General features: G+C 42.5%; 1 protein-coding gene across 1 annotated transcript; it reads left to right on the forward strand.

Moving 5' to 3' along the window:
• Nucleotides 1-21,746: 21,746 nt before the first annotated feature.
• On the forward strand, nucleotides 21,747-51,674 carry LBH (LBH regulator of WNT signaling pathway). Its single transcript, XM_036751903.1, has 3 exons — nucleotides 21,747-22,032; nucleotides 25,779-25,881; nucleotides 48,664-51,674. Exons 1-3 carry the CDS (start codon nucleotides 22,007-22,009, stop codon nucleotides 48,850-48,852), a joined length of 318 nt encoding a protein of 105 aa, XP_036607798.1. The 5' UTR covers nucleotides 21,747-22,006; the 3' UTR covers nucleotides 48,853-51,674.
• The last annotated feature ends 20,415 nt before the right edge of the window (nucleotides 51,675-72,089 follow it).

Below are 72,089 nucleotides of genomic sequence, written 5' to 3' on the forward strand. Positions count from 1 at the left end.
GTCTTAAAACCATTATGAAGATCAAATATTGTGACATAGGTAGTAACAAAAACTGACATTTATATATCATTTTAGCTCTATAAATATTGCCTCATTTGAACCTCCCAACAGCCCTACGAGCTAGGCACTACAGATGCTATCTCCTTTTTGTAGATGAGGAAATGGCTTTTGAGACATTAAGTGACTTTAGCATCTTTCCAAAACCCCCTCCATTTTTATGTATTTATTTTACTTATACATTCATGTTGTCTTTCTCCAAAAAAGGAAAAAAGTGAGCTCCTTGAGGACAGGGACTGTTTCAGTCTTGTCTGTCTCACCAGCACCTAGCACAACACCTAGCACATTGTAGGTGCTTCATCAGTGCTTCTGTATCAACTGCCTTTCTCATAGATAACAAATAAGTGTCTCAGACAGGATTTGAACCCATTTTCCTGCCTCTAAGTTTAGAGCTCTATCCCTATACCATTTTCCTTCTCATAAAGTATAAAGCATTGTATAGATGTGACTTCTCCCTTTCATCTGGCTTTAACATTCTATTTATTACCCTGTGTTTTCCTTGATGAGACCTTGGTGCTCCTCTCGGTTCCACCTCTTCTGATCAGAACTCCCAGGTCCAAAATCCTCTTCCCTCAAAGCGGGCCCTTTGCTAGGGGGCTGAAACTAATCTGATAAAAGGAATTAATCTGTAGACACTGAAAGCTGATAATGACTTCCTAAGTGACTCAGTCCCAGATAACACATTTGCATTTTAATAGGGGTCCTTAATGCCTGGCCGCAGAGACTAATTGTGGGCTTGAAATCTTGGAAAGACAAATGAAAACTGGCAGTGGTGAGCACTCCATCAATGATTAGCCCTTTGAGTATATGTGTCGCAGTGTCGTACCCCTAAGGAGACAAGGGAATAAGGAGTTAACTGGGAGAGCAAGACACTGTTGACGGGTAAAGCAGCCTGACAAAAGGTTAGTTTTTTTCCTTCAAGAAGATGGTCTGTTTCACCTACATTGTGTTCTGCAGGGCAACTGGTTAATTACTAGACACCTGCTCAGGACGGAGAATTACTTGAGTTGGAGAGTTGAATTATTCTTCGAAACTGGGTTGGGGAACTTTATAAGGGTTAGGGAATGGGGGTGGAGGTGGGGCTGTGTGGATTGGTAACCAATAGACGAGAAGGTCTCAGCAGGTCAGAGGTAAGTAAGCACGGAGCAAGCCAGAACAAAGGCTGTAAGATGTGGCACCAATAAGGAGCAATTAAGGCTAACTCTTCGTTGGCTGCCACAAGCTGAATCACAGCTCTTCTGGTCCTGCCCCTTCACGTAACTAAAGAGGTCATCCCAACAAGTCCTGACACTTGGCTGGACTCTGACTGACAGCTTCTCCCAACCTAGTTTAATAAGCAAGACTTTTATTTGTTCCTTGAGAGATTTAACAAGATTATCCAGCTATTATAGCCTTTAACCAGAGAGTTTGCAAAAACAAACATCACTATGTTTTCAGGATGTCCTTAGCTCCTAGAATCTCCCAGAATCACTGTTTCAGAACTACCTCTCCCCAATTCACTACCCTCTTATTCTTTACGCCTGGGGTGAATCTCTTCAAGCATTGGAGGTAAGGGGTAGAATCCAGCAGAATATTCTAAGAATGATGGCAGGAAATTTGGAATGATGGAAGAAGGCACTAAGATAAGAGGGAGAAATAGGAAATGAATGGGAGCCAAAGTAATCCCCCTCCCTGCCATCACTGGCCTTTTGTAGAGCCTTGGTTAAGTCAACCCCTCCTTTGTTCTCTACGTGGGGACGGGGCCTCTAAAAACCCCAGGCAGTTTTGCTAGGCTATGGGAGCCCGAACTCCGTGGTAAAGAACTCTCCAATACTTGAGACAAATTTGTAGATAAACCTAGCACCTGCCAGCCATTCCCATCAATAAACTCCTGTTTTCCCAGCTGTAGTCTGCATCCCTTGGGCATGAAAAGAAGCCTTTTCCGCACTTCTTGGTTTCCAGGGTCTTCCCAAGGGCAGCCTGCAACGATCTCAGTATGTCAGAACCTAAGAAGGAGCTATAGTTACTAAGGAAGGGAGGAGGGACCGAGTTCAGGGAGTGGAGGAATGGAGGTGATGGAAGAAGGAAGAGAAGCCGCCTCCTTCCCATTCTAGCCAAGGACTTGTTCTTTTCCGGGTACAGCTGTGTAACCCAAGCAGGGCCTGGAAGTCACTGTGAAATGCAACACGTTCTAAGAAATTCCGTGGAAAGAATGACATCATGGCCAGCCCCTCCAGTGCCCCCCTCCTCTTTTTTTTTCCAGTGGGAGTGAGAAATAAATAGACTGACACATTTTCCAGTCAGGGAGTGATTCTAGGGAGAAAGTTTACCTTGGCACAGGCCTCCAGGTGGAGTGATGAGAAACCTTATCTGCCCTGGCTGAGTAAACAAGAAGCATTCATTCTTCTAGTTGTCTCAGTCACTGAACAGGTTAACACTAGGAGGGCAGCTGATAATAGTGGGCTGTGCATTGGCAGAAGGCAAAATAAATCTGGGTTGGTCTCCACTGGGGGATGAATGCATGTCACCTGTATGTGACTGACTGGCTGACTAAGATTGTGGCTGGCAAAGCTTTTAACAGGTCAAAGGTTAAAAAAACCCAACAAAAACTTAGAGCCTAGAATGGGAGGACAATGGATATTTCAATGCTTGGTGAGAACTGTGTTCTAACTGATGCAGATATTCCCTCTAAGCCAGGGGTCCTTAAACTTTCTTGTGTCCTAGAGGCCCTTCTTGGTCTGCTGAAACCTAGGTTTCCTTTTCAGAATCATGTTTTTAAAGCAAAAAAAACAAAATACATAGGATTACAAAGGAAATCAATTATACTGAAATAGTCTCTCTAAGTTGTCTATCAGGTCTATCTCTCTGTCATCTCTATCCAACTATTTGTCCGTCTATCATTTACCCATCCATCTATCTATCACTATCATCTCTATCCAACTATTTGTCCATTATCCATCTATCTATCTCTTACACATCTCTATAATCTCTAATCAACTATTTGTCTATCTTCCATCTATCTATCTATCTATCTATCTATCTATCTATCTATCTGTCTGTCTATCTATCCCTCTATCTATCTAGTTCATGAAGCCCAAGTTAAGAAGGCTTGCTCTATCCTTATCCCTTTCTCAAAGCCCTCCAAACAAGATCCACTGATTTGTTTTGGGCACCTTTCTCTGGATCTTTTCATATGGAGAGCAAGCTTTTCTGAGGCTATTTTGTTTCTGTACCTGAGGAGGCAGCATTCAGGGAGAGCCAGTGTAGGAGTCAGGAACACTTGGGTTCAAGCCCTGTATCTGACATAGTGTACCCTGGCTCTGGGTCTGTGGGCACATCATCTAGTTTCCGAGCGCTTCATGCGACCTAAGACTATACATATGATGAAGAGTAGTAGAAAGAGTAGTAGATTTAGAGTCAGAAGAACTGGGTTGGAAATCTGGGTCTGCTACTTAACACTCATGTGATGTTGGATGAATCTTATTTACCCTCTTTCAGCCTCACTTTCCTTTATAAAAATGGGAATTAGAACAGATTACTTTTAAGATTTCTCCAATTCTGTATCTATGATTCTAAGGTAATTAGATCTATAGACAGAAGGGCTCTTAGAGGGCATCAAATCCAATCCTCTCATTTTTACAGATGAGGAAACTGAGACCCAGGGAGTTTACATGACTTGTCCAAGGTTATATAGGGAGTAAATATTTGGGGAGGGATTTGAACTCAGGTCATCTGACTTTAGAAATAATGCTTTTCTCACTGTACCACACTGATGAGTTGATAAACTGCACTGTCAGCAGTTTTTAACACTGGGAGTTCCCCACACCAGTGAAATCTCAAGTTCAGACAGAGGGGGAAAATAATCCTTGCTTTAGCATAATGCCCAGTGCCTTGAACAAAGTAAGTGTCTAATCATGCTTACTGGATTGAAATGAATTTCGTACACTTCTTGGTTCCTCCCTGACTTCCAAGAGTATTCTGGAAATACCTCCAAGTATCATACCTAAAGAGGAGAGAGAGCTAGGTGGAGTATCAAAGTAGGGAAGAAAGAAGACAGATTTATTTTGGACATTATTTGGGTGCTAATACAAGTTATTTATGTTAACTATCTTCATTACCACTCGTTCCAAAAATTTGGATTGATTTGAGACCACAAATGAAAAGGAAAAGTATAGATAGGCCAAGAGTCTTTGACCTTTTCTATGTCATGAACTCTTTTAGCAGTCTGGTGACACCTTCTCAAAATAATGTTTTGAGTAATTGAAGAAAAGGCTAAATTATAGTTAGAGGTAATTGAAAATAAAGATGTCATTTTTTTCCCATCTAAGTTCATGGATGTCCCTGAAATCTATCCATGGACTCCTTGGTGGAGGGTGTTCATAAATCCCAGGTTGAGAACCCTTGGTATAAACCAAGGCAGTTTTTGTTACAATTGCCACTTGTGAAAAAAACAAGTCTCTCTGGATAAATAGTAGTGCCAAATAAGGGACTTTGGATATCTTAAATTTTTGGTCTACTAGAGATGGTTACAGAAATAAAAAATAGGACAAGCTTGCTTTTGAGATCCACTGCAAAGACCCCCTTTAATGTAGCAGGTTAGAATAAATATCTCTGGAGTACTTCTCAGGACTTCAGGGGAAAGACAGCTTAGTCTAGGAGGCAGGGTCAGTTTGGAGTTGCCTAGGGTCACCTAGAACCAGACTGAGCCAGGCATGTTATATGGCTGTTGGCATCATGGGCAAAGGAGTTACCCATCTGGCATTATGTTGAGGCTGATCTTGGCTATGAAGGAAACAGTGAAAAATTCACGGAACAGTGGGACCTCTACTGCCATTAACTCACCTTTTTTGAGCTTTGGACGTCATTGGCAGACATGGGCCAACTTGGATATGCCACACAATAATAACGGCTGACATTTACATAACATTGTAGAGAGAAAAAGTGCTATGACTATCTTGTCTTATTGAAGTCTCATGATAACCTTTTGAGGCAGGTACAACAGGTATTATCATTTCTGTTTTACAGATTAGGAATCTAAAGCTCAGAGAAGGTTAAAAGGCTTGCCTATGGTCACACAGCTAGTAGGTTGTTACAGTTGGTAGCTGAACCCAAACATCTTCCTGATTCTGCACCTAGTCCTGTATACTTTCTGCTAGGCTACCTCTCTAAGAATCCAAGCATCTTAGAGTTGGAAGACATCTCAGAGTTGATCTAGTCCAAATTGTAAAGGAATAAAAATCAGGAGTTGGGGGGCAGGGGAAAGCTAAGATGGCAGAGTAAAAGCAAGGACTTGCTTGAGCTCTCCCCCAAACCCATCAAAATACCTGTAAAAATGACACTAAACAAATTCTAGAGCAGCATAACCCACAAAATGATAGACTGAAACAAATTTCCAGCCCAAGACAACCTGGAAGGTTGACAGGAAAGGTCTGTTGCACCAGGCTGGGAGAGGAGCCGGGCCCTCAGCAAATCAGGATCAGGGCTCAGGGCACTGAATCATTAGCAGCTGTGACAGTTTCCAGACTTCTTAACCCACAAACACCAAAGACAACTTAAAAGATTAGTATGAAAGGTCTGTTAGATCTGGGTGAGAGAGGAATGCAGTCCAGCCCTAGCCCTGGGGCAGCAGATAGCAGCAGCAGCAGAGGCTGCTTGCTTCCAGAGCACTTGACCCACAGACAGTGGGGGATTGAGCGACTGATCAGAGGGTGATTGCAGAGATCTTTTTGGTGGCTCTGAGACAGAATTTTCTTGCTTTGCCTGTGTTTAGATCGGAGTCACAATCCCAGGTGGCAGTCCTGGGGCGAGGAGGAGCACTGGCATGGTGGAGCTTGTGGTCATGGTGGAGAAGGAATCATCTTCACAGTCCCAAGGCAGAAAAGAGTGCTTGTGGTCACTCACAGACCAGAGTACAGGCCAGGAAAAAAGTAAACCCCTCTCCTTTGATCATACCACCTCGGGAAAAACTGAAAATTTATAGGTCCCTAGAAATATCTCTGTAAACAGCTGCACAAACCCCCTGAAGCTTGGGATAGTACACCCTCCACACTAGAAGTAGAGTCCTACTTTAACAAAGAGCTTGAAAGTCAAGCAGTTGGCTGAGAAAATGAGCAAATAGTTGTAGAAGCAAGCAAAGTGGGGCATTTTGATGTGTTTTTTTTGGCATTCTAGTTCTCACCACTAAGGCAATCAAGTGCCTTTGATTAGGTCTTGCCTTTGATTGAATCAAGAGTCTTTGATGATCTGCTTATGTCACAAGAAAGCCTAAGTCACATGAATTTGAGTCATATGATCCTGGGTCACCAGGGTTTTGCTGCTCTCTGACCCTGAAGAAGTGTATATATACTCTGAGGTCAGCATTTTGCTTTAGGGGCTTGCTCATGGGAAGAATGTTTGTGTGATATAGCCAGGTGAGACTCTGGGTAGCCATTAAGGAGCACCCTGGCTTTGAAAACCCAGATGTTGGTGTTTCTCTCTTTGGTAACTACGTAATGGTCAGACAGCTAGAAGCCCTGTCTGTTGATTTGTGTTGTTTTCTCTGCTTGTAATTTCTGTTTGCATTTTCTCTAAAGTTCAAGGTGCTGACTTTTTCCCCTGAACTAAGTAAATGAGGTATATGTTTAATTAAAGTAAGATTGTTAAACCCTTTAAAGTTGCTTTCCTTTAGTAAAGCAGATCAAAGAATCTGTGCCAGTGCCAGCAGCCCTCCTGTATGCTGGTGTTATTGGTCTTATACCCCCACAGCAGCTGTTAGTAACATTGTTGTTACGGAAGTGGAAAAAAAATCAGACTATAGACTCTTGTTTTGGTGACAAGGAAGACCAAAACATACAACCAGAAGAAGACAACAAAGTCAAAGCTCCAACCCAAAGCCTCCAAGAAAAATATGAATTGGTCACAGGCCATAGAAGAGCTCAAAAAGGATTTTGAAAATCATTTAAGAGAAGTAGAGGAAAAATTGGGAAGAGAAATTAGAGTGATGCAAAAACAATCATGAAAAATGAGTCAATAACTTGCTAAAGGAGACCCCAAAAATGCTGAAGAAAATAACACTTTAAAAAATAGACTAACCCAAATGGCAAAAGAGATCCAAAAAGCCAATGAGGAGAAGAATGCCTTAAAAAGCAGAATTTGCTAAATGGAAAAGGAGATCCAAAAGCTCACTGAAGAAAATAATTCCTTAAAAATTAGAATGGAGCAAATGGAAGCTAATGACTTTATGAGAAATTAAGAAATTATAAAACAAAACCAAGAGAATGAAAAAAATAGAAGACAATGTGAAATATGGCATTGGAAAAACAACTGACCTGGAAAATAGACCCAGGAGATATAATTAAAAAATTTTTGGACTACCTGAAAGCCGTGATCAAAGAAAGAGCCTGGACATCATCTTTCAAGAAACTGTCAAGGAAAATTGCCCTGATATTCTAGAACCAGAGTGTTAAATAGAAATGGAAAGAATCCACCCATCACCTCCTGAAAGTGATCCCAAAAGGAAAATTCCTAGCAATATTGTAGCCAAATTCCAGAGTTCCTAGGTCAAGGAGAAAATATTATGGCAGTCAGAAAGAAACAATTCAAGTATTGTGGAAACACAATCAGGATAACACAATATTTAGCAGTTTCTACATTAAGGGATCAAAGGGCCTGGAATATGATATTCCAGAGGTCAAAGGAGCTAGGATTAAAACCAAGAATTACCAACTCAGCAAAACTGAGTATAATCCTTCAGGGGAAAAAATGGATATTCAATGAAATAGAGGACTTCCAAGCATTCTTGATGAAAAGACCAGAGCTGAATAGAAAATTTGACTTTCAAATACAACAATCAAGAGAAGCATGAAAAGGTAAACAGGAAAGAGAAATCATAAGGGATTTATTAAAGCTGCACTGTTTACATTTCTACATGGAAAGATGATTTTTGTAACTCATGAGACCTTTCTCAGTATTAGGCTAGTTTGAGGGAATGTGTATATATATATATATATATACACACACACACACACATGCATGCATGTATGTATGTGTGCATATATATGTATGTATTATGTGTGTATGAATATATATATAGACAGAGGGTATAGGGTGAGTTCAATATGAAGGGATGATATCTAAAAAATAAAATTAAAGGGTGAGAGAGGAATGTACTGGGAGAAGGAGAAAGGGAGAGGTAGAATGTAGTAAATTCTCTCACATAAAAGGAGCAAGAAAGAAATTTTACAATGGAGGGGAAGAAAGGAGAGGTGAGAGGGAATGAGTGAACTTTACTCTCATTGGATTTGGCTTAAGGAGGGAATAACATACCTACTCAAGTGGGCATGTAAATCTATCTTACCCTACAGGAAAGTAGGGGGGAAGGGTATAAAAGAGGGAGGAATGATAGAAGGGAGGAAAGATTGGGAGAGGGGGTAATCAGAAGCAAACACTTTTGAGGAGGGACAGGTCAAAGGAGAGAATAGAATAAATGGAGGGAGGGACAGGATGGAAGGAAATATAGTTAGTCTTTCACAACATGACTGTTATGGAAGTGTTTTGCATGACTAGACATGTATAACCTATATAGAATTGCTTGCCTTCTCAATGAGGGCGGGTGGGGAGGGAGGAAGGAAGGGAGAGAATGTGGAACTCAAAGTTTTAAAAACAAATGTTAAAAATTGTTTTTACATGCAAATGGGAAATAAGATATGCAGGCAATGGGATATAGAGATCTGTCTCACCCTACAGGAAAATAGAAGGAAAGGGGATAAGAGCAGGGGAGGTGATAGAAGGGAGGGCAGACTAAGGGAAGAGGTAATCAGAATGCATGCCATCTTGGGGTGGGGAGAGGAGAGAGATGGGGAGAAAATTTGGAACTCAAAATCTCATGAAAGTGAATGTTGAAAACTAAAAAATTAATTAATTAATAAAAAGAAAAAAAAAAGAATCTTCTCAACAGCATAAAACAGTAAGGTGGTAAAGTGGTTACAGTTTTGGTCCTGGAGTTAGGAGAACCTTCATTCAAATCTGGCTTCAGAAACTAGCTGTGTGACCTTGGGCAAGTCACCTAACCCCTGTCTGCTTCAGTTCCCTCCTCTGTAAAATGGGGATAATAAGAGCACCTACTTCTCAGGATAGTTGTGAGGATCAAATGAAATAATGTTTGTAGAGTACTATTATTGTTATTATCATACCCAATAAGTGAATGTGTTAATAAACATTCCCATCTAGCTTCTGCCAGAATATACCTAGCAATAGAGAACCCACCAGTAACTCAAGGTAGCCCATCTTATTTTTAGAGAGTGCTAATTGTTAGAAAGCTTCCCCTGCCACCATCCCCTTACTTCAAGCTGAAATGTGCCTTTCTTCAACTTATCTATACCTTTGGAGAGGATGAGGAAACAGGGCTATGGAGAATGGGACCTTGATGCCCCTAGCTGGGACATAGTGGCAGAGACCATGTCTGCTGCCATGGTGTGTCAAAATGAAAAGTTTTGGGCTACCTTAAGCCCAAGAGGTCCAAGTCAGGAGTGACCACAGACTCCGAAAGCTGATGGATAGTCTTAACCTGTGCATGGCATGATAAGGATTCTTGGCTGAATGGTGGATTTTCCATCACACGCCCCAGCTCGGGAACACCTACAGATATACAAGACTGTCACTGTCAGTGGCAGGAGAAGCAATATACAGTTCACCAGGGCAACCATTCACACCTGTTCCCCTGAAGTCAAAAGGAGTTGGCAAATGTGAGAAACACACAAATAACACCAACTATGGGTGCTAAAAACAAAACAAAACAATGAGAATTGTGAGGGGAAGGAGCCACTTCAACTTCTTGGATTAAGGCCAGTGTTATTTCCCTAGACCTGACCCAGACCAGACAAATTATTGGGAGCAGGAGGTGCTGGGGGGTGGAGCGGGGCGGGGGGCGTGGAGTTCTCAACTTGGCCCTCCCTGTGAGATTCTACTGGTGTGTAAAAATATGTGCCTGTTGAACATGTGGTGTCTAAAGGGCAATCAATGAGTCTTGTGACTTGCAAGCACTTGAAAGAAATCTTTCTCAATGTAATTGCTGAAGCAACGACTTGAATGTGCTGAAGAAAATGACTATGGCCCTAGTAGGTAAGAGGATGGAACAAGAAGGTGCTACCACCCCAATACCTGTCTACACTGTCCAATTACTCATTCCTAATCAGGGCTACATAACCCTACTACATTGCCAGTGTTGCCAAGGGTAAAAGAGGTTCAGATAACAATCCTAAAGAATGTTGAACCAGTCTGGATTATTGGAAGTAGAAGCTAACTTATTTTAGCCATACTTGTTCCTTTCTCATAGATAGCCTTGACTTGATTTTCTCTGGACCAAGAAAGGATCATTTCCTCTACTATGTTTTTCTACTAACAAGGAACAGAAGTGGTTTCATCATGTGAGTTTCACTTTCTTTTCTTCTCCCAGTTCATCCACAATGCTGGCCCTAATGATGTCACCATTTACCATAACACCCCATCCATCACTGGATTTAAGTTTGGAAAGGAGTTTAGAAATCATCCAGCACAACTCCCTCACTTTATAGGTGAGGCAAGTGGGGCCCAAAGACATCAGACAACGAACCCAAGGCCACCTGGTTAATAAGAAGCTCAGCTGGGATTCCAGCCCACGTTTTCGGATTCTAGCCCCAGTGCGCTCCCCCAGTTCTAGCCTGCTGCCTTTTCAGAAAGCGAGTCACACCCACATTTCACAGGTGAATTAGCTCAGACACCAAGGAGGGAGGTGTTTGCTATTTTAAGTGGTGACTAAGAGGCAAAATGTGGGAATTTCCTATTTGACTCCACTGTCTCTGTCTTTTCTTAAGGAAAAAAGAAAAAAAAAAACAGCTAGGGGCTTTTGGCCCCAGAGAGAAAGGAAATAAAATATTCAGGGAGGTTCATGTTTGTGATTTAAAAAAGAATACAGAATAAATTCTCTAATAATAGTTACTATTTATATAGTGCTTTAAAGTGTGCAGCTATTATCTCTTTCTATGGTCACAATAGCCCTGGGAGATAGGTGCTATTATTATCCCCATAGATGAGGAGATTGAGACAGTCAGAGGTTAAGTGACTTGCCCAGGGTCACCTAACTCATAAGTATCCAAGACCAGATTGGAATACAGGTCTTCCTGATTCCAGGTCCAGCACTTTCTCCCTGTCAGGGAATCAGCAGAGCAGGGTTCTCTAAGCAGATTCTATCACTAGCTGGCTATGGGACCCTTGGCCCATCATTCCTCTACTCTGAGCATCGTTCGTCTCCCTCGTAAAGTGAAAAGTTTGGGGCTTGATGAACTTCTAGCCCTAAAGTCATACAATCATAGATTTCAAGCTAGGAAACCCAAGCCCCTCATTTTACGGACAAAGAATCAGAAGCTCAGATGTGTTCTTTAGGCAGAATTTGAGCCCAGATCTTCCCAGCTTTAAGTCCAGTTCACTGTTCAATACATTATACTTCCTCTTCATGACTCTATGAGAAACAAGTGAACCAGGGTCTAACTGGTGGGGTTCCTTAGCAAACCCTTCATCTTACCAACCAACAGGCAAGCAGGTGATGGGACATCCCTCCCATAGAAAGACCATATTTTTTACTTTTTTTTGAGGGATACCTAACAATTCAATTCATATTGAATTGAAATAAGCATATACTAAGTGCCTCCTTTGTGCCACACATCGGGGATATGAAGACAAAAGCACACAATCCACACCTTCAAAGACTTTCTATTGTACCTGTAACCTCATCGACAAAATTCGGGGCTTGACTAAAGGAAATGCGGCCCGTAGTTGTTATTTTTGCCTTTGAATTTTTCAGAAACGATATACTGTGGACCTGAGCAGAGGTGTTGGGAAGGAAGAATAAGAAAATCAGAACACAAACACATCAAGACAGAGGGAATGTCTAGCATAGGTCCAAGGCTCAGTTTTCAGCGACAACGCCCTCCCCCTCCTGACCCCTGACCCCCAGCACTCCTAAAATGAGGGTAGGGCTTAGAAAGAGGGGCTTGGCAAAGTGGGCCCACTTCATCCCCATTTCCCTGGCATCAGGCAGCAAGACTTCAGAAGGCTCTGTGCCCTCTCCAGAATTAGGCAGAGCTCTATTCATTACGTTTTTTAAATCCGTGCATGATCCTGTCTGTTCTCTGTAGGGTTAGCTTCACTGAGAATCGTAAATGACACTTGACCTTTTTCCCTTTTATAACTTTTCACCAGTTTTCATCCAGTCTCTCAAATGACGTCTGGGGTTTCATAGCTCTCCTTTCTCAATTGATGTCAACACTTTCTTTGTATAGGTTGCTGATGCTCACCTGAGCTGCTTTGCACCAGACCTTGAGCTGGGGCCAGCTGCAGAGATGGGGCATAGAAACCAGCTCTAGGACTTACATCACTGTTCCTTCCAGATGAGGAATAATGGGTGCAAATGCCCATCTATTCTCACCTTTCCTTCCTTCCACCACCATTCAGTGTGACGGGTTCCCTAAAACTCTGTTAGTAAGTCCTATCTAGGATACAAGACTCCAATCAGATACTGCCTCTGAAAGGATCATGAAGGAGAGGAGTGGGCAGATGAAGAAAAGCACTTTGCTTGGAAAACTTAGAATCAGGGAATCTTCAGAGGCCTCAAAAGACAAACTTACCCCAAGAAAAGTGACTATAGTGACTTTGAAAATCAGTCATTTAAACCTCTCCGGGCCACAACGTTCTCATTTTTAAGGTTTCTTCCAGTTCTAAATCTTAGGATTTTATGAACACATCTTCTTTAAAATGTACCTTTGTTTTCTGTGACCTTGGTCAAGTCGGTTAACTTCCTTAGGGGTCAGTTTCTTCATGTGGAAAAGGTGTGGGTCACTTCTGAGGTTCCTTCGAAATCTAAGTCAATGATTCTATGTCTACTCTGCATTATTTTCATTTGTGTCTTATAGGATATATATACCGTAGCCTCCTGGACATTCATCTATGTGGTATGATTTGACGGTCCCTTTTCCCCCCAGAGTCACCCCTACCAACCTGCAGGTTGGGGGAATTCCATCATTCCTAATGGATTCCTTTGGTTTTCAGAACCTCCAACATCTACCTTGGAAATGCAAATGGGCGTATTAAATAAATGAGCTATTCATCCCTAAGTTTGAATTCGTTTAGCAGATTGCTATTCTTTCTACAGGGTGTTCCTACAGTCTGGACACAGGCAAAAATGCATATTTTCAAGAAATGAAATGAAATTTCCAACAACATTTTCTTTAATTGGAATATTAACAGATAACATCTTCAACATGATTTCCATTATTTGTGATGCAAAGGTTGATGCGCTTTGCAAGATTCACATGAACTCGATGCAATAACTCCACATTGCCATCAATTTTCCTATGTGTCCAGATTTAGGGACACTCTGTAGATAGTCTCTCAACAAGCATTAATTAAATGCCTACTATGTGCCAGACACTGTAATACTTATTGAGGATACTAGGAAAGGCAAAAAATATGGTCCCTGCCCTCAGGAAGCTTCCATCCTCATGGGAAGGGAGCAGGGAGACAACATTCAAACAACTGTGTACCTGAAAAATACATATGCTATAAATGAGAGACACCAGCAGTAGAGGGGAGTAAAGAAGGGGGATGGGAACCAGAAAGGCCTTTCGTAGAATAAGGTTAGATCTGAGTCTTAAAAGAAGCCAGGAGGTTGGAATGAAGGGATAACACATACCCAGCATTTATCTAGAGCCCCGATCCAAAGGATTTTGTTGCAGAAAATGGAGGAGTAATTCAGGGCCATGGAAAAATTTATGTCCCTGATATAGTGAGAATCAAGAGGGTACTCGAGTCAGGGCAATGAGTTCTTTGAAGCCAGGAACTGGTTTTGTTTTTGTCTTTATCTCCCCGGTGCCTAGCATGGAGCCCGACACCCAGTAACACTTGTAGATTGATGAATCATTATGAAAGATGGCTATTGTATGGTGTGTTAAGGTTCACAAAGTATATTGTATGTAATCTTATGTGATTTTTACATTAACCCTACGAGAAAACTATTGACTGTATCCTCATTTTTTTTTCAGATAAGGAAAGAGAATCTCAGAGATATTAAATGACTTTTCATTGGTCACACAGTCATTAAGTGTCAGAAGCTGGACTTGAATCTAGGTCTTCTTGGCTCAAGTCTAGCCTCCTCTCTATTGTGTGTCACTACCTTGAAAGATGCATAATGTCAAGATGTACAGAAGGGACCACAGAATACTATAAGTTTAGAGCCAGAGGACATCTTAGTGATTATTTAGTTAAAATTTTATTTGACTGGTGAGGAAACTAAGATTTAGGTAGGGGAAGGCACTTATTTCAGGTCACGTCTAGTGACTACTAGAGTCAGAATTAGAACCCAGGGCTCGTGACTCCTGGTGTGGTGTTTGTTACTCTGCAACCTACGGTAAGGGGAGGTCTTAGTAGTAACACTTCATCTAGAACAAAGTTGACCTCTGAAGATTGGTTTAAGGGGCAAGAGGGCTAGATTGGGAGTCAGAGGACCTGGATTTTACTCTTGCCTCTCCTTACCTGTATTACCTTGGCCAGTCATCTAACCTTTCTGGGACTCAGTTTCCTCCTCTGTATAAGCAGGGGGTTGAACTAGCCAACCTCCAAGGTCCTTTCTAGACGTAACTCTATGATCCTACCTAACCACTATGCCTAGGACTACCTTAATAGAAGAGAAATACCAATAATAACTTCATATAGCTTAGAAGGAAGTTAACAGTTCAACAATCACCTGAATTATTTTAGCACTTTTAATAATGCTAATTTGTTTCTTCTAAATTCTATAAAGAATCCACTTCTGTAATAAAGGCACACAGAATCCAGCCGTCTTGATTGAATATTTATTCTTATTTACTAATGTATTTCTACTTTTAGCACATAGGCAGCAGAAGCAGATAAATGCCTTCAGAGCCCCAAAATGTATTGTGGTATACTATGGACCCAGCTATCAGATCCTGAGACCAGGCACCGATGTGGGTGTGAAAATACATTGGAGATGAAAGTGAGCCTCTGTTAGCTAGGGTTACCAAGCTGGCAGAAGCATACAGGTGGACTCAATCCCCGATGCATAACTTACTTTTTAATGCCTTAGAGGAGCAGTGGGTGTGAAATCAGCCATCCAGGAGACAGCTGTCCTCTGAGAGAGCGAGCTACCCAGCATCCTGCACATTTGAAAAGAAAACCAAAAGTGCTTTGGCTGCCCAGGAGAAACTTGTGTAAGTATCTTCCTATTTTCGTAACTGGCTGGGACCACAGAGCTTGGCTAGTCAGGGCTGTGAATAAAGGCAATGAAAGCCTGGGGATGTAGGGATCTTGTGTGGATTGATCAGTATTCTGAAGCCTCTCTCATGGTAATCCAAGAAAAAAGGGAACAGCTTGCTGGCTCCCACTCTCCAGAGCGTCTTATTATATAATATGAATCTAGAGGCTTTGCAATTCTCTTTCTGTCAAAGTGTGTATGTGTGTGTGCGCGCGCATGTATGTGTGTGTGTGTGTGTGTGTGTTTAAGAAAGGAGAGAGAGAGAGAGAGAGAGAGAGAGAGAGAGAGAGAGAGAGAGAGAATGTGTATATTTCCTTAATTGGACATGAGAGTTTTGGACGGTTTCCAGTTCTGTGTTTTACTTTCAGTCCTAGATCTGAAAGATCTCATCGAGGTCCCTGCTTATAAATCTCCCTTTGGTTCAAAGGCCTCTCAATATGAATAAAAGAAGAAAAAAATAATAAAGGTACTGAATAGCTTCAAAGTTGATCAAGGCAAGTAGTCATAGACTCAAAGCTGTCCCTCTTCCTCCTGCAGGAGGGAAGGAAGCCAGGAAACATATCTATGAGCTGGCATGAAGAGTAAGAAAATTCAATTCTCAATTCGTTTCAGTAAATGTTTATTAGGTACTCCTACTGTGTGCCAGGCACCATAATACCTATTGGATCAAAACCAGGACTTAGCTAGGTGTTCTGAACTCTTTCTTGGTCCGATGTTCTTTCCATCCACAACAGCTGCCTCCCAAATGGTAAATAAGAAACTCAAGAGAAACATGAGGGAGGTCTGTTTGTTTCAGAATGACTAGAGAACTGAGCTAGATGAGATAATCTTTGTTTTTCTTTCCTTCTCCCCCCCTCCTCCCACCTTTTCGATTGTTAAATGAGTTTCACACATAAAATTGTCTTGGAAACATCCCCCTCTCCCACACATCACTTTTTTTTTAAACTCCTGTAATTGATTCAGATATTTTAAGAAGTTCCCTGGTTCCCAACGTGGTAAATGTGTTTGCTTACTCCTGCTGGACTGGCTCTGCTGGGCATCTGAATACCCAGTCCTTGCCAATGGAATTATCACTTTTATGTTGATTTTATTGCCTGGTTGTAAAAAATCAACCAGGGTCCCTGCCAAGCAGACACCATATGAAGTAATAAGTTGTAGCTATAAGATCATAGAGCTAGAGTAGGAAGGGACCTTGGAGGCCACCCTCATTTTTACAGATAAAAGAAAATGAGACCCAGGGAGGTTAAGTAAGTGCCCAGGGTCAGGTGGGCAGTGAGGATCAGAGACAGGATTTGAATAATAATGATAGCTGCATTTATAAAGCACTTGAAGGCTGGCAAAGCACTTTACAAAGATCCTCTATTTTGTTTACCCGCAACAGCCCTAGGAGCCAGGTACTATTATTATCCCCATTTTACAGATGAGAAAAGTAAAGCAGAGGGGTTAAATGACTTGCCCAGGGTCACAAAGCTACTAAGTGAGTGACATCAGATTTGGTCTTGGGCCTTTCTGACTTTAGGTCGGGTATTCTATCCACTGAGCCATCTCTTGCCTCAGGTCCTCTGACTTCAAGAGTCAATGTTCTTTCCCCTGTTGAAAAAAAATTAAATGAAGAGCTTACATTTTATTGGAGAGAATAAAACATATATACAGAAAATTAAATATAAAATACGAAGTAATTTCTGAGGAAATTTCTAGTTGGAGGAGGCTACATTAGTAATTTTGGAGAGTTTTTTTTGGCCATCTTATTTTTGTCTATTCGTTAAATAGAATAGCATTTTTCCTTGTTTTTCTCCCATTTGCTTTTCTTGAATTTCTTGTTAGTTTTTCAATGAACAAAAATCCATTTTCACCCGCTTTCATTTCTCCCTCTCCCACTGAAAGGGAAAAAAGAAAAAAATCTTATAACAAATATACAAAATCAAGTAGAAGGAAGTCCCACATTGACTGTGTCCAAAAATATGTATGTCTCTTTCTGCACCCTGAGTCATCCATAACCTCTTTGTGAGGAGATGTGCAGCATTCTCTATCACTCATTGTCTAATTGTGGCTGGTCATATTGATCAGAATTCTGTTTTTAAAGTTGTTTGTCTTTACAAACGTTTTTTATTGTATAAATTGTCATCCTGGTTCTGCTCACTTCACCTGCCTCATTTACAACTCAAATACAACTCTTTTGGGAGGACTCTTGGAAAAAAATTGAGGAGGAAAAGATCATTCACAACCAATGAATTTTTTTAATGGTTATTTTTTTTAAGGCACGAGACAACTGGGAAATAGGTACTTTTTTTCATATGAGAGGGGATCTAGTATCCCTTGGTTTTACCATTGAAAACTTGCTTTTCTATTGTAATATTTGAGCCCTTTGTTTTAGGTACAGGTTTTCTGTTAGGGAAGAGGAGAGAAGATAGGAGAAACAGTAGTCTAGGAATAATTGCCTTGTGTATTTTTCTACAACCAGTGAATGTTGATGGGATAGTAATCATCTCCCCTGGATCTGTGCACAGTCTGAACAATGCCACTTCCTAGTTGTGTGACCTTGTGCAAATTAACTTAGCCATTTAGAGACTCAGTTTCCTCATCTGTAAAATGAAGATGAAGAAGGAAATGGCAAACCACTTCAGTATCTTTGCCAAGAAAACCTCAGATGGGGTCATGAAGAGCCAGGCACAACTGAACAACAACAAAATGTTAAAATGCTTTTTGAATTATAAAGCTTTATAATGAGGTTGATTGACAGGGGCCTAAAAAGTCAGGGGTTTGCATATAACTTCTGCCTTTTAGTCTTTGGATGACTTAGAGGTAAGTAGCTTCACTAATTGGAGGTGTTATTCCCTCATTTGTAGAGAAAGTAACCTCTGGCAAAGTGTCAGTCAGAAGGACTGAGTACAGAGCACCCTGGTAGGTGGCAGAAAGATGGGGGAACCTAGTAAGATGGACGAGTAATGAGAAATATTTTAAAAGTCTTCAAGGAGACATCCTCAGGCCATCCCTTGCTATAAAATTCCCTAAAGCTTGACCTTCTCTCAACTTTTTTATTTCTGTTAACATCATCCCCACCCATCATTACTAGGCATCTAAGGTTGAAATTTTAGAATCTCCTTTAGTTCTTCCCTTTGCCTCCCCCTCCCCCTTCCCAATCCTGTTATTTCTTCCTTCACAATATTCCTTAAAACTCTTCCATTCTCACCACTCACAGAGCCTAGTTTAATCAATCTTGTTTGGATAGTTTTAACAACTACCTTACTTGAGAGCAACAAGACTCCATTCTGTCCCTTCTTGTATTAATTCCTCCCCTGGTTGCCTACATAATATAATGCCCAGGGCTGGCCATATCATTCACCTACTCAAGAAGCTTCAATGGCTACCCATTCCCTGTAGAGGATAAATTATAAACTTCTCAACCTGGCTTATAACAGCATCCTTGACCTAATAATTCTAGCTCATGTTTCTAGCCTTAGTTCATTTTCATGCCCTCTGTATTCTCTCTCTGTTCCAGCTAAACTGGACTACTAACCATTCCCAGATCTCACAATGCTTCTCCAATCTCCTTAAATTTGTTAATGCCAGACCACAGGCCTGAAAGGGTATGTGCCTTATTCCCAGTTGTTGAAATCCTCTTCTTGCAAGGTACAGTTCACATGTTACCTCCTCCATGAAGCCTTCCTTCATTCTCCAGCTGAAATTGTTCTTTTCTTCTTCAAACTGTCTTTAGAGCTCTTTGTATTTCTCCTTCGAATTTATCCTGAGCTAACTTGTACTACTATTGGTGTACATTTATATTTTCCTTATTAGAATATAAGTTCCTTGAAGGCAAGGACAGGTTTGCTTTGCATCTGCATATTCTCAATAATTAACACAGTTCCATGCACAGTCAAATGCCTAATAAATGTTTATTGAACTGAATTGAATCCCTAAGACACAATATGTGAGACAATTAGGTTACATCATGGGGAAAGCCCCATCAGATCCCAACATTTTTCTACAGGAAATTGGGCATCACTTGGGGGAACAGGGAAAATTCAGGACTTGATGGCCTTACCCTTGGAAAGCCACTGGCCATATGAATCCCTCAACATACTTCTCTTCTTACCAAAATCGATCTAATTTTTCTCTAAAGTTTTGAAAGTTTCCTAAAGGCAGATGATGTAGAAAAAGCAAAGTGTGGCTTTTGTAATGAATGCAAAAGTGGCAGAACATTCTTTTCCTCTGTGAGTTTGTGAGTTATATATATATTTGGGAGGAAAAGGAGAAATTGTTTACTGCCAGGCTCTCCTCAACCTCAGTCTCCAGAATCTGCTTTCTGCCTTTAAACACTCCATTATCCCCTGCCAGGGAGTTTTCTCTCCCCTCCTTGGTAAAGATCATAGATCACAGACTTCTCTGTACTTTGCATTCTCATTTAGCTAAATAGATTACAACATCCCTCACCCCAGCCAGCAACTTTGGGCAGTTTCCCCACCCCCTCTGCAAAAAAAAAAAAAAAGTCCAAACAATTTCCCTTTGTTTGCTGTTACCTCGGCACGCTATGAGTATCTTGTTAGTAACCTGTCCACAGAAACGTTGCCCCTTACCAAGCTACTATTTCTTTGCATCTCCATGGGGGACTTCCCCCCCCCCCCTTTCCCTCTCCCCCGCCTTTAAACCACTGGTTGCAGAAGGATGAGTGAAAGAACTGGAAGTGAAGAGAAATGGTGGTCTTTTCATTACTATTCAATACGAAGAAGCAAAGAAGATTCTGTGCCCAGATTCCTGGCATATACAACACATTCCTCAGCTTTCCTTTTACCCAGTTTGCCTAAGGTATGCATACGGATGTGTTTTATGTACACTCACTGCGTTTCATAGAGCTCTGGCTGATTTGAAAACAGGTGTGTCTTTCCCCTTCAGTCTATTGCTTTCGCCCCCACCTTTGCAGGGATAGATGTGTTACTCTCCATTTTTTTTTCAGGAGGAGCAGCTCAGATTTAAATAAAGAAAGCAAAGAAGCATCCTTCTCAAGCCACCTCAACCCAGGGCTCCTGGCTCCCAGACTGGCCTTTGGGTCAGGGGAGTGGGGTGTGCACAAGGACAGTGGCCAAACAAGCAAGACCGGCGTGGCTATTCCAAGGCCCCAAACAGAGGAGTGAGATTAAGAGGAATTGTCAGTTCTTTGTTTCTCCGGTCTAAAACCAGACTTCCTCCGAGCTTGGTCTGGGAGCTAGGGCTGTGGGGTGGTGTGTCCCCTCCCTGCTTGCTTCTTCGCCTCCCTCCCCCACCCGTTGCCACGGACTGTGCGTGTGTATATGTCTCGTGGAAAAAACCCAGGATGAGACTACGTCCTCTCTGGCACATACACATAACATACACGTATGTTATGTGTGCGATACACATATATTTATTTATACGCAAGCATGTGCATATGGTATTCATGCAGGCATGGATGTATGCATGGATATCTAGCCCAACACATATGAGTGAGACCCTCCTCGAACAGCAGGGACTCAAACCGACCCCTTCGGAAATCACACAACTTCGAGTCGCCCTCCCACAGATTATTTTCTACTCGGCTCGGGGCTCATAGACAGTCGATCTCCCGAAATAGAACGGAGCAGCCCTGGGCTTGGGAGGCTGGCGGGCCGGGAAAGGCGAGGGTTCGAAGGGACTCGGGCCCAGCAGAGGCTTCCAAAGGGAGCTACTCTCGGGGACTGCCTGGACTCTTGTCTAGTGCCCAAACCTTGGGGGCGGGATGTGGGTCGGCAGCAATAGACTAGGGGAGGATGCTGGTGCAGATGCCGGCTACCGGGGCCGGGGTGGGGTGGGGGGGAGGGGGTAGCTTCAATGAATGGATGCTGAATTGGGGGTGGGAGGGCTCTTCTTTTAAAGCACGGCTCATTTGCATTGAAATGCATGTCCATATGTACTATGGATTATTACTAGGACATATGGACTAGGATTCCACTCACGTACAGTCTTCATACTCCCCCCCCCTCCCCATTCCACCCATCTCTCCTTCTTACGTTCAGAGATCTCCTACCCCCTCTCCAGGAACCCAAAGGGGACAACTTCCTTTGGATGGGGGGAGGAATGGAACTGATTGTATTTGTGATGGGGACACGTACACCCGCAGAATCAGCCAGCGAAGTGCGGGGAGGAGGGTCCATGTGTGCGTGAGTGTGTGTATGTGTGTGTGTGTATGTGAGAGCGAGAGAGAGAGAATGCGTGCGCGGGAAGGGGTGGGGGACGGGGAGGGAGAGAAGGGGGGCAGCTGCAGCAAACCAGGGCCCTTCTGAGGAGCTGAGCGGAGCCGCAGGCACTAGCTCGCAGCTACGAAACCATTCATGATTTTGGTGACGTTATTCCAGTTGTGGGGGGGAGGGAAGGCGGGGCTTCTGGGGCCCAAGGCCCGCCTCCCCCTGCTCCTATAAATAGGGCTTCCCAGGCTCTTTGTGGGGCTGAGAGCTCATTGGGAAAGGTATCGGCACGTCTGCTTGCCAGCCTTTCCTCCGGGTGGTGGTTGAGAGCGGTGGGAGCCAGTGCGCCTGATATTTTGCCCTTCAGAGGGGGTGTCCCGGGACGGTTAATCCTTCGTTGCCCCTAAAAGCTAGCGAAAACTGCTGGGCGCTGGGCCACTGCAGTGCCCTCTTTCCTCTGGCCCGGGGACCGTTTTTTAAATATCCAAGGGCGTGGGTCAGCCTCCCTTAGGACTTCATGTCTGTATATTTCCCCATACACTGGTGAGTATTCATTCTTTACCCTTGGTGTTTGTTGTACGGTGGGGTGTAAGCCAGCGGCTTCCGTCATCTCCCGAGTCCCGTCCCTTTAGGGTACAGTGACTACTGACTACTGTGACTTAATGAGGAGGGGCAGTTCTCCTTTCCTGGCGATCATTCAGCTAAATGCCGAAATCGCACCTAAGGGAGGGGTTTGTGTGTGTGTGGAAAGCGGGGGAAGGTGGGGGGCTTAAGTGCCCTGGAAGGTATTGAGAGAATCCAGACAAAGACTGAACTCGGAGGCTTCGCATAAGTGCATGATGGCTGAGGGTGATAATGAGGGAGAGAGTGTAGCAAATGGGACCGATATCCTCCCTACTCCGCCCTGTGCTCCAAATGCCCCCTCCTCAAATGAGGATTGATGTTAGAGTCTCGAGAGTGTTGCTTGATTTGGGGAACGGAGACAGTGTCTTCTTTCCTCCGCTGCGCCCCCCCCCCCCCCCCCCCCCCCCGCCGTTTTTTTTCTTTGGTTTGGATGCAAGTCTTGATGTAGAGTGCTGGAGATGGGCTTGAGAGGGTGCTGTGACGGCTACTGTGGTACTGGGTGTTGGAAGAGAAGAGAGCCCCCTATGGACGGGCTGGAGGGGGGCGGGGTGGTGGTGGTGATAGTGGCGATAGTGGTGGTACAATATGTGTGTGCACGCGCGAGTGTGCGCGTGTGTGCGCGCCTTCTCCCCGCACTCCCTGAGAGGAACGCTGCATCCTTTTGACCCCGTCACTTTAACCATTCAACTTGACTCGTGAGGGGGGGAAGCAGCTGATTAAGTCCCAGCAGCAAGAAAGGGGAGGCGGGAGAACACAAACCAGCAACCTGGGATGGATTCTAGGATTGGGGAGGTGCGGGGGGCGGCGGGGAAGGAAGTGGAAGGAGGGGAGGGGCCGTATGAAGAAGGCGTGTTTGGAGGTCCTTAGGTCCTTAGGGGCTGTACTGATGGGGTAGTGTCGATCCCTAGGGGCTGTGTGGGGCTGGATTGTTGGCAGTCTGTTGAGATGCCCAGGGACAGGGGGCTGGCCTAATGGAGGAGTGTGTGAAGGTCTCGGAAGGTCTGGGGCTTCACCAGTGAAGGGGTTGTGGAGACTGCGAGGGGAGGAGGAGGAGCAGTGTGGTTTGCCGAGTCGGGCCTCAGAGACGACCTCCTGTAGGCGCTCGGAGCTTGCTTCCTTCCTGCTGGAGGGGAAGGATTCGAGCAAACACTTAGCATCTCCGCTGGGTTGGGGAGGGGGTGCCAAGGAGAGTGAGCTTGGTGCCTGCAAAACCTGTTCCCACGTGTGAGAACTAGAAGCTTCTAGAGGAACCCTGGGCCCCAACTCAGGGTGTTTGTTTCCTGGCAAGGCAACCTTGCCTGTACCGAGCCAGCAGTATGAAGGTAGCCACTTGCAGCTAGCCTGAAGCTGCTGAGCTGAGATGGAGCAGGAAAGTTTGCAGCTTTTTCCTCTCCACTTTTTACAGCTGTAGCCCCAGACCTCAGCGAGGAGGAGGGAAAGGCTGCAAATCTGGGGCAGCTCCAGGTCTTCCTCTCCCACTCCCACCCTCACCACCCCCCCACCCCGGTTGAGGTTCAGCTTACTGGGAGGGGTCCCGGGGAAGGGCCTGAACTTGCGGCAAGCAAGGGATCAGGACAGCTGAACGCTGCCTGCTCCTCCCTGGGTCCTCAGCCCGACTCTCTCTAGAGAGAGAATTGATGAACTTGATGCCCCTGGAGAAACCAGTGTCCCTTTAAGCGGGGCGTGGCTGCTGGACTCAGGGTACGAATAACTAATGGGCTTCTCAGACCCTCATCTCCTACCTCTCACCTCAAGCTTACCCAGCCGCCTTCACCGACTTCAACTAATGGGCATCCAGGTAGGCTGGCAAGTCAGTGTTGACTAATCTACCTCATCTTCAGTGGAGAGACGCATTATTTCTGGAAAAATATGCCCACACGTTAGTAGCTATGGCAAGGAGACAGCTTTTGTTTCCTTTCAAGCTGGGCCTCCCATGTATTTTAGTGCTAGTTTTTGTGTGCATATATGAGATAGTGAAGATGAGAAGGTGCTGAGGCATGTATGGAAGGCATGCTCACTATAATATATGGTAGTGGACATTGTGTCCCAGAGTCCCATGCCTTTGACCACCCTGTAGTGTGTACCAAGTGCACATTTGGGGTATAGAAATGCTTCTTTGGTCGCTTTGTTCTTTTGGAAATGCCTTGTGCAGGCAGAACGGCTCAATCATTAAGGCTGGGAATGTACTTGGTGCCTTACTAGCATTGAGCTGACCAGGACTGTATTTGGGGTTGGAAAAGGGGACGTTGACCGATGTGAAGTGTGGGGAGGTACAGACCCACCCAGGGCATAGCTAGAACATGCTTCAATTTAGAGGCACCAGGAACTGTGAAGGAATTCTGAAAGCCTTCATATCTGGAACTTGTCTCTACACATCTGGGAGGGAGGTATATACATCGCTCTGATGAATCTTTTTATAAAATGACAGTTTTGTACTTTTGTCATCATCCTCATGTTAATGACATGTTAATGACAAAAAATACTGCAAGGAAGCAAGTTAGTTGAGATAGTTTAGAAAGAGATGAAGTAACTCCCGGTGCTTTCCATTCCTTAGATAAAGGAACCAGACAGGGAACAAGGACACAGATGTACCCGTGGGGGAAAAATGGATTTGGAGGCAGAGTTCTCTGATCTGAGTCCTTTCCTCTGTTACTACCTCTATGACTTTTAGTAAATTATTTCTTCTCTCTGGCCTCACTTTCTTCATTGGTAAATGGGAGAGGTTGGACTACATGACTTTTAAGATCTCTTATATTTCTAAATCTGACAATCTGAGATTCTTCGATTATTTGCAAAGACTCAGTGCTTTCAGGAAGGGGAAAAAAAGGAATTTGTCTTTGAATGCCTTTTATCAAACCCATCGGTGGGTTTGAGATCAGTGGCCAATGGCCAAGAGATTAGCTATTCAAAGGCTTAAACATTTCCCCTTCCTCACTCTCCCCATCCCCCCAAGAGTTTTGTGATCAGTAGAACTCCAAAGTGAAGAGTGGGCTGGATTTATAGTCAAGACTTAGCACTTACTGAATTGAGGTAAATTTAATTAAGTAACTTGAGTTTTTGTTCAGATGAAGAAGTTGGACGTGCAGGGTCCCTTTCAGTTCTAAATCTTAAATCTAGAGCTGGAAAGGACCTTGGAAAGAAAGAGAAGAGGAAACAAGCCTTAAGCCCCTACTATGTACCTGATACTGTTGTAAGCTCTTTACAATTATTTTATCATTCCGTCCTTGCAACAGTTCTGGGAAGTTGTGGAATTATTATCATCATTTTACATTTGAGGAAATTGAGGCAGAGATTAAGTGATTTGCCCAGAGTCACACAGCTAGTGTTAGGGTCCAGGTATTCTTTATTCCATGCCCAGTAGCATACCCACTGTGCCACCTACCTGCCTCCAGAAGACATCAAGTCCGACTGCCTCATTTGACATGAGGAAACTGATGCACAGGGTAGTGCCATGCCTAGGGACACACAGCTTGTATATGGCTTCATGATTTGAACTCTTCTTCCTGACTCCTAGTTTACTGCCCTATCTGTACCATGAAGCCTCAGTCCATGACCCCTTTGACCTCTCATCCTATTTCCAGACAGCTCTTGTGATAGAGCAGTGTGGCCTGAAGAGTGGGAACAATCCCCTTCACTTCATTTTGGATCTCTTTATCTCTTGGCAGCCCTGATTATCTGAGATCAGCTGACATGACTGAGGTGATGATGAGCGCCCCATCTATGGATGAGATTGGGCTGAATACCCGGAAAGATGGCATCTCCTATCAGGTGAGTGAGTCTTAGGGCCATTTCACTTGGTGACAGTTTAGCAGCTGGTGGGTTGCACTGGAATGGACCACCCTTACACCCCACTACTGTTTATGATGGATGTGTACCCACCACCAGGTGGAAAAGAGGGAAAGTGAGAGAATGGCTCATGTGGGGAGCTCCATGCCTGGCCCCAACAATAAAGGTTTTTCCCTCTACTTTGTGGCTTAGAAGGAAGAGGTACTGTAAGTGAAGCCTTTCAGGGGAAGAGTTTTGTGCATATGGTATCCTTAAGGCAGCTTCACTTCTCAATCAAGAAAGAACCAATTCCACTTCTTAAGAGTGCTGTATAGAAGAGTAGTGTTCTTGGAGTCAGAAAGATTCAGGTTCAAATACTCCTTAGCAGATGTATGCATATGGGCAAGCCATTTAATATTTCTTTATCTAAGCCTCAATTTACCCCTCTGGGGAGGATAATAGTACACATCATGTTGGTGATATAGGATTATTACGAGGCTCAAAATATTGGTAAATCACTTTAAAACACTATATATATATATGATAGAGAAGACTTCTCAGAACTAGAGAGTAGTCTATATGATGAAACACTTTTTGATTATTTTTTGTACATAAAACTGGCGTTGGTCTTGATATCACTGTTAATCCAAATAACAAAATATTTAAAAGACCCCTTAGTTTGTAGACTCTTGGAGAATCTTTCTTTTAAGGTAACTCATAGGTCAGAAGATGAAGGTTATGTTTTGGATTGGGGCTAAGGATAAGGACTCTTCAGTCTTCCCAAGTTATTCAGTGTCAAATCTTCAAGTTGGAAAGGACTTAAGATCATCTTGTCCCTCCCTTAATTGAGAAGGAATACCATCTCCCACATCTCTCTATGTGACCTTGGGCACTTAACTTTGCACCTCCTTTCTCATCTGTTTAATGAAGAGTTGGGACTGGGTGGCTTCTAAGGTCTCTTTCCAGGTCTAGACCAGTGATCCCCAGCCTTGGCTTAAAGGCCTCTAGCTCACCAAAGCAGCCCCTTTTACTTGCAGACAGGTTTGATTTCCAAGGTATCTTCCCCTCCCCATCCCCCTACCCCCTCTAAACTGAAGCAAAAATATCCTTTCTTGTATGCATTCGCCCCAGTTCTTCCCTCTGGGGCTTAACAGAACACGTCTAATCTCTCTTCCATGCCTTTCAAATACCTAAAGACAGCTATCATTTCTCCTGCCCCAACTTCTTCAGGTCATCTCTTCTGCAAGCTTAACATAGTTATTCTTCATTACTGCTTCCAAAAGGCATTTCACCAAGTGGAGAAAAGGAGACAGGGAGAAGAGAAATGAATAGTTCCAGGCCCACAGTGAACTGGAAGTTAGACAGAAACCAAGAATTAGTGGGATGACTAGAGGGTATGGGATGCCGGCCATCCCAGCTCACTTCTACCCTCTTTCTGCCACTGGCACTTCTTTATATATTCATAGAATTTTAGGTCTAGAAGGAACCTTCAAGATCCTTGCTCCCAGTCAGTATCATCAAATCCCACTTTGTAATTTTTATTTAATTAGGAGGAGTGGGCTGAAGAAGTGGTACTTTATCCATGGTTGGGTTCTGTAACCCAGGGTTCCAGGGTTCTGGACAAGAGGACAAGTTCAGGTAGCAGAGATCTTGACAGAAGTTCTAGTCACTCTCTTAAAGGCAGCTAGTTGATGTAGTAGATAGAGTTCAGGGCATGGAGTTAGGAAGAACTGAGTTCAAATATGACCTGAGACACTTAATAAATGTGGGATCCTGGGCAAGTCATTGAACCCTGTTTGCCTCAGTTTCCTCATCTGTAAAACAAGATGGAGAAGGAAATGGCAAACTACTCCAGTATCTTTGCCAAGAAAACCCCAAAAGAGAGCAGGAAGAGTGGGGCATGGTTGAAAATGACTGAATAACAACACTCTTTTAAGTTATACCTCTGTTTTGGGTTGCAAGTTTCTTAGCCAATGAGTCATACTGAACATTTTATTGTGGTCACCAGTGAGGTTTTCTTTTAGCTCTGTTTTCTCTTAGACTGTGTCACAAGATCTTTCAATGGAATTTATGTAGGATTATTCAATTCAAGAAGTACTTATTAAGCAGTTACTATGTGTCTGTCCTCAAGAAGCTTATATTCCATTGGGGGAAAATGAACACACGCATAGATAAACAAAGTATATAAAATAACTTGGGGGCAGGTGAAGAGTTCCCTGGTGAAATTGGGAAACGCTTCTTGTTGGAGATGACAGGGACGCTGAGGCTTAAAGGGTGATAGAGATTCTAAGAGGCTTTAGGTGAGGAGGGAGAGCATGGATGAGAACATGTGCCAAGTCAAGGAAGCAGATAGGCAATGTTGTGTATGTAGAACAGCAGGGAGACCAGATTAACTGGATTTGAGTTCATAAGAGGGAATAGTATCATATCAGACTGGAGAGATAGGCTTGCGCCAGATTGTGAAGGGGTTTAAATGCCAGTCAGTTAATTCTATATTTAATCCTAGAGGTAATTAGGACCCATGGAAGTTTCTTGAGCAGGAGAATAACCTAGTCAGATCTGTGCTTGAGAAATATCAGTTTGTTGGTTGTATGGAAGATAAACTGGAGATAGAGAGACCAATTAGGAGATTGTTGGAATCATTCATGAAACAGGTGGTAGGGGCCCAAACTAGCATGGTGGCCATGTGAGTGGAGAGAGAGAATTTTAGAATTGTAAAGATCATTTAGTCCCACCACTTCATTTTGACAGATGAGGAAAAGGAGGCCCAGAGCGGGAAATGACTTACCCCAGGTCTCTCAGCCACTTAGTAGTAGAATTTTGCCTCCTTTTCCATTCTTGTTGTTCAGTCATGTCTGACTCTAGTCCATGGGGTTTTCTCAGCAAAGATACTGGAGTAGTTTGTCATTTCCTTTTGCAGTGTGTCCCTGTTTTATAGATGAGGAACTGAGGCAAGTAGGGGTTAAGTGACTGGCCCAGGGTCACACAGCTTAGTTAGTGGCTGAGGTCACATTTGAACTAAGATCTTCCTGACTGCACCCCCAACTGCTCCATCTTTTTCACTACCACCTTGCATTTTGGTAGCCACAGACGGCTTCTAGCCCTCCCTTACCTTACCCAGTGCTTCTAAGAGCAATTTCAAACGCTGTTATTGGATTTGAAATCTTGATCTTTGTGATTTTGGAAAGATCCCCTTAGCTGGCTGGTCAGGAGAAAGGGAGAGATGGGAGGTGACCCTACTGAGTTTCTGACCTGTTCCTGGCATTTCTTTCATATCCTCCACTGTGTTCTCAATGAAACGGCAAGTGTTTTCATAAATGTTGTATGATCAATTTCCTCAAAACCTTCTCAAAGCATATGCTGGTTAATTAAAACAAATTCCCACCAGAGTTGTTGTGATTGGCCAAAAATGACAGTTTGCTAAAGGCCTTCCTTCATTTACATTCCTGGGCTCTCTCTTTTCCGGAGAGTGGAGGGTGAAGGGGTTGGGGGGGGAAGGGGGTGGTGAGTCTCACAGCTAGCTTTCCACTTGGCATTCCTTCTGAGGATAATAATAGTGTGTGGCCCTTATCTTGTGCCTCTTTTCCAAGGAACTAAAAGTGCTTGAGAGCCATTGTCATTCATCTGCTGTGTCCCACGAGCTTGCTAGAAGCCAGGCATTAATTCCTTTTTGACAGATGGAGAAATGGAGTCTTGATGCCCTGGTACAATGTTGCTCCAAGGTCATATGTTAGGGACCAGAACCCATGCCTTCTGATTTGCAGAGCACACCCCTATTCCGGATTTCTGGTCACCAGCTCCTGCTTTGGTGGCGTACCTTAACTCCTCAATGGAAAAGGTTCCAGGGATTTGCCTTTTACTGTCTGGATGAGAAATATTTACTGATCCAAATCAGTTAATATGGTTTTTGGTTCAATTCAACAGGCATTTATTCAAGGCCTATTATTATTCATTCAAGACACTGTTCTAGTTGCTGAGGATACAATGACAGAAACAAAAAAGAGACCCCTGTCCTCAAGCAGCTTCTATTCCACAGGGGTGGTGGGGGCAAAATACAGATAAGTAAAATAGAATAAAGGCTGTCGCCAAAGTCTTAGTGCAGTTTTGAGCTATTAAAACTTAAAATTTCACTAAGACTTTTGGGACACCCTCTAGGGACAGGAAAAGAGCTCTTATCGGAAAAGGTAACTCAGCTCTATGGGGCAGCTAGGTGGCACAGTGGATGGAACATTGGGCTTGGAGTCAGAAAGATTCATCTTCATGAGTTCAAATCCCAGCCTCAGGTACTTACTGGCTGTGTGACCCTGGGCAAGTCTCTTAACCCTGTTTGCCTCAGTTTCCTCATCTGTAAAACAAGCTGGAGAAAGAAATAGCAAACCACTCTAGTATCTCTGCCAAGAAGATGGGATCAGGAAGCATCTGAAACAACTCAACAACAAAAATCTGAGTTTTTTGCCCTGAAGGGAACTGGGTATTCCTATGGGGGAAGTAGAGGAAGAAAAACATTCTAAGTGGGGTGGGTAAGAGGAGGAAGGTTGGTGTTTTGTGGCTTTAAGAAAAAATAAGGTCAAATGAAATTTTTCCTGTCCATTGATTTGGTGTCAGTCATTCCTCCCCCGTGGGGCAAGTGAGCAAGTTTCAATACTGTAATCAGAGAGAGCATCAGGACTTAGTGGAATGAGTTAAAGGCCCCAGAAAGTGGACTCTGGCTGCCTAGATCCCTGTACCCTGGGTTTCCATGCCAGGGAAACATGAATTATTGCAGTCCCTAGTACTTTTATGGAATAACTTTCTGTTCTCTAGGAGCTCAGATAGTGTTCTTACATTTAAAAAAAATTATATTAAATTTTTTTTTAATTGAACAAAAATCAATTTTCTTTCCCTCTCACTTAGTTTTTTCTTTTCCTGAACTAGAGCAGTCACTGCTTCATGGACCCCTGCTCAAGGGGCATTTGCAAAGTTAATGGAGCTTAATTAAAAAGGATATTTTGCGGCAAGCTCCCATTCCATATGAAAAGCAAATTGGGGTGAAATAGCCCAAGGCATCCCCAAATAGAAGTTTTTCCTTGGTCATCCCTTGCCTTTTCTGCTGCTGCCACTGAAGGACTCAGAGGTTTGGCTTCCTTAGCTTTCAACATCAAGACTTCAACCTTCTGTTTTGGATTTTATCTCCCCCTCCTCTGTAGTGGGTTATCAGCAGTGCACACCTGTGGACTACAAGGCTACCTGAACTACATTGTGAGGGAATTCCTTGGCTTATGGTCCAAAATAATAAGGATTTTATAGTTTTCTCTCTGCTTCGTCCTCTGGGCTGTCGCCAGTGCCTGGGGAACACTGTCCTTTCTTGCTAGACTCCTCTGAGATGAGTGAATCCCGAAGGGAGCCTGCTGGGTTCTAGTTGTAACCCTTGGCTTTCTGCTTGAAACTCCTTTCTCCCAAAATTGCCTGGATTCTGCTCTGGTGCTTCCCTCCTCCCTTGGGCTAGATCTGACCTTTCTTTCTTTGATGGCAAATCTCTCCTTCCTCTAGGATCTCTGGCTTGGCCTGAAGGAATTTCCCTTTGGTTAGCAGATGCTTTTTAAGTTGACCATTGTAGCCCCTCCTGTAAAATTAGTCCTTTAATCAGCTTCCTTTTTTCTCACCATCTCTTTCCTTGGCTCCTGGGAACCAGTTGTCTTGTCACTGGCCATTTTCCCCGTTACTCAGTTGTGAAATTAGCATTTCTACGGCCCATCTTTCCATTGAATAACCTTTTCCTCTCCAGAGAGGCCGAGGTTCTAATACAGACTATAAATAGCCAAGAGTGATAAATCTCCACCAACCCTCGGCTAATCCATCGGAGGATGACTGAGTGATAGACCGTGTGCAGTGGAATGAGCTCTGGACCCAGAATCAAAGAACTTCAGAGCCCCTCTTGGCCTCCGTTACTTCCTACCTGTGTTGACCTTGGGAATATCACTTAACTTCTTCCAAGCCTGAACTACCTCATCTGGAAAATGAAGGGATTAGATTGATGATTGTTGAGGTCCCTTCCAGCTCAAAATCAGTCATCCGATGGCTGTGATCATCCTTACCTGGGTCTCACTCTGATCGCATCCCCTTAACCTGCCATTTATGGCTCAGATCCTGAAACTTTTTTTTTTGAGCATTTATATTAGAGGAAGAAGTGATGTATCTTTGATGAGGCACCGATCAGTGGATAAGAGCATTGGATTTTGAGGGATCTTATCTCAGACCTAGACTCGTTGAGTGGCCCTGGACAAGTCACTTGATTCTTTGCAGCCTCAGGCTCTTCATCTGTAATATGGAGATAATAATAGCACCAGAGATAACACATGTACACTGCTTTGCACACCTTCAAGCGCTATGTAAATTCTAGCTATTTTCATTTATAGCTAAATTCTTAAGGAAAGACTATTCCTTATTTGATGGATGAATAATTTTTTTAAATTTTAAAGCATTTCTTAAGAGCTTACTATGTACACATGGTCCCTGCCTTCAAGGAGCTCACATTCTAATGGGGAAACCAACCCATGGTAACTGGACCTTCTGGACTAGCCCTGCTCCCCCTGTGTTCCCAGAGACACAGTCATGACACTCTCCTTATTACTGTTGTTCATCCCTTTCACTTGTTTTTCAATCGTGTCCAATTGTCCATGACCCCATTTGAGTTTTTCTTGGCAAAGATACTGGAGCAGTTTCCCATTTCCTTCTCCAGCTCATTTGACAGATGAGGAAACTGAGGCAAACAGGGTTGAGTGACTTGCTCAAGGTCACATAGATGATAAGTGTCTGAGGCCAGATTTGAACTCAGGAAGATGAATCTTCCTTACTCCAGGCACTGCATTCTATCCACTGTGCCACTCAGCTGTCCTCTTCATCCCTTACTTAGATGAAATATCAACTGGTCCAAAGAATGGACATTTTATTGGGCATTCCTTTTTATTCCATTTATGGAATATTTATATTCCAATTTTTAGGCATTCCTTCCTAATTATACATAGAAACCAAATGGGTCAGTTCAAAGAAAGTTCAAGATGTCTTGACTGCACATAGTCTACATTTACCTCATCTTCTCCTCTCTTCTCCTAACTTCCTTCCTTCCTTCCTTCCTTCCTTCCTTCCTTCCTTCCTTCCTTCCTTCCTTATTTTTTCCTAAGAAAACCTCTCTACTGAGGATCTAACCTCACAGTTTCCTCATCTGTCAGATGATGGGGTTGGACTTTTTAAAGATCCATTCCAGCTTGAGTATTCTATGTTTCTTTCCCTGGGTGGGTGTCCTAGCTTCTGGAAGGGAGGGGAAAGGAAAGAAGGGGGAGGCAAAGAACATCTCTTGCTTCTGCCTCCTGACTTAAAATGGCTTGTTGAGTGACAGATAACCCTTTTCTCACAGTGGTGTGTGGAGTGGCCCATGATTGTTGGGTAAATGAATAGAGGATGGGGTGATTCAGGTGTTTGGTGGCCCTGGTCAGCTCCCAATGCTATTCATACATAGAATCTTCCAAAGAGCTAGGTAAAGCATTGCTCAGTGACCCTGTAGAGGAAGCAGTCTTATGGCCACAGAAAATAATCCACCACAATGACATCTAAAAGGCTCTGTGCCATCAGTCCCTAAGGGGACATGCAGCAGACATATCAGTAGAGTTGTAGCAGTTGTAGCAGGACAGGTCCATCCAGGGATGGGCATTTCAGTGGAACATTGACATTTTTTTTAAATCCTCCTACCCTTTACCTCTTCCTCCACACCACATTTCTACCACCAGATGTTATGCTTGGTGACAATGACTAGCACAGACTTTTTTTCCCCTCTACGACTAAATGACCAAAAAAGGTAGTTCAGTCTGAGTGTAAATTTGAGGAAGAAGAAAGTGAATGCTCTAGAGAGACATCAGGTATTGGTCCATATGCACAAGCCCTCTTTGCGTTAACTCCCTTCCTTTGTGGCTGGTATCTAGCATTTGTCTTCCCTGGGATTCATACCAACTGATCCAGTGGGGAAGCCTCGGATCAAATCTAGAGACAAAGCCAGAGTCCAGCCCCTTTGTTTCACTGATAAGGAACTGAGGCTGAGAAGTTGAATGACTTGCCCAGCATCCCACAGCAAGTGACTGTCTGAGGCAGGATTTTAATCCAACTCAATCTGACCCTGGATTTGAATCTAACTCTAAGCGCAGCAATCTATCCACCACGCCCTACAGCTTTTCCTAATGGAGAGAGCACTGGTTTTGTATCAAACCATAATTTATCAGTCAACAAGCATTTATAAAAAACCTGCTTTGTGCTAGGCTCTGGAGATAGAAAGACAAAAGTGAAATAATCCTAGCATGCTGGTTAACTGAGAGAGCTTAAGAGATGGTTGAATTTTCTTCTACAACGTCCTCAATGAGGGACCATCTAATCAGTAAACTGGAGTTTGAGTCTTGGTGTCGCTGCTACCTGTGTGATCCTGGCCAAGTCATTTAGTTTTAGTGAATCTCAGTTTCCTCATCCATAAAGTAATAATGATAACAATTATTATAATAAACTATAAGTTATTATAATAACAAATAATAAAATAAAAATAATAATGATGCTCGCAGTATCTATCTCAGCTGGGTTCTTGAGCAGAAAGTACTTTGTAAACTATGAAATGGTAGAAAGGTGTCTATTACTATTAGTCAGTCAATGAACATTTATTAATGCTCAAAATAAAATTAGTACTTTAAACTATTAATAATTTATATATAATAAAATCATTAAAGTTAACAGTTTATTATTATTAGGCCCTACAAAAGAGTTAGGCTATTTTTGTCAAGGAAACTGGCCCACCAAGAAAGAAAGTCACTTGTCCGTTATAGCACTAGTGAGTTTTTGATGTAATCGGGGAAAATTTTTATTTCTCAGCTTTTATTTCATCAGTATTTTATCTACTGGCAATCATATGAAAGCCACTTAGAAGCTATAATTTTGCTTTCCTTTAGAAGACCGGCTGACTAGAAAGTCAGTGTATTCCAGTCATGGCACTGACTCTAGCTAGCTTTCTTCCCAAGGTCTCACTTCTTTGGCTGGAGCTGTCTTGCTCAATGTACTTGCACCCCCATTGGCAGAACAGTTGGTTCCCCAGAGGTGCCCCTACATGGCTTCAACTGACTTTCACAGTTCTAGAGATAACCCTATTGTGGGGAAAGTGCCTTCTCACTACCTTTAGTTACCTTCAGAGACCAACTGACTAGAATGCTAATAAAAGCATGAATTTAAACAAGCCTCAATTTTATATAATTATTGATGCTTCTCTTTAGATCCCCATCTTTTCCCAGTAATTGCCTGCCCCTCCTCAAGACAGCCCATTCTTATAACAAAAGAAGTAAAATTCAGCAAAACCCACCAACATGTTAGCCATATCTGATAGCCCATGCCCCGTTCCAAGCAAGTATTGTACCACCTCTTTCCCCAGAGAAGGGAGGTCTGGTTTATTATCAGTCCTATGGATTCAAAGTTCAAGCTTTAATTATTTCCAAGACATGTCTATGCTGTTAGCTAGGTATGACTGATACTGTTCTTTATGTCCCCCAAAATGCTTAGTACAGTGCCCTGCCCTGTAGTAGGTAGAGTAAATATTGATTAATTCTGCTCTAACTTTAGCTTGCTGGCACTGAGAATATCAGTGTACCTTTGTAAGCCCTAGCAGAATAAATAGTCTGAGTAAGCTTCCTGGCTCCAAAGTAGGAACAATGAACTATATAGAACTTGGTGTTCATCAGCATATTCTCCTAGTCATTGACCCAGTCTCCCAACTTGGATGAGAAGGAAAGAGAATTGCAGGGGTAAAGGAGGAGGCATGTGTTTGGGTGATGGATCTTGTGATTGTAGCCAAGAGCTATTCCTGGGTGTCTAATGAATGTCCTGAAATGATCTCTCAGGGATATGTCCTGAAATCATTTCTTGTGGATATGAAGACAACCACTGGTTCCTGTGGGGCTGATAGTTTCAGATGCTTCTTATGTCAGAGGAAGATGTTCTCCAGAGGGATAAAGTTCATTCTCCTCTAGCCCTAGTAGCCTATGGCACTTTTGTTTGGATGCTCAGCTCGCTCTGTTGTCTCCCCATCTGCCCTCTCCTCAACCCCACTACCACCAAAAAGAGAGATGGATTTTTTTTTATCAGCAAACCCAATCATATCTCTGCTAATTCACTCAGACCTCATGACATCCCCCTAGTTGCACAGACCAATCTTAAAAAAAAATCAAGGTTCATTCCAAGTGCAAAGTGGTCCTTTCTCTACTGTTTGACTAGAATTGGGAGTATTCTGATGAGGGTCTTCTTTGGAAAACATTCTAGTGACAATGATTTGATTGATGACTGTGGCTGGTAATTAAAAATGAAACTCCAGATATGCTAATCCAAACTTTTTGCACCTCCACCCCAACCTTGGTTTGTTGACAGTTGCATTTTGGTTCTCCTAAATAGGGAAGATGTGATGTCCCAGGGTTTAGGTGGAACAACATGAACTAGTAACTCACCATCAAAAGGAACATCATTCTCAGAAGTCTCTGTCTCTTTTAGTCTAGGTCCCAACACACTCAGAGCCTCCCTTCCTATGAACTTTTATGTGGGCTGCACCCAAAGACTGTAGCTATTACCTTAGTTCATGTTATTGTTGGGTCTTAGCTTCCAAAACCTTAAAAACACTCTTTCCCCCTGCCCCCATTCCACTCCCTGGCCCACAGCAAAGTATTAGAAGAGGGCATGCATTGCTTTCCCACATTAGAAGGACTTCTACCAAGGCAGACAAGCTCAAAGGCCTTAACTGGTGGATTTGGGGAAGGTAAAGGTTTTTGTGGCTCCTAGACTGAGAAGTTGATCACAAACTCAAGGAATTTATGCTTCCTATCCAGACCCTGTTATGATGAAAGCTTACAGTATCGGAAGCACTGCCTTTTAGGCCCACAAGAATGTTTTTGATTACATATTGTTTCAATGAAGTCTATGGACACAGAATAGTAGAGGAGTTTGGTAGATAGCAATCTTAAAAAAAATACACACATGTATATATATACACACACAAAACCAAAAAAAAAAACCCAAACCCACAGTATTTTTCTTTGATTTTGTTTTTAGATATTTCAGATAAAATCAGATTTATCAGATGTTTTCTTTTATGCAATGATGATAAAAAGTGAAAACATCAAAAACATTTAATTTTACTCATTAGGAAAAGTTATGTTACTAGAGCTCTCTCTTTATCTCTCTGGTATTTTCTTCTTTGAAGAAATATTTGCACTGTGCTATAATAGAATGAGTGCTGGTTTGGGCATCAGGGGACCTGGGTTCAATTCCCACTTCTCCCACTTGCTACCTGGGTAACATTGGGCTAAGTCATTTCACCAGATTAGGCCTCAGTTTCTCTACCTGTAAAATGAGAAGGGTAGACTAGATGACCTATAAAATCCCTTCTAGCTCCAAATCTGACCTTGTCGGTCTATCAGGCATTATTTAGAATGTTCATTGTGTGTGTAAGATAGGTATATCTCTATCTATATCATCTATCTGTCTGTCTGTCTGTTATCTATCTATCTATCTATCTGTCTGTCTGTTATTTATCTACCTACCTGCCTGTCTATCTACCTATCTGCCTCATCATTGCTAAGAGGTGACCCTGGGTTTTCAAAGACTATACTTGTGAGAATGCAAGTTCTAGCGGTTGTCAGAAAGGCTTTGAATATAGGCCTAGCAATGAAGAGCTGCTATCCAAGAACCAACCTAGCTAAGTTTAGAGAGGCTAATCACCAGAGGCTTTGGCTATTAAGTGATTAATTATTTTAGCTATAGAAACTTACATAACCATCTCTCAAGGCATGGCAGAGGTTTACATCTGTGTCAATGAAGGGAGGCCCCCTATTGGCCACATATATTTCCATTTTGGTTCTTTCATTGTGCTTGAAGATGGCATACTAGTTATGATCTGTATAGAAGAACCGATTTCATCATTTCGATATATCTACTAGTACTAAATGGATGCAATGTAGTATAATTTGTGACCATCTGTTGGTCTTAATCCTCTGTACCATCTTGGTTTTCTTCATGCTATAGAACTGGGGGACTATGAATGAGCCTGGCAATTATGTTCCCTTGGGTTCTAGGTAGTAGAGTTACAGTCCTAGGAGGACACAAACCAAGAGTCATGGCCCTCTCTTCTGATTTTAGGAATAGTAAATTCAAAAACAAAAACAAAAAACACCTTTGGTTCCAATCTCCAGTTGGCCCTTGGGAAGAATAATGTGGGCATTTTGCTCCTTGGCATTAAAAGCTTATAGCTCTTGGCCGCATTGCAATAGGCAAACAGCCTAGTGATACTATGTAAATATGGAATACTACGGAATTTGTTTTTAAGAAGAGACTGCTGCTTGTTAACATGAAAAAATATGTCTTGGAATTGAACCTTGCCTATTCTATTCATAAAGAAAACAAATGCTAAGTCAATGAATACTGCATTTACTTTTATAGTCTCTTCTACCACAAGTGTGTATCTTTTTAAAAATGTTGTACTTTCACTCTAAAATAGAGGTTAGAGGATAATTCCAATATGCAGGTCCTGCGCTTCTGATCTTGGCCACTTTCATTAATTTTCACAATACCCATTTAAAAAACAAAAAGCATAATGGAATTGTAGAGTTGGAAGGGACTTTGGAGGTCACTTAATCCAACCTCCAACTCAATACATCATTCCCTTCTATATCATCTTTGACATGTGGAACCCTTCCAGTGACAAGAGAACCACTACCCGACAGGCTACCTATCCCATTTATGGGACATTCTAATTATGAGATAGTCCTTCAATTTTGCAAAAATCTTCCTCCTTGTAATTTTGACCCATTTTGCCTTCCAGGGTGACACATTAAAGTCTGTCCTCTTGTCTATGTGGGGTAGTGGGATGAACACTGAATTTGGAGTCTAGACCAAAAATAAAATTTGTACTTCTATATACATGTTTCCCTCCAACAAATAGAAGCTACTTGAGAGCAAGGACTGTTTGTCTTTTTGTTTCTTGAGTTCCAGGACATACCACAATTACTGACACATACTAGCTACTTTAAATGGTTGTTGAATGAGTGACAGCATTACCTTCCTTGAATTAAATCTCTATTAACACAGAGTAAGTTTGCATCATTTTTTTAAAGAACCAAATCATACTATTTTCTCAGGTTGAGCTCATGGCCAACTAAAATTTCTGGATCTTTTTTCACATGAATTGTGGCATGACAAGGCCTCCTCTGTCTTACACATTTAATGCAATTAAATCTTTGAACCCAGTGGAAAATCTTGCATTTAGATAGTGAGTCTGATTTTGGTTATAGTGAATGAGAGAGTTCTTCCAAGTGGAAATGTCTTTATTGGCAGGTGGGAAATGAGGACTAGCATCCAAGTGAAAGGTGAAGGCTCAGGACAGAAATTGGCAGAGCCCTTAACATAGGAATTAAAATTGAAGCCATGACAGAACCTGAGATCTTTCAAGGAATAATGCAAAGGGAGAAGAATAGAGGGCTGAGGATGAGCTTTTTAGGCATACCCACAGTTGAAAGTTTGGGAGAATGAGTAGATATTAGCAAAGGAAATGAAGAGAAACTAGAGAGACAGGAGAACTAGGAAGGTGCAGTATCATAATTCAAGGGAGAGGGAGCCCTTCAGAGGTAAGGGCAGTCAAACATCACCAAAGGGGGATTTAATGGGGAGGGGGTGGAGTAGCTAGGTGGTACAGTGGACCTGAGTTCAAATCCGTCCTCAAACACTAGCTGTGTGACCCTGGACTAGACACTTCACCCTGTTTACCTCGGTTTCTTCACCTGTAAAATGATCCAGAGAAGGAAAAGGAAAACCACATAAGTGTCTTTACCAAGAAAACCGCAAGTGGAGTCACAAAAAGTCAAACACAACTGAACAACAACAACAACAGTGGGGAGATGTAGAAGATTTGGCCAAAAGCAAATTATTATGGAATTTAGAGAGTAATTTCAGCAAAGTGGTAGGAATAGCATAGATCTGACCACCACGTCACTGCCCTGCTCAAGTGACTATTTATTGCCTCTAGAATGAAATACAAACTCTTTTGTTTGGTATTTAAGCTCTGCAATTTGGCTCCAACATATCTTTCTATACTTATTTCACATTCCTCCCCCTCGATTACCCTACATTCTTGCCAAACTAGCCAACTTGTTGTTCTTGACAAAAGTACAGAACATTCCATCTCCCAGCTAGGTCGCTGTCCTCCTCCCCTCTGCCTTTTAGAACCCCAAGATCGCTTTGGAGCTCACTTCAAGAGCCACCTTTAAACAGGGCCTGTCCTGATCTTCTCTCCACTTCAGTTTTTCATACTCTAACCTCGCCCTCTGCCCACCATTATTTTGTATTTTCTTTATATTCGATTTTCTGTATGCGTGGATTTCTCCTAGTAAAATGTAAGCTCCTTGAGCTCAGGGACTATTTCATTTTTTGTGTTTGTAGTGACTGGCACATAGTAGGTGCTTAATAAATACTATAGAATTGGATTGAATTAATGGGAGCCAGATTTCAAGGGCTGAGAAAGGATGGAAGGTAAAAAAGTAAAGGATGTGGATGTAGACCCCATATTTGAAGAGTTAAGCATCAAAAGGGAAGAGAAAAAATAGCTAGTATTTAAGTGACCACGGGGTCAAGTGAAAGGTTTTAATAAAATAAGAAAGTCCTAAAATAAAATAAATTAAAAATAAAATATTTTAAAAGTAAAAATCAAATAAATAAAGACAGAAGGAAGAAGGGCCTCAAGCAGAAAGACTGATGCAATATTCTTGGTTAGGACTTTCCAGATGAGGCCCCAAGGCATTTGATCTGGCAAACAAGAGGGGAGATTATCTTTAGGGAAGCCAGTGACAAGGCTGATATAAAGGAGTTCATTATAGATGGTCTCCATCTTTTCCCACAGACCTGGGCAACTTTGAAGAAGAATTGCTACGAGCTTTTCAAAGGTTTCATTCCCTCGCTGATCCTTTAGTTACACAGTGATCAGTTGAATATTTGGTTGGAATTTATCTCTCCTAATGGTTTTCTGTTGGGTAGTGTAGCTTCTAGTGGAGAGACCGCAGGATGGGTGTGTGCTTGAAAGATGCTTTGCAAAGTCGTTGAAAAGCGAAGTTTACACAAAGCATTTCCTTTCCCTGCTTTTTTGAGGCTTAAACACCTTAAGTCTAGCAGAAGGACCAGGAAGTCCAGCTAGCACCCAACTCTAATAGGAAAGAGACCCCTTGCAAAGGTGGCAGATACCCTTTCATCTTTAGCCCAAGCAGCTAAAAGAGGAAAGGAAGAGGGAATAAAGGAAAAGGAATAAGTGTTGACTAGATCTTCCTTCCTCTACACGCCAGTCCTTAAATTAACCCTTAGTGTGATTTGTCAAAGACAAAACACATTCAAACCCCCCACCCCACCCCCAAGGTTCTATTGCAAAATTCAGTCATTATTCCAAAGGAGAGGAAAAGAGATGGTTCAGGGAAAATATTTTTCTGTATTTCTCAAAATATGCATGCATGTGTGGGGGAGGGGTGGTGGGATGGAGGAATGGGCAATACACAAAGGAGGAAAATTTGGTGCCTAGTTTTATTTGATTCACAAATTTAACTCTAAGCTGAAGCTGTGTCTATCTATTGTTATAAATCAGCTCCATCTAGGAAGAAGTAGATAAACAAAAGCTGTTATTGCATTTTATCTTTTTTTAAATGAATAACAGTGGAAGCAAGGGGGTGAAACAAATCTTTATCACCATGAGTAGCTGTCAAGAAGACTCCATGGGTTATGTTCCACTGCTATGTAAAATTCTAGTGTTTCTGTTTGTGCAAATGTTATCATCAGGTGAAGAGGTGGCAGCTTCATTTGTGTTTCTGACTTCATTGTAGTCAAAAATGGGAGGATCCATGATGAGCCTCAAGGCCAGATATGGCAAGGCGGGATGGACAGACCAGAGCCAGCTAGCTCTGGTGGAGCACTTTAGGTTCTCGTTAAAAGCCAGCATACTCATTTGGGGATGGAGAGCAAGAGAAGAGAAGGTGCCATGTTGGTATGGGGGAAGGGCACTCATCTAGGAGTCAGAAGACTGGGCCTCTGCACCTTAATGAATGCTTTTGTTCTTGAGCAAATTATTACCCCTCTCTGGTTCTCTCAATTCTACACGTGTAAAATGAAGAGGCTGGACAGAATGACTTCTAAAGTTCCTTCCGGAGTGATGATTCTGGGATTATTTGGATGACCTGTTTCCCCAGAATTCTCAAATCATGACGGAGTCAACTCATTTCTCTTGACCTTTCCTTTGGGAGGAACTGAGACACAAGAGAGGTGTGAAGGGAAGGTATCAGAGCCAACAACTCGGGGTTTTCTCCTGAAGATTGTTCAGAAAGTATTTGAGCCCCACTTTCCCTGGGCTAGATCTGGCTGCTCAGGGACAAAACCTATTCTCTTCAAGGTAGTTCAACCTTGCCTATGAGACCCGTTGGCTTTGGTGGGAAATTCCTTTTTATCTTTAGGCTTGGGAAAAGGAAGTTACTCCTTTTGTCCCTGTTGCCAATACCCTTTAGGATGCAGACTATTTATTATGAGTCTTTTGGCCCTCCCTCCCTGTTGCCTCCGTTTCTCTCCCTCTGCCTCTACCCCCAGCAGGGAAAACAGGATGTGCAGGCTACTACGGTCTCAGCTTGCAGAGCTAGTAATTAGCCCTTTGTGTCCAGTTAACTACCTTTCATCTTTCCAGCAGCCGGTGTCTGCTTTCCTTATTAGCATGTCTCAGCTTTTTGCAGACCACTCCTTTCTCATTGGAGTGGGCCAGCTCGTAGGTTTATCAGGGTGTTAGAAGATGGTGTACATAAACACAAAATACACACACAGGCTGAGGGCTGGTCTTACCAGAATCACTAACATTTTCCATTAGAGATGCCAAATATCTTTTCTCTCCTCCCTACCCTAGAGTAAGTCAGGTTTAGGTCACCTGGCTCAGAGGGAGACAGATGATAGCCAGGTCCCCAAATTTGGACCCTTTAGAACTGTGGTATTGCCTTTCAGTTCCCCTCCATGGGTGAAACAGGAGAAGGCAAACTTGCTACTTTTACACCTAAGTGACCTGGTGACTAATTCTTAATTCCCAACTCTTTTTCTCAGCTCAACCAGATTCCATTCCCTAGAGAGCTCTAATTCCTAGGGATTGTAGAGTAATAGTTGTGGACCCAGTGCCTTAACTGGCCATTTTGGTACCTGGGGCTGTTCAATATATGTATGTGTGTGTGCGCGCATGTGTGCGCGTGTATGTGTGTGTATGTGTACGTGCATGCATGTGTGCATGTGTGTGTTGGGGGTGGAAAGAGTGGGGATGAAAACTTAAGTGCTATAGGTTTGGCTTAGTTATTTCTACTCTGCAAAAGGACTACAAATGCTTTCAGGGGCTCTCTAAATTTTGGCACCCTGGGACAAAGTACCGGTCATCTCACCCTAGTTTCAGTTCTGTTTGGGGCAGAAGATAGATTTGCAAATGTCTTCCTGAAGTGGATATCTCAGCTGTAAAATTTCCATTCAACAGATATTTGAGATATTTAAATATCCTCTACTGTGCTAGGTGCTCATGATCTCTTTGGTCTCCCCTTCAACCTAGGCTATGAAAGAGGAAACACCAAAGCTGTCTTTTGTCTGCAGCAGCCCTTAGCTTTCTTTGTTGTTGTTCATTTTGTGTTTAATTATTTTTATTATTTTCATAAATATTTCCCAATTACATGTAAACAGCCCTTCGGGACCCTGCCAAATCCTCTCCGCCTTATGTAGCATGAAATAGCTTTGCCTCCCTAGGGTCTTAACTTGGATATTGTTGTTCAGTGTTTGTAGAAGTGGGGGCTGTAGCTTGCTAGTGATCCAGAATTGGGCATCATCACCTTTGGGCGTGACTTGGTAAGGCAGAGTGCTATAGAAAGCATCATGGTAAAGGGGAGAGAACCCTGGGAAGACATTCCAGAATCAAATCTTGGCTTTGTTATTTATTAAGTACATAACCTTGGGTACCTCACTTCCCGGCTAAGCCTAAGAGTCTTCATCTATGGGAGGGTGGGGGGTGGGACGGGAAGGGCATCAGACTCTATGATCCTATGGATTGATCTACAATCCCTAATTAAGGATCTACAATTCCAGGCATTGTGGAAGAAGCTAGTCCTTGCCCTCTGGAGTTGGCGTTGTGCTGGAATTGGATTTGAAAAGGACTGACCACCCCTGAATTTGAGCTGTGGTGCTGGATGTTACTTAGTTCCTTAACCCTTCAGAATTTATGTTTCCTCTTCTGCAAAACGAGGATAACAATGCCTCTGAATAGCTCTTGATCAGAGGAGGAAGTTTAACCAGAAGTGGATTCCTTCTGGGGTTGTAGGGATGGCTAAGTATTTATTTCCCTCTTGTTTTTGTTCCCCAGCATTAAACAGAGAGTCTGGGTGCCTTAACACTCCCTCCTTCCACCCCCACCCCCAATGCAAGCACCCTCAGCCCCTACCTGTTGTGTGTCTAGAGAAGACCAATTTGAATCTTTTTATATGTTTGTTCCCCACCCCCTTAAAACTGCAGTTACAACCTCTCCTTTTTCTGCTGCCTTGATGATTAAAAAGCATGACTTAGTGGAAAAATCTCAACCTCCTTGGGGTCAGCCTCTCTCACAGCAGCTGTGAGAGATAAGATTGTGCTGGCAGCCAGCAGCTCAGTGGCTTGTTGGGAGCATTTCTGTTTGTTTGGGAGGAAATGTGGAGCTCCTTGGTTTGGGGATTGTTCCTTCTCCCTCCCCTTTTTGGGGTAGAACCCCCTTTTTTCAGAAGAATACGTTGGTACAATCTGATGATAAGATCTCTTCTGGGAGACTGTGGCCAAGAAGCAGCTCAATTATTACACAATCTTTTTTTTTTCCCACAGAATTAGCAGGTTTTAGAACCATTTTTAAAAAGAAAAAAAAAACTGGAGGCTCCTTTGAGCAACCCAGGGAGCAAAGTTTTCTGGCAAGGAAGCAGTGCACAGTCTTTTAAGTCCCTGGGGAAAGCTTTCTCATGCAGCAGGGCCCAGCTCCTGGGATAAATGTTGTCGTTCAGCTTTTTAATTACAGTATATCAGTGTCATTGCCTCTCGCTTGGAGATCAGAAATGAGCTGTTGCCTTAGCTCAGCTGCCATCAGTAAGGAGTCAGTTTTGTGGGCTCCATGAAGGTCTTCCTATGAGGCTCACTTGAGTCCTGGAAGGGATGATACCAGGCTCTTGAGGGTCATGTCCTTGCAGGACAGCTAGAGCTCTGGCAAGGCCTACTGCCTTGGGGCTTTGAGCACAGGCTGGCCAATGACCTGTACGTCTGTCTGCCCTCCGTGGCCCAGCCAGAAGGTTGGCCACCACAGCAAGTCATGATGGGACAGTACAAAAATTATCCCCATCAACAGAATCACAGACCTTGGAAGTGTGGAAGTTTATTTTGAACTTGGCATCTTTCCATTCAAGTCGCTAAAAGGGTTTTGCTCACCAATCTCATTAATCCAATCAATCAGCAGGCATTGATTAAGTGCCTTCTGTGTTCCATGTACTGTCCTAGGAGATGGGGATACAGAGACAAGAGAGACCATCCTTGCTCTAAGGAAGCTTACATCCTTTTTCTCCTTTTCCCTCTTTTCTTTTGCTACTGCTACTAACGCTGCAATTACCACCTGACATTTTATTCAAACATTTAACTCATTTCCAGCTTAGAATTAAATGTAGCACTCTATAGAACATAAATTCATTTAAAAAAAACTAATGGAAATGCATTGTAGGGGCTTTATCTTTTAATTAGATGACTAGACATCATTTTTCTGAACTTAGTCAACTCTGACATGTATCTGTTACCAAAAGCTCATGATCAGTTTTGAGGTTTGCAAAGTTCTTTACACAAATTCTGCCAACAGCTTGTCCTCAGTGTTGGGGAAAGGCAGAGGGAGGTGACAGCAACCCTGGGGAAGTTGCCAACAACTTGTTCATGCCATCATTTTTTTTCCAGGAGAAAGTAACATTGGGCTATTTGGGAAGTGGTCTGTCCTGATGGCATTTCCCTTTGCCATTGTGCCCCTGTCCTTCTGTGTGTTCAGTGCCCAATCTTGTGCTTGGCATAACTTAGCTCAGTATGACTGGAAGCAAGGAAGGGGCCCTGATGAGTGTTACATAGGGAAATAAAGTGATTTGGCCAAGATTATCCCGCCAGAGGTTTCGGGGAGCGGCTCAGCACCCAGGTTTCCTGACTTTGTCTGTTGTATTATCCTTTAGGTTCTCTTCACCTTAGATCAGATTTTAGTTGGAACAGGCTTGAAACCAAGTCAGATGTACTAGATGGCCTTTATTTTTCCCTCTTTGTACTCCATACCCTAAGGGATGGGGATAGAGGAGATAGAATTCATAATATCCCAGAATTTGAGCTAGAGGAAATGAAAGTCGCTCCTTCCTCTCCTCTTGTACAGTGATTATGTCCTGGAACTTATTTGTAGTCCTGAGTCTTTGGTCCTTCTGCTGAGGACAGAGGGGCATGGGGCATTGTGGTCTAAATTGGTTTACAGAGGTCTAGCTAAAAGATATTTGCAACTGAGGCCCTCCTCCCCTTCTTAAGTGTGAGTGACCACTTTCATTGCCTTCTGAAGGTTTGGTGACAACTAAAGTGTTTCCAGCTGTACCAGCTCTTGGACCTCTGTGGAAACTGCATGTCTTAATAGACTTAACTAAGGTCTCCTGAAGGCCAGTGACACCACTAGCTGGGGTCAATTTAAATATCATACTGGGTAGTTTCCTTCCTCCTGTGCCATCTGTGAAATGGGTTTGCTTATGAAGGGGTCAGGTAACAGAATTTTTTTTTGTCCTAGGCAGGCCTCCTTCTTTCATTTCCTTATTCTGTCACCTTGTGTGCCCTGTTACCTTCCCTGTCACTTCTTCCCCCACCCCCACCCCAGAGAAGGCATGCATGGGGTCTAGAAGGAGAAAAGACGTAATTCCCCTTGATTGCCCTCAACGCACTGATTTCTACTTTGCCTGTTGAATACTGCTGAGTTCTAAATGATTTCAGCAATTGCAATCATTCAGAAAGCAGGGAAACCACTTTGTGGGGACCCTCATCTGACATACAGATTCCTTGCTTCTTCTCCCTGGATGCTTTTCCCCCTCTGGAATGCCACTACACTGCCTTTTTATGAGGCTTGTTAAATCTTTAATGTTGCCCAGTTGTGCAGCTGGCTTAAGATTTAATCCCCGTCAATAGGTCTTTATGGGATAAATAGTTAATCATTCATCCAGGGGCATGGAGAGGATTCCCTGAGGTTGGTAGAATCTTAGAATCCTCAGTAGAAAATGGAGTGTTCATAGCTTGATTGGACTCCTGCCTGGAGCAGCAGATGCCTGGGATTGGGGCTGTGCCCCATTGCTAATTAGTGGTAGAAGTAAACTTCAGCTAGATTTGTAAGTGGAAAAGATTTCTCTTCCATGGAGCAATAGGGAAAGGTAGTATGATAATGTTCACAACACAACAACCAAGATTAGCACAAGTTTGAAGATGGTGAGGTCCTCCAGATTCTCCTTTTAGCAAAGCATAACGTCTGCCAATGTTGCAGAGTCTCCTCAATGAGATCTAGGACTGCCCAGGAGAGTTTAGGTTAACCATCCACATGGGAAAAATCAAGTGGATGAATAATGCCTGTTGGTCAGACCATGACATGTAATCAGATGGACAATCTGTAGAACTTTTTCATCAGTATGTGGCAGATGGATAATGAATTGAGCCCAGAATTTTAAAAGGAGACTTTTGGGAAATTGTAAAAGTCCTTTAATGACACTAAACTTCTTTCTGGAATAAAGACTCTGACAACAAACACAGTTTACTAGGTTTCAAAAACTTAATGATTTGAGTCTAGGAAGAATATGGAGAGTAATTCTACCCGTGAAGACCTCAAGCCTCTTTATTTTCCTGGCATTTCTTTTTCAAAGATAAATTTATTGATATCTTTTTGTTTTAACATCATCTGTATTTCCCAATGTCTTTCTTTCCCCAACTCCCACAGAATCATCCCTTATAGCAAATAATAAAAAAGAAAGAAAAAAAAAGCTGTTAAAACAAATTAACCAAGTGAAAACAGCTAACATATGTGGTATTTCACAGCTCTAGTCCTCCCCACGTCTGCAAAGAAGGGGGAAGGCAATGGAGCCAAACTTAGCCAATATAATTTCAAAGTACTCAGTTTCAAATGTTTTGTTCAAGTTCTTTCCACTTGACATTGTAGTGTAGTCATCATGAATATAGTTTTCTTGGCTCTGCTTACTTCAGCTTTCATTGGTTCATGTAAGTCTTCCCATGCTTCTATATTCATCACATTCACCATTTCTTACAGCACAGTAAGATTTCATTACATTCCTGGGCCACAGCTTTTTTAGCCAAACCCTTTGACAGTTGCGTGAGTTCAGTGAGCAAACCTTGGAGGCTACCACAGAGTAGAAATGGAGTCTAGATCCTTGGCTATTCAGAATTCTGCTTTGATTTTCTGGTCTATAGTTTGTACTGTGAAGGTGGAGGACCTATGGAGTAGTACTACCTTGAACTCGTTTATTTAAATAATGCAGGTGAAGATACCGTAGTGCCTCCCAAATGATTATTTCACCATAAGGTGGAAAGCACCTTCCTTCATCCTTGTCTGACAATACCATAATACCCTAATGCACCCCAATACTTGCCCCCAATACTTTCAGTTTTCCCTTACCTCCCACTCTGTCTTTCTCATTTCAGATCTTTCCTGATCCTTCAGACTTTGATCGCTGCTGCAAACTGAAGGACCGCCTGCCTTCCATTGTGGTGGAGCCCACAGAGGGAGAAGTGGAAAGTGGGGAGCTAAGATGGCCCCCAGAGGAGTTCTTGGTCCAAGAAGATGAGCAAGAAACCAGTAAAGAAACAGAGAATGAGAAGAAGGAGCAGTAAATCTATCAAGGGCACCCAAAGGGGGCAAAAAAAAAATACATCTGAACTGTATTTTTTTCCCATCATGGTGGAAAATGAGTGAGCCACAGTAGTTCTGAAAATGTCCAATGACAGCTTCAATTTTGCACCTGCGAGATCACTGGGTTGGTTTTCTTTTTTTCTTTTTTTTTGATATGTATATTTTTTTTCTGAAAGAAATGTGTCCAGCAGCTGAGTCCTCAATGCAAAGATCAGCAAGGCCTTCTGAGAAAGGAAGTCACTTAGCTAGGGTTGGGGAAGTGTCTGCTGCTTTGAGATCACTATCTGAACTCTGCATAGTCTTGAGGGGTTGTGATATTCCAGGGCGGGGTGGTGGTAAAAGGCAGAGCAAGTGAGGAACATTTTGAGGCAAGAAAAATGACAGAAATAAGAGAAAATAGAGGTTTTAAGAAAACACTCAGCAAAGACCTAAAGCTAGAAAGCCTTCAGAAGGGACTAGCGCTGGCTCAGAAGTACATCCGTAGATAGAGTCGTCATCTCTCTCCCGTTTTTTCTCTTTTCCCCCTTTTGTTTCTGTTCAGAGTGTGTTTGAGTGAGTTAACAAGGGAGGAGGGGAAACAGACCACGCTGGGAGCTCTCTAATGGCCTGGGCATAAAGAGCTTCGAGGCAAGCACATGGGCGAGTACCTTGATTGCCTCCCTTCTCTCCTCCTTCTTTTAACCCCTGCTCCACCTGATCTCCACCTTCCTCTGACAGAGGACCTTTTCTGTCTATTTGTTGTTTTGTGGGTGGGGAGTGCAAGACTTTCTGGGTCCATTTCCCAAAGTTTCCATCCCTTTTTGTTCTTGATGCCCTGGCATCCCGTGTCCCTTTGTGGGGGGTGGGGAGTATAAGAGAGCTACAGGGTGGGTCCCTCGCCCTTCTCAGGATGAAAGGCACATGACAGTGCTCCTCTCTCTTCTTGTCTTTCTCAAAGTCTGAGCAGGAGGTTTGGGAGTGCCTAGACTCTCTTTAATTAACCCTTTCTTCCAAAGCCCCTGTGCCAGTCTCTGAGCTGAATCTTCTGTCTCCTCCCACCTTTGTGATTCTAACCAGTCTGACTAGCTAGGTCTCTTACTGTTGGCCTTCAGCCTACTTTTCACCTTGAATATTCTCCCTCCTTTTTATGAGAAGTGGAGGAGTGAAAGGAAGAGAAACCTTTATTGCCTGGTATTGTTTTTAGGTGGGAGCTGAGGGCTAGTGTAGCCTGGGACTTGGAAAGAACATGGGTTGGGGAAGGAGGAGGAGGAGTGAGTGGGGTGACACATGGTAGGTCGAATGCCAGCAGTACTGTGACCAGGTTGGAAATTAGAGGGTGTCACGAGATACCTTGCAGCTTTTCAAGTTCTGGAGAGGTAGGTTGTGTGTGTGTGTGGGGGGGGGGGGGTGGAGAGGGGAGGAGGCTTAACCTGAATTGCTCTGTTCTGAGGAGGCTTCAGAAAGGAAAGGATGTTGTATTCAGACCTCAGTTCTCCCCTCCATCCCCCTAATTCTCCCACTCCCACCTCCTTCCTCTCATCCTCCTTGGCCCCTTGTCTGGAAGGGCACCTTCCACAAGAACATTGGGAGATCACTTATGAGCTGGCTATGGTGAGGCTCTCCACTTTGGAGTCCAGGGTCCTAAGAACAAATTATAGAAACATTTCCATCGTGTTGCCGGATCCTTTGTGGCTTCCACAGAGGCAACAGATGATAAGGAATCAGGCTTTGAAGCTTTCCTTGGGTATAACAAGGGAACCCAAGGCACTTGACCATTGCCTCCCTATTTCCAATCAGTCCTATTTCAGCCCCTAGTCTTGGACTTAGTGTAATATATTTGTATTTAATACCTCATGGGTAGTATGGCGCTGGGGAAGGCTGGGAAAGGGTGTTGCTTTTGTATAGCAGCAGCAGGACCAGGTTTGAGGGGTATCTCTCCCCTCTTCTTTCCTCCCATCTCATACACTTGTATTATAAACATTGATGGCAATAACTTTTAGCTCCATACAGTGGCAGCAGACCAGCAGGTTGGGGGCGGGGAGATTACCCACTCTCTGCATTTTCTGCTGGTGACCCATGATAGGTCTGCCTCTCTCTCTCTCTCTCTCTCTCTCTCTCTCTCTCTCTCTCTCTCTAATTGTGGTTTGGTGGCAAAGAGCCAGTCAGACTATCTCTGTCGTGTACCCTCCCGCTGTAGTTCTGATCATCATTCAATTCTTGTGGAGGGGAGAGTTGGGGACTCACCTAATAACTCCTTGTCTTTTCAAATCCCTCCATGGGGTGGGCATCCAATCCCACCCTTCCCCATCTGCTACCTGTTATCATCTGTCCCAGTCTTGCTGTGTAATGAAACGTGCTTTTGTACACTGCATAACAAACCTACTTTGTGTGTGTGTGTGTGTGTATGTTTATGGCTGGTGGGTTATTATCTTTCTGGTCTTGAGACCACTCTCTACCGCCATTTGGAATTCTGAGCAGGTGAGGGGCCAACAGCCAGCGTAGGCCAGGATCTTCAGAAGGGTCAGCCCCGCTGGGTTGATCCCGTCGACCTTGGAAGGGACTATGCTCTTTATCTGGCCTCTGTGTTTTTGTGGGTTTTGTTTGTTGTTAGAGTTGTCATTGTCGTTTTTCCCCTTTTAGAAGTAATTTGTGTGTATTTCTAACTGAATGTATAAAAAAAAAACTTAGTAAAAATGCCTGTTGTTTGATGAACTTTCTGTAACTTCTGTCTGTTCTTTTTTGAGGCTCAGGGAGAAACTAGCATTTTTTTTTTCCAAAACTACTTTTTGTCACTGTGACAGTTGTAAATAAAGTTTGAAAATGCTTTCCACTTTGGTCTGGTTTCCTTCTTTCCTTAATGAGAAGGAAGAAAATGAATACAGCAGGAACAAGAACACGATTTCCTCAGGAGGTAGGGCAGAAGTAGATCTTTGGATCTTCAGGGAAACAAGGGTTTGTTTGTGGTTTCAGCTCCCAGAGATTGGGGGTGGGGAGGGGTGTGCCAAACCAACCCATCATCAAGTATTTAAAGTGCCTACTATGTGCCAGGTACTGCACTAGGTGCTGGGGTTACAGAACTGAAACAGAAAGAATCCTTACCCTCAAAGAGCTTCTCACATTGTGTAGAGGGTGTCAAGTGTACACAAATAACCCTGTGCCAAAGAACTAGAAGATAAATACTTTTTTTCAGGAGGGCACTAGCAGCTGGCATGGATAGGAGGAGACCAGGAAACGCTTCATGTACAAAGTATTGCCCAAACAGCATTTTGAAGGAAATGAGGAATGTGAGGGTGTGGTTGGAGTGCCATCTACTCCTTTATTTTAAACAACTCAAGTTGGTCTTCTATGGTCAAAGAAACTCACTTGGGACACATATACCAGAATGTGGTTCCCCCCTGTCCCCCAAAGCCCAGGGGCATTCTTGTTTTTTTAATTTGATGGTGGAGGGGAAGAAAAAATATAAGAGCCTTTGATAAAAATATCTTAATTAAAAGTAAACGATCTCGGCTTTCTAATGGCGGCCTGTGTGTCTCTTTGCTTGGCCAGAAAGTTTTCAAGTCATGGAATGTTAGGAGTAGAAGGGACCTTATAGATGGTCTAACCCAGGTAGCTCAGCTTTTGTGTCATGGAGCTCCCCTTTGGTCGTCAATCTGGTGAACCTTATGGACCCCTCAGAATGTATTTAAGTGTATAAAATAAAATACATAGGATTACAAAGGAAACCAATTATATTGAAACAGTTATCAAAATATTAAAAATGCACACACATACAAGTTTCATCAACAGATCGTTGATGAAATTAAGAATCCACGATCTAACCCAAGGACCTTATTTTAAGAGGCCCAAAAGAGTTGAAGTGATTTAGTGCAAATTAGATTCCTGCTTCAAGGCTATTCCTACCACACCAGGCTGCTCTGTTCTCCCTTACTCCATCACTGGCAGTCAAGGATATGTGCTCAGAATATAACAGAACATTATTTGAAATGCAATTCATTTTCCTATCAAAGTGAAACATAATTAGAAATAGGAATCTGCTGCCCAGAAAGTCATGATCTGTTCCAAAGCCATTAGGAATGATTAGGTGATGGTTCTCTATTTTGGACATTCTGGATCACTTCCCTCCATTGGCACTGGTGATGAGAATTGTTTAACATGATGGAAAGAACTACTAGATATGTCAAGTTTTTGTTCACCAGATCTAGGGCCTCCTCCTCTGACCTCCATGTGTTGGTCATCTCTCTAGGTTGTGAATTATCTGCCTAAAAAATTAAGTTCAAATACTTAGTAAGTGCCTACTCTGTGCTAGGCAATGGGGATTTGAAAAAAATTCTTGCCCTCAAAAAGTCTAGATGCTACCGAGGGGATATGGCATATACATGAGCAAATTTGGAGATGGGGATATTGTAGATAGCTGGTGGGAACAGGAGAGGTCTTATATAAGAAGTAGCCCCTGAGCTGTGCTTCAAAGGAATAAATCATAGGATCATAAGTTTAGAACTAGGAAGGAGCTCAATTATCTTATAGATAAGGGAAATGAGGTCCAGAGATGATGTGACTGGCCCAAGGTCATACAGGTAATAAGAGATACAGGATGTGAACTCACGTCAGCTGAGTCCAAAGCCAATGAGCTCCTAGTGAGCCATGCTGTTACTCCATGACATTGTTTTCCTCCAGCTCATGTTGGCTAGAACCTGTAGCCAGCCACTGTTCCTTCAATCATTTCTTGATAAGCAAATGCAATTGAATGGCAACTACTTTAGAGGACTTTGAAGCCAATTTTTGGGAAGTCACTTAACCTCTTATGCTCTAAGTAACCTTTAAGACTATGAAGTTGCAGAACTCGTAATAAAGGAAGTTACTCACTAGGAGTTACCTACATCAATCAAATCATATGTCCAGCAAAACAAACAAACAAACAAACAAACAAACAAGCTAAAAGTTATTGAAGGGAGCACTGCTTTCATCTTGGATGGGTAGATAGAGTGGCCCAGTAAATAGAGTAGCAGGACTGAAGTCAGGAAGACCTGAGCTCAAATCAGGCCTCAGACACTAGCTGTTTGATCCTGGACAAGTCAGTTTGCCTCAGTTTCTTGAGCTGTAAAATGGGGATAATAACAACACCTAGCTCCCAGAGTTGTTTTGAAGATCAAATGAGATATTTGTAGAGTGTCTAGCATAATGTCTGGTGCAGAGTGTGTGCTCTATAAATGTTAGCTATCATTCTCATCATCTGACATTTGCATAGCCCAGTTCTAGGTCTGTGCATCATTCCTCCCACATTAAGTAGTGGTTATCATCCTTTATCCATTCATAGTACTTAAGTGGTTTCACGGGGGTGGGTAATCCCTCTTACATATGTAGGTAACCCCTCTATGCCTGAGTTTTATGAGTTGTTGCAAAAAAATAAATCATTACCTTGTGGCCAACATGATGATGAGCCTTTTTGTTGGTTAGCTAGGCTGGGCCTCAGATAATGACCTGTCTCTTGGTGGTTGTTAGTTGAAGTCTTCCCAGATATATAGAACCACCCACACTTTTCCCTCATGGGCATAGAGTTCAGAACCCCAGAATCATATCCACGTTACCCCAAGGTACCAGAGTAGGATGTGGAATCATCCCCACATCCTAGAGATCAGATGTACTCAGTTATGTGACTCTGACCTGGATCTAACCATGGAACTTCACAAGACTCCCTGTAAGGCAAGCTCCTGTCCTTTTGCCTGGTTGTACATAGAGGACTCAAAAGACAAGCGACTTAATAAGGCCAATCAGGTAGGCAGGAATAGCGCTGGAGCCAGTTATCCAAAACAGATAGTTCCCTTCCCAGGGACCATTCCCAGGGAATTATGCTAGCTGCCAGACTGATATTTTGGAGGCAGCATGGGAAAGGCAGCTGGTGGCACAGTAGGTAGAGTACAGGGCATGAGTGCAGGATCTAGAGTCAGGAAGACTCATCTTCCTGTGGTCAGATCTGGCCTCAGACTTACTAGCTGTGTGACCCTGGGCAAGTCGCTTAACTCTGTTTGCTTCATGTTCCACATCTGTGAAATGAGCTAGAGGAGGAAATATCAAAACACTCCAGTATCTTTGCCAAGAAAACCCTGAATGTGGTCATGGAGAGTCAGACACAACCGAAATGACTAAATGACAACAATGGGAGAGACACCTAGCTGACTAAAGGATGCCCTCTAGGATCTGCTCAAGATCACAGTTAATAAATGGCAAGGCCAGCATTTGAACCTGACTCCCAGTCTGGGGCTCTTTATTATCTAATGTACCTCCCTTTGGTTCCATAAAGCACTATTCTAAGAAAAGGAACTCTCCCTTTGCTAAACTAAGAAGCATATTAAATTTCAACCAGACTTCTATTAATCACCACTTCCAAGCCTTTCTCTATAGGAAGATAAGTGATAGTTATAATGATGATCCTTATTTGAGAAATAGCAAATTTTTTAAGTGGCTTCTGAATTGACAAAGAAAAATTAAGTTAGGCACATTGAAGTTTCATAGTCATAAAATGTTAGACTCAGAAGGGCTCTAGAGATCCTCTGGTCGTCTCCTTTTTTTCCATGAGGAAACAGAACTTCAGAGACAGGTGACATATACAAGGTCATACAGAGAGTTTGTGCAAGAGCATGAATCAGAATCACATCTGAAGTTTCTAATTTTCCAACTATTCCCAACCACCCTATGCTACCTCCCACGTGCCACGAGTTTTAGTGGTACCTGTATCATATTTCCCATTCTTCAAAGACTGCCATTTGTATCCCCCATCAATGAGATCACAGCTCCATTTACGTGTTTTAGAAATTATTTCAAAATTAGTGATCCTTAAGATTTCCCAGGACCGAAAGGAAAGTCTTTCTTCAGCCTCTTGGCAGAGAAGTGGTGGATCACAGGTAGAGAATGTATAATACATTTTCAAGCACGGATGATGGGTTGGTTTCTTTTGCTTCGCTGTACTTATTATTATAAAGGTGTGTTCTGTGGAGTGGGGAGGAGAGCCATTGGGAAGTATCAACACGGTTTTAGGAAAAAATGGCTATCCATAAATGGTGTATACAATAACTTTATTAATGAAAATATTTGATTAACCAGAATACCCATTCCCTGATCACGCCAGATGGATGATTTTATGATATGCGGATCAAAGGTCCTACTTGGAAATGCAATTTGTCTGCTTCTGTGATATTTGCATTTTTATTCCCCTGGAATGGAAAATGTTAAGTTTGCCCTTTTCTACAGACCTTGTTTGAACCTCACTTTCCAGAGCACCCTACTTAATTAACTTTCCCATTTTTCCTGGCCTGCTAGGGCTCTCCAGTGGGAGAATACCAGTGTGTCACCCTGTGGCAGCTGCTATCTGACAGGGCCTAGGAACAGGAGACAGTCTGAGTAGATGATCATTTCCTGCATGAGATGAATCAGTATTCAGGGCTAGTGGGTGATTGGTGGACCAGGAGAGAAGAGAATGGTTAGGAGGAGCTTACAACCCCTTTTTCCTACTCTGATTTCCAACCCAGCCTCCTGCTAAAAATCATCACAGATCTCAGTAATCCAGGCCAGGATCTCCTCTGAGCCTTAAGTGGCCCCTCTCCCCTTTCATTTGAGAACCAGCCTTGTACATAGACACTTGTACACAGACCTGCTCTCCCACCTAAAAGCCTTCTCTGAAAACATCTCCACTGGAGATGTCAGGATTGTAAATTTAAAACTGGAAGAGACCATCTAGCTAATGGCCTTTTTATCAATAAGGAAACTGAGGCCCAGAAGGCTTAATCACCTTGCCCAAGGTCATACAGTTGGCAGGTAGGAGAGATGAGATTTGAACCCAGATTCTCTGACACCAGGGTTAGAGCTTTTCCCACTATGGCATGTTGCATCCCGCAACACTGGGATACATCTATTATGGTACAGTAGGTGGAGGAGGGTACTGAACCTGAGCTCAGGAGATCTGGGTTCCAATCCTACCCTCCATATTGACTATGTGATTTCAGGCTAATCGCTAAATCTTATTCTGACTCAGTTTCTTTATCTATAAAATGAGAAGGATGATAGTTAACCAACCTGAACCACACAGGATTGCTATGAGGAAAGCTCTGTGAGTTTTATAGACCTATGGGCTCTTATTATCTTCTATGTGGATGGAGAGAGAGGAGGATAGGTTGGGCTATGTGAAAGTACTTATTCCAGGCAAGCTCTGGCAAGTTAGAGATTGCTGGAGTCTAGGGCCTCTCTAAACTACAAAAAGCCTTAGGCCAGCTTTGCTTCAATTCAACCCAACTCAACTGAATTCAAATCAACAAACATTTATTAAGCTTCCATGCTGCCTTTCCCCCAGAGATCTTAGCAATCCTATATAGGTAAGGGTGATTTCAAAGCATTTTTTAAAGCAGACTTGTAGGGGAGACGGCACGTTGCAATGGAAAGTACACCGAGTTGAAGAAGACAGGAGTTCCAATCTGGATTCGGCTACTTACCACCTGTGTGACCTTGGGCAAGTCACTTACTTCTCTGGGAGTCATTCCCTTTGACTGCAAAATGAAGGAGTTTGACTGGATGGCCTCTGAGACTCCCTATGCCAATTAAGCACCAGCACAAACCCAATATAGTAAGTTCTGTCCCATGAACCTGGCTCTTCTTGACCCTTGGCTAGAAGGCTTGAGGGCTTTGGGGCCACCAGAGACTTGTGAGCAGTTGTTTTATCCCTCTGGCACCAATGTATTCTCAGGGTCATAGGAGAGTAATCGTAACTCTCTAAGGTCTTTGCAGCCCTTTATATCTACACTAAATAATGGGATATTCACAATGATCCCATGAGGTAGCTGCTATTATTATCCCTATCTTGAAGAAATGGAGGTGATGTGGCCTGCCATGTGGGGCTAGGAAGTGTCTGAGGAGGGATTCAGACCTATGTTGTCCCTCACTCCAAGTACAGAACTCTATCCACTGTTCTCAAAGGGACCTCAGAAGGCAATTAGTCTCACAGCCTCATTTTACAGATGAGGACACTGAGGCCAGTTCTCTGTACTAGGAAATTGCATGATGCAAGCATTGCATAGTGTCCTGATTTCTCAAATATTAATTCTGAGGAAAGGGGAAACAGGTCCAGAGATTGCTCATTAGTGGAGTCGGTCAACTAGGAAATAGCAAAATTAGCCCTTTAAGTTACTGTCATTACTTTTCCAGCCTGGGCAGGAGATGACTAGAGAAAGAGATTTAATAGATTAAATAAGAGATTCTTTGCATAGGAAATTAAGTTGAAAAAGAAAAGAGTAGAACCTTGAGGAGTCAAGAGGCGTGAGAGACTAGGCCAAGACTAAAAATTAGCTCAGGGAGCAGCTGTTTCTCTTCTCCTGTTCTTTTACTCTTTGTCCCACTTGAGAAAAGCTATTTATCTGGAGCTTTGTCTTCTGAGCTTCTCAGTGAGGCTTTGGTGAGACATTAGATTAGCACGACTCATAATAGAGAAGGCCTCAGAGCATGCATGAGGAAGAAGGAAGAAGCCACACAGGAAATTCATGCTTTCTGCCTGCAAGCCATCAACACCAACCACACTGTGCCTGTTAGGGCCAACAAAGGCACCATCAGATAAAAATAACTGGGGATCTGACTGCAGAAGGAGACCATGATGGGGGAGGAGGAGAGCAGCTTGGGGAGGGTGATGCAGAGTTTTTATTCTTTCTTTGTACTCTCTTTGCCCATTACAGAGAGGGTTTTGCCACCGCCACAAGGCCTATAGGTATGAGACTATGGGGTGGAAGTGAAGATGATAAAATCAGATGGTCATCATGGAAATTGTCCTCCTGATTTGGTTCTCTTGGCTCTGTGTCAGTTCATACAAGTCTTGCCAACTATGTAATTCTTCATATTTGTACTTTCTCACCGTGTTATAATATTTGATCATATTCACATAACACAATTTATTTTGCCATTCCCCACCACTGAAAGACTCCCATGGGATTGAGGATTTAGAGCTGGAAGGGACCATAGATGTCACGTGATCCAACACTGGGATTTTATAAATGAGGCCCAGAGAGGTTAAGCGATTTATCTAAGACCACATAGGGAACAAGTGATAAAGTGAGGATTTGAACTAATGTCCTTTGATTCCAAAACTAGTATTCTTTTCCTGCTTTACACTGTAATGGCAGGAAAGGGGACTAGGATGCTTTTTTTTTGGTAGTAGCAAAGACCTGGAAGGAAAATGAATAGCATGGTATAGTGGAAGGAACACAGACTCTGTAGTCAGAGGACTTGGATTCAAACCCCAGACCTGCCATTTACTCCCTCTGTGGCTTTGGGCAAGCAATTTCACCCATTTGGGCCTCAGCTTCTGCATCTATAAAAGAGGGGTTGGATTAGATGACTGAAGGCACTTGTAGTTTTAAATCTGCGATCCCAGGATCTCCTGGGTACCCTTTGACTGGGCACTGGGTGAACAAGTTGCATTACTGAATGTAATGGAATATTATGCCATATTAAAAAATTGTGAATGTGAGGGATAATGACAAAGTTGGAAAGACTTTTATGAACTGATGCAGAGCTAAAAAAACAGAATCTGGAGAATGATTTACATGATGGCCACAATAGCATACAGGAAGGAAGAAAGCAAGTATTTATTAAGCACCTACTATATTCTAGGAGTGGTGCTAAATGCTCTACTGAGCTCACAATGACCCGGAGAGGTAGGCATTATTATTATCATTTTACAAGTGAGGAAACTGAGGCAGGCAGCACTTAGGTGACTTGGCCACGGTCACATAGCTAATAAGTATCTGAGACTGGAATCGAACTCAGATTTTCTTGACTCCAGGCCCAGCGCTTTATCCATTTTGCCATCTAGCTACAGGAAAAAGAAAATAACAATAAAGGATTTCCTGACTTGGATACATGTGAGTGACCAATAATGATTTCAGAGTACTAGTAGCTAAGTATTGGCATTTGGCTCCTGCCTCCTGGCAGAGGGGTGCCAGGCTGTTGGTTGCAGAATAAAGCATAGATTTTTAGAGCTTGGATTTGTTTTCCTTAACTATAATTATTTGGTATAAACTGTAATCATTTGTTATAAGGTCAGGTTCTATGCGGGTGGGTAGTCACTAGGAAGTGACCGTGGGATGATAGTTGACATGCGTATATAGTGCTTTAAGGTTTACGAAGCACTGTACATAATGACATTTCATTTGACCCTCACATCAACCTTGTCACGTGGATGCTATTATCATCCCCATTTTACAGATGGGAAAACTGACATGCCCAGGGTCACACGGTCAGCAAGTGAGTCTTTCTGACTCCAAGTGCAATGGTGTGCTGGGAAACATTTAACAATCGGCTCTCTAGGAAAACTGCACACATACTTTTAAGTTTAATCTGCATGATTAACCTTTTCTCCATCACTTTTTAGAGTCTAGACAATCAATGAAACAACGAATTCAGCCCAGGTCTGTAGTGTTTGCCTCTCCAGAGCCAGTTCAAGCTGGCTTCAGCACACACCTAGCTGCATGACCTCAGGGAAGCCAGCGTAACCTTTCTGAACCTCAGTTTCTTCAACATTACGATGCGCCTGATACTACTTCCTTTGCTTACTTCATGGGGTTGTTGCGAAGTTCAAATGTGAAAGTGTTCTGTAACCTCAAAGTACTAGATAAATATAAGAAATACTTTCGTATGGCATTATCCAATGGAGGCAGCAGGGGTGATGGTCACCCTAGGGGTCCAGCTCCAGTCTTTAGCTTCTATAGTCTCTAGGGGTCAAGAGTTTTGGGTGGGAAAATCTTCTCCTCTACCTTCTTCCCATGGAAGCACTTGGACTTATCCTGGGGCCACCCCTGGAGCCCCTCCCCCAGGATGCTTATGAGCAAAGACCTGCATGCCCTTGCCTTGGGATGAGGTCACCCCCCTGGAATTAGGGTGGAGCTGGACCTGCCAGCACTCTCTCTCTCACTCTAGTCTCCAGTAACTCTCTGGGCTAATCCCAAATTCCTTCATGCCCCCAGGTTTCCCCTTCTTGGGGCCTATGAAGCAGTTTCCCTTACTATAATCTGTTAATGGACCAGCTGACAGTTTGCAAAGTCTCCCAAGAATGGGTGGATATTAGGGTGGTGTAAGGCAAGATTCAGTGTAAGCAGGATTAGAATTCTCTGAGGATTTAGCTTGCGAAAGACTATGAGCTGGGGAAGTCACAGTACCATAGCATTTTAAAACTGGAGGGGAATTTAGAGATTATCTAGTACAACCTACCTCATTTTGACATGAGGAATGGGGCTCAAAGAGGTAAGGGATCATTGTTCTTAAGCTGGAATTAGGTGCTACCAACAGCACTAGACACCCACAAATATCACTTCTTGAGTGGCCAGACTTGCAGAAACAAGTCCTAAAACAGCAGTAATACCCCAATGGCCCAGTCTTGACCCTCTCTGGATATTGAATCAGACCTTTAGAGCTGACGTAGAATTTGCTTAGCTGGCCTCTGGTCATAGATGGTAACCTGAATCCCAAAGCCCATCATTATGGAACTGACTCCCTCCCTTCCAGGATCAAAGTCTAGAAGGGACCTCAGAGACATGCTCCAACCCTTTTCAGAGTCCAATCCCCTCATCTTAATGGATGAGGAAACTGAGGCCTAAGACTAGACTTAACCAAGGATACATACGGAGTAAACATGTACTTTCCACTATCATACTGTCTTTCCCAAGGTCACCCAGCTTTTGAATCAGTGGGGCTAGTTGGAACTAGAACCCATCAGTTGAGTCTTATTCAGGTATATTGTAGAGGGGATTTTTGATCAGGTATGGGATGGGTCAGTCAGTCGGCCAATGGAAAAGCATTTATTAAGTGCCAGGTATAGTTCTAAGTGCTGGGAATACAAAGAAAGACAAAAGACAGTCCCAGTTCTCAAGGAGCTCACAATCTAGTGAGGGAGACAACCTAAAAACAGTTACGTACAAACAAGCTATATGCAGGACACATTGGTGACAATCAACAGAGGGAAGGCACTGGAATGAAGAGGGATCAGGAAATGTTTCCTATAGGAGATGAGATTTTAGTTGGCACTTGAAGCCAGGAAGCAGAGATAAGGAGGGAGAGCCTTTCCATGACCAGTGAACGTGCCTGACATAGGGAGGTGTAGTGTCTTGTTGCAGCAAGGAGGTCACTGGATCACCCAGTAAGTGGGGTGTGAGGTGCAAGAAGACCAGAAAAGTGGAGGGTGGGGCTTGATTTTTAAGGGCTTTGAAGAACAAACAGGATTTTATATTGGATCCTGGAGGTGATAGGAAGTTACTGGAATTTATTGAGCATGTGTACGGGGTGGGGTGGGGTCGGGGTCGACATGAAAGGACCTTCACTTTTGGAAAATCACTTTGGTGTCTGAATGGTGAATGGATTGGAGTGGGGAAGGACTTGAGAGAATGCCACCAGGTGCCTACGGCAGCAGTCCAGGTATGAGCTGAGGGGGGCCTGCACCAGGAAGGTGGCAATGTCCGAGGAGAGAAGGGGCCTGTTCTAGAGATATTGCAAAGGTGAAACTGACAGGCTGTGGCAATGACAAGACGGCCTCCGAGGTCCCAACCAACGCTGACATTCTGTGATTCTTCCAGCTCTGTTTTGCCTCAGTCTCTTGGCTTCTGAGAGGTAGGTTTGTAGTAGTTTTTCTGTCTGGAGCTAACCATGTGACCCTGGGCAAGTTCATCTCTTGGGACCTCAGTCTCCTCACCTGTCCAATCAAAGAGTTAAATCTGATCATTTCCAAGGCTTATTGGTTCAGATCCACTAATCATTTGTCCTAACAAATGAATAAAGCTGACTTTACTGACCCATCTGTGGGATAGTGAGAAGGGAACAATGTGCAATGGTCATGGTATTGGCACATTTCTGGGGGCCTCCCCCACCCATCCCCACAAAGGCACCATGGAAATAAATTCCTCAGGTGGCTAATTCCCTAATGTATTATACAGTGAAAAGAGCTCTGGATTTGGCATCAAAGGATCTGAGTTCAAATACCAGCTCTGTTACTCACCTGTGTGACTTTAGGTTAGCCATTTAAGTTCTCTGGGCCTCAGTTCCTTCATCTTTAAAATGAGGTAGTGGGATCAAACAACCTCTAGGGTCCTTTCTACCTCCAAAATCTATGATCTACTATGAAAATATTTGTTCTCTTTGTTGCTTCCTCGAGCAGAGAAGCAGCCCAGCCTTAGGGAAGAGGAAGGAGAGAGAAGACACAGGAGGGACTCAAGCTTCCCCAGCTGTATTCCACATCTTATCTTCCAGCTTGCTTGACAGATGGCCACAGGAGAACATTTCTAGGGCCCAAGTCCTCCTGCCTCAAGTCCTAGCTGACTGTCTGTAACGAAGCCTGGGGATTGGAAGAAAGCACAGTTTTGCAATGTGGACGGGTTAGGGATGGTCTCTGATCCCAAGTTGATAATTACTGCTTATAAACTCAAAAGTCATCAGAAAAAATGACTAAAATTATATTTCACACATCAACAACAAAAAAAGGAAAAATAAAAGCGAGTTTGGAATGTCTGAGTCATCCTCCAGAGCTCTTTAAATTACATGTTCTTTAGGGAGCCTTTCCTCATGCCTGCCTCCTGTTGCCTGGGAGAGTGTGGGGCCATTAGAGAGCTTACATGTGCCAGATGCCTTTGGTTGGGTTGAAGGACTCAGTGGGCAGCCCAAGATGGTTTGTTTTGGGCTCAAAGTCAACCACAAACAAATATTAAAGGAACCAATGGAACTTGGAGTATCATGCTTTTGCTCAGGGCTTCTCAACTCTTTGACTCTGGTTTGGAGTTTGAATAGGGCTATTAAAATTATCGATATCTTTTGTTTTCGTATCAACAAGAGGCTGTGTGGTGTAAGAGCCATCCTCAAATCTGGGAAGACTTCAATACCTATTGGCACAAAGTAGCTGGATGACCTTAGTCAAGTCATCTCATCTTTCAAGGTTTTCAGAAACTTTCTAAGACCATAAATCTCAGAGACAGTACTAACCAGCTTTAGCAGAGGGAATTTCTTTACCTATGAATTCTCTGTATCAATGAAATTACAGATCCAATCCCTTCTTGTTCAGGCATTTTCAATTGTATCTGACTCTTTGTGACCCCATTTGATGTTTCTTGGCCAAGATGCTGGAGTGGTTTGCCATTTCCTTCTCCAACTAATTTTACAGGTGAGGAAACTGAGGCAAATAGGGTTAAGCGATTTGCCCAGGGTCATGCAAGAAGTAACAGTCTGAGGCTGGATTTGAACTCAGGAAAATGAGTCTTCCTAACTGCGGGCCTGGCTATCTATTCACTGTGCCATATAGCAGCCAGTCCAATCCCTACCATTCTCATTTCTCTAAAGATCCTGTCCTTCCTGCCTCTCCCCACCCCACCCCACCTCACCCTTTGAGCCAATCCTTGTAACAAATACTAAGGATGAGAAAATGAAATAAGAACAGGTTAGCAAAATCAAACATCCCAGCTACAACTAACAGGTACACAGTATACAACGTAACAACTTTACATACCCTGCAGTCACTCACCTCTGCAGAGAGAGGATCCAGATAAATTTTCTCAACTCTCTCTAGGAGCAAGCTCCATCATTACACTCATAAAGCATTTCCTTCCTTCCTTTTCCTTTCTTTTCTTCCTTCCTTCTTTCCATTTACACTGTCCTAGTCACTGAGCATGTTGTTTTCCTGGTTCGAATGACTTCATTCTGTATCAGTTTGTATGTCCTCCCGTGCTTCTCTTAATTCTTCATATTCATCATTTCTTTTTTTTAAAATTAATTTATTTTTAGTTTTCAACATTCATTTCCATAAGCTTTTGAGTTTTCAATTTTCTCCTCTCTTCTGCCCTCCCTCCTCCCCAAGACAGCATGCAATCTGATCTGGCTCTACATATACATTCACATTAAACATATTTTCACATTAGTCATGTTGTAAAGAAGTATTAGAACCAATGGGAGAAACTATGAGAAAGAAGAAACAAAACAAAACAACAAAAGAAAAAAAGATTAAATAATATGCTTCAATCTGCATGCAGACTCCATAATTCTTTCTCTGGATGTGGATAAGCGTCGTGAGCCTTTTGGAGTTGTCTTAAATCCTTGCATTGCTGAGAAGAGCCAAGTCTATGAAAGTTAGTAATCGCACACTGTGGCTATTGCTGTGTATAATGTTCTTCTGGTTCTGCTCACTTCACTCAGCATTAGTTGATATAAGTCTTTCCAGCTTTTTCTGAAGTCTGCCTGCTCATCATTTCTTATAGCACAATAGTATTCCATTATATTTATATACTGTAACTTGTTCAGCCACTCCCTAATTGATGGGCATCCTCTCAATTTTCAATTCTTGGCCACCACAAAAAGAACTGCTACAAATATTTTTGTGCATGTGGGTCCTTTTCCCATTTTTATGGTCTCTTTGGGATATAGACCTAGAAGTAGTATTGCTGGGTCAAAGGGTATGCACAGTTTTATAGCCCTTTGGGCATAGTTCCAAATTGCTCTCCAGAATGGTTGGATCAGTTCACAACTCCACCAACAATGCATTAGTGTTCCAATTTTCCCACATCTCCAGCATTTATCATTTTCCTGTTTTGTCATGTTAGTGCATCTGATAGGTGTGATGTAGTATCTCAGAGTTGTTTTGATTTGCATTTCTCTAATCAATAGCAATTTAGAGCATTTTTTTATATGACTGTAGATATCTTTCATTTCTTCCTCTGAAAACTGCCTGTTCATATGCTTTGACCATTTATCAATTGGGGAATGACTTGTATTCTTATAAATTTGGCTCAGTTGTCTATAATATTTTATAAATGAGCCTTTATCAGAGACATTGGCTATAAAAATTGTTTCCCAGCTTTCTGCTTTCCTTCTAATCTTGGTTGCATTGGCTTTTGCACAATTTTTTTGTACAAAAAAATTTCAATTTAATGCAATCAAAATCATTCATTTTGCATTTCATAATGTTCTCTATCTCCTCTTTGGTCATAAATTCTTCCCTTCTCCATAAATCTGACAGGTAAACTATTCCTTGCTCTCCTAGTTTGCTTATAGTATCAGTCTTTATATCTAAATCATGTACCTATTTTGATTTTATCTTGCTATAGGATATAAGATGTTGGTCTATGCCTAGTTTCCGCCATACTATTTTCTAGTTTTCTCAGCAGTTTTTGCTAAATAGGGAGTTCTTATACCAGAAGCTGGAGTCTTTGGATTTATCAAACAGTAGATTACTATAGTCATTGACTATTGTGTCTTGTGTACCTAACCTATTCCACTGACTTACCTCTCTATTTCTTAGCCAGTATTAAGTAGTTTTGATGATTGCTGCTTTATAATACAATTTAAGATCTGGTACAGCTACATATTCATTATTTCTTGTGGCAGGGTTATATTCCATTACACTAAGCTACTCCCCAATCAATGAACATCTATTTTATTTCCAGTTCTTTTCTCTCACAAAAATTGCCACTCTGAATTTATTGGTGTACATGAGACTTTTCTGTTTTTAACCTTCTTATGATATATGCCTTGAAATATATGTATGTATGTATGTGTATGTAAATATATGCACACACACATACATATATGTGTATTGTGTGATATGCCTTATGTATACACATATATTTAATATATGTGGGATATGTGCCTTGAATGCACACACATATGGAATATACGCCTTCTATATACGTACATTCAATATATATGGGATATATACCTTGTGTATGCATACACATAATATATGTGGGATAAATGCCTTGAATACACACACACATGCACACACACACGGAATACATATGAAATATATGCCTTAAATAAATATATACATATACAAACATATTCATATAGGATATATGCTTTAGAAAAATATATATGTATATATTCACTATATATAGGATATATGCCTTGAAAAATATATACATGCATATACATATATACTTATATATACATACATATAAATTCAAAATACATGGGTTATATGCCTTGAAAATGCACATACATATTTACTATGTATGGGATATATGCCTTGGATACACATACATATAGTATATGCCATTAATATATACACACACATATTCAAGATAGATATGGAATATGTATCTTATGTATAAATACACACATATTCAATATATATGGGATATATAACTTGAATTTACAACATATATATTCAATATATGCGGGATATATGCCCTGAAAAATATATACACATACATATATTCAATAGATATAGTCTATCTGCCTTGAATATATGCATTTATTATATATACATGTGTGTACATGTACCTACCTGTGTACATATTCAAGGGCATGGCCATTTTAGTAACTTTTTAGAAGCAAAATTCCATATTACTTTCTAGAATGATTGAACCAATTCGAGGCTCCACTGATTACTGTGCCAGTTTTTCCACTGCCTGACAGACAGGGCCATTTGTATATACATACACAAGGCAGTATGAACAAGGACAGAGGCAGATCCACATTCCATTCCCTTCTACTTCCCAATTTTATAAAGTTAATAAATTGGGTGGGGGGAAGGGAGGTTGTTTTTGTTTTTTATATATCAAGTTTGTTTAAATCAGAGTCAACACAAAAAGTACCTAGTATCAACCTCTAGCAAAGCTCCTCTCTTCAGGCTTTTTCATGGAAGGGGGTGATCCTGAGTTATTGAAGCCTATGCCAGTTGAACATAAGCTGCAACAGATCTTATCATATCAGAAAGACTTTTAGTACAAACCTAAAGACAGACTGTTTATTTGTCTTCTGAGGACTAGCCTAGCTAGGTTTAAAAAAGCTCATCCCCAGACGGTTGACCACTAGGCAATGAATTTTTTCAGCCACAGCAACTCGAGAAGATCATATTATGGTAAGGTTGCTATAAGCCTTGGCAGAGAGACAACCCACACCAGGGATAGCAAGGATCCTTATTTCAGCTTGAGTTGAGAGCTGGAGAGATGGAAGGGACCTTGGAGGCTTTCTAGTCTAACATTCTCATTTTTACATATCAGAAAATGGAAGAACAAGGAAATTAAGTTGGTCAAGGTCACACAAAGAGCGATTGTATGAAATGGGGTTCAAATCCCTGGAGACAGCATTCTTTCCACTATACCATGCTTGTTGAAACACAACTACCAGATCCTCTGGCTGGCTATTAACTCCAGGCCTAGGATCACACTTTATTGAGGGATAAGATTGTTCCATCCACTAGTCAATCAGATTCAGGTTATATCAGCCTATAGAACCCACCAATGTGAGCCAGAGGAAGTGAAACCCATAGAGGAGTAGAAGGTAAGGGAGCCTCGGGAGGCCAGCCCCTCACTTCTGTTTATCAAGGCAAAGACTTTCTTATGCCTTCAGGCCAGAAGAAGAGCTATAAATAATCCATGATTACCCAGAGGATATGCTATTAGAAGGAAAGGCATGACATGCTTCCAGGATGGAAGCACACGTGCTGGGAAGGCTTGTGCTTAAGAACCTTGGATATCTTCCATTCATTCATTTGACTTTGGTAATCAAGTCTGTGGGCTGTAGTGCGCAGTGAGTAAGAGGTCTTGTGAGTTAAAACAATTGTAGGACAGAGGCTGCTGTGCTTGCTTGCACAGCACATCTTTTGCAGGGAACATCACGATCCTTAAGAACAGTGGCTCAGTTACTTTCAACTTATTCAGGGAAGTAGGGAGGTGTGGGCAAGAAAAGACTGGTGGATTTAGGAGCATTTGAAGTATGACTGTCTTTGGACAACAAATCCCAGATTCTTAGAACTGGCAGATAACACAGAGATCCAACTCATGCTTTAATAAAAAGTCTCTACAACATCACTGACAAGCGACCATTCAGTTATGCCTTGAGGACTTACAGCAAGGAGAAACCCATTAGCATCCTTTTCCACTGCCAAAGGAGCTAAGTAAAGTCCCATGATCCCACATCATGGGATGGAGCTTCTCAAGGATGACTCTTTCAAGGCGTACAACTTTTGTGAGGGCTTTCTAAGATGGGAAACAGTCTGAAAAAAAGGCAACAAAAACAAAAATTCTTTTGCAATAAGCAGACAACATTTCACCAAGCGATGGTGAAGGCTGATAAAGGTATGTGCTGTTGGATCTGTCTAATGTAACTGAAAATGATTTGCCTCAGGATGAAGCCTATGAAAAATCTAAGCTCCAAGATCCAAGAATGGAACCAAAAGGCCCTCCAAGCATGACATCATTATGAACCCAGCCAATAGAATGTCAACAAAGAAATGCCCCCCAATCATGCAAATTTGTTTGTGGAAATAGAGAGACTTGTTATGGCAATGTAGAATCAGGTCATTGGAAAAGTAATTATAAGAGAGTTAATCTCAGAGGCTGAACTTAGTAATCAACATAAATTATTCAAGGAAATGGTAAAAATTATGCTATATATTACCATAGGCTGAAAAAATTCAGCGTCTCTTAAATACCTGGAAAGATGTGGCTTGGTAGATGGAAATATAGCTGGCTAATAGTAGCTTGCTCTCTGTCATGGCCTTTCAGATGACAAATCCTTATACTGCAAATACAGACCTCAAAATATCTCTGAGAACCCAACCAATAAATGGTACTAAAATTGGACTATTATCATGGACAAAGTTTCCTAAAATTGCCTGGACAGAAAATTGATCCATAAAAATATAAGAACAATATTTTAGTAGATGTTACTAGTTCAGATACTCATCATCTCCAAGCCACATAGAATGAAAAGCCTTGAAATCATTGAAATCTAGCAGGGTAGATCAAAAGCATTTGGGAACAGATTGAGATGCATATCATTCCTGGGATCTTGCCTGCTTTTGGAGCTGTACTGAGGATGCTTTCAGAGGATAGACTTACAGCCCTATTCTGGTCTGGGCCTGACTCAGGCCAGTCCCTTGGTTTGATGCTGGAATAAAGTGGAACATTCTTAAGTCATTAAACAGCAAAAGGAGATTTACTTAGCCATAGCAGGGGAAGATTAGTCCACAAGGATACGCTTTGATGACACCTTGAAGTGATTCAGCTGAGGAAAGCAACCTTGCCCGCATTACACGTCTTTGTCCACCAGCCAAACCTCTAGGACATGCTTCCTGTCATCCTAAGTGGCAGCTTTGTACTCCCATGATGAGGAAGTGAAGTCAACAGTCTGAGTCCTTAGTCCCCTGAGCCAACCAAGTCTCAAGAAATGTCTTAATACCCTTAAAGGAAAAACAAGCCTCACCTGCCTGGAAGGAGGGGTTAAGATACTGCTTTTGCCACAAGCCCAATATTTTTATTCAACTACAGAAAGCAATTATTTCTTCCACCTGTGTACTGTTTCATAGACTATTAAATATAAGTGAAAAATAGCAAGATAGGAACTTATTTCATATTTCTATCTGAACCCTGTCAAAAAGGTGAGAAGAATCAGATCATTATCATCATCATCATCCCTTACATTTATAAAACACTTTACAAAAGACTTTCACATCTGTCCTTTGATCCTCACAACAACCCATTAAGGTAGGGAGGGTGGATATTACTGTTTCCATTTAACAGCTGAGGGAACTGAAGCTGAGAAATATAGTGACTTGTTCACAGAGCGAGAAAGCACAAAACTTAGACCAAACCCTCGTGCTTTGCTATTTCAACTGTGCTTTGTTGTTGTTTATCTCTAAAGGATGTGAACGTGATAAACTTAATATTCTCCCAGGGGCCAGATATCCACATAGGTTATGTAGTTGATTATCCATGCAAAACTGGAGTAACACAGACTTCCCATTCCTTCTTCACCCCCAATGCTTTAATCTGGGTTCCTATAGTTTCTATCTTATCTTACTTACCTCTATTATGGTTGTTGTTGAGTTGTTTTAGTCATACCAGACTCTTTGTGACCCCATGTAGTACTTTTCTTGGCAATGATACTGGAGTGGTTTGCCATTTCCTTCTCTGGCTCATTTTATCGATGAGGAAACTGAGGCAAACAGGGTTAAGTAACTTGCCCAAGGTCACATAGCTAGTAAGTGTCTGAGGCCAAACTTGAGCTCAGAAAGTTGAGTCTTCCTGACTCCAGGCCCAGCACTCTCTCCACCGTGCCACCAAGCTGCCCTATTCTGTTGCTACCTGGGGACAAAAGAAGGGGAATTTATTTTCCAAAGACGTGTCCTTATATTTATAGGCCTTCCTGGATTCTACTTCTCTTATAGTATCTTTTTCACCTGATGTCCACCACACAACCAGCTATGGTACACAAGTAAACTATAACCACAATGTGCAGAAATCTCAGGGTATGGCCTATGTACTCTTAAAAATATTTAAATGATATTCCTTTTAAAACCACTGTTGCTCTTTAATGATTCTGTTCTTCCTCCCCACCTGTCCCCCAACACAGAGTCTAATCTTGTAACAAAGAAGGGCGGCTAAGCAAAGCAAATCAATACATTGGTCTTATCAGAAAATGGGTGCCTTATTCTCTCCTGCTAGTACGCTGCTTTTTCTGGGGAGGGGAAGAAGCATTCCCCACAAAGGCTCTGAGGTCATAATTTTTCATGGCATTGATCGAGTCGTAAAGACTTTCAGGGTCATTTTACTTTATATGACTATGGTGATTGTGTAAGTTGTTCCTTTGGTTCTGCTTCCTTTAATCAGCACCGGTTATTATAAGAGTCTTCTCCAGATTCTTTGAATTCTTCATATTAACCATTTCTCAGGGTGCACTAAAATTCTATTATATTCTTATAATAGTAACTAGCATTGTATAGTGCTTTAAGAGTTGCAAAGCACCTTACCAATATTCTCTCATTTTATCCTCCCAGCAACAACCTTAGGAGGTAGATGCTATTATAATTCTCATTTCAAAGATGAGGAAATTGAGGGGCAAAGAAGTGACTTGCCCAAGGTCACACAGTTAGTGTCTGAGGCTGGATTCAAACTCAGGCCTTCTTGACTTTAGGTCCAGTACTCTACTACATCATCGACACTAACATTTCCCAGTTGATGGGCACTTACTTTCCTCCCAGTTCTTTGCTACTATGAAAAGTGCCACTATAAATATTTTTGTATACGTGAGACCTTTCCATCTGTCCATTACCTCCTTGGGGAACTATGCTCAAAAGCTCAAATTTAGACCTGATGTCAGGAAAACAATTAGAGCTGTCCGAAAGTGGATGGGTCCACTTCAAATGGTAGTGAGGTTTCCCTTTTTTGAGGCCTTTAGTCCTTGGTTGTTTTTGTTCGGTCATTTCAGTTGGGCCCAACTCTTTATGACCTTA

Source organism: Trichosurus vulpecula, chromosome 3, assembly GCF_011100635.1.
Source record: "Trichosurus vulpecula isolate mTriVul1 chromosome 3, mTriVul1.pri, whole genome shotgun sequence".
In the NCBI taxonomy this organism is placed as follows: domain Eukaryota; kingdom Metazoa; phylum Chordata; class Mammalia; order Diprotodontia; family Phalangeridae; genus Trichosurus; species Trichosurus vulpecula.

Coding starts and splice junctions, on each gene's coding strand:
- LBH (XM_036751903.1), top strand. CDS start 22,007: ATGTCTGTATATTTCCCCATACACTG. Junction 22,033..25,778: donor GTATATTTCCCCATACACTG/GTGAGTATTCAT, acceptor ATCTCTTGGCAG/CCCTGATTATCTGAGATCAG. Junction 25,882..48,663: donor AAGATGGCATCTCCTATCAG/GTGAGTGAGTCT, acceptor TTCTCATTTCAG/ATCTTTCCTGATCCTTCAGA.